The following is a 72,089-nucleotide window of genomic DNA, read 5'->3' as shown; positions in this document are numbered from 1 at the left end:
ATCTTGAACTTTAACTAACATTTAACCAATTCAAAGAGACGTCATCTGCCGAAAACAACATGAAAACAATTATTTGTGTGCTAAATAATGGAATTGTCCACATTTTTGATTGGTCATTCAGAAGGAAAATTTGCAAACAGTATTTATCCAGAGAAGTGTGAGATAATGCACTTGCAGAGCTGTGACAAGACAAGTAAATACACTGTAAATGGAATGATATTGAGAGTTACCTTGATGCCAGATTGTCAGAGCAGATCAATAAGGTGATTAAAAAAAGTTTCTTTTCAAGACAAGGCAACAAATTTATGCTCGAATTTTATGCTTCTCTTGATAGACAACAGCTTGAATGCAGTCTATCATTCTGGTTTATATATTGGAGAAAAAAAGTGTTCACGTTGGATGGAGATAGTGTGGAGAAAGCTTAAGAAAATATTACCAGAAATGGAAAATTTTAGTTTGTATACAAATTGAATAATGTGAGGTTGTTTTCTTTTGGAATAGAGGAAAATGAGGGAAGTTTTAGTTTAGGTGTTTTAAAATTATGAAGGGGTCTAAATAAGACCTACTGCATTTCCTTTCACAAAGAGGTCATCAACCAGATTTAAAGTAGTTGGTGGAAGGAAGTATTAGCAGGGAGATGAGGAAAGATATTTTCATCAGAGAGGTTTTTTTTCCAAATAGGTATTTGGAATTTGTTACCTGAAAGGGAGATGGAGCAAATTAAAAAGTTTCTGGATATTTATTTGGGGTGACAAAATCTGCAAGTCTGAGGACCTAGTGCGGGAAGTTTAGGTTAGAAAACTCTTTGCTTAGATGGCTCAGGTGTGATGGGATGAATGGTCTCCTTCTGCGTTGTAGATTTTCTGTGATTCAATTAATAAATTTACATTAACATTTACCGGAATGATAAACCATAAATCATGTTGCAGCCAAACAGAAGCAGCTTTTATTATTTGGCTCCATTGGCTGGAACATAAATTTCACCTCAGGGAATGTACTGAGTTTCTTTTCTGTTGCTTCAAACATAAGCAAATAGGTAGAGCTAGAAATGTCAGGAGACCATTCTTCATTGACTGCAGTAACAGTAACTTTGCTGCGTCTATGTACTGGAGTGTATTAAGAATCATACCATGTATACCAACCATTACTTAAGCATTTCCTATGCACAGCACATTGAATGACTTCCAGTAATTTAGTTATTCATAGCATGTAGACATTGTCTGGTGTTATTTGATTGTTATTACAGTTATCGGATTTATTGTGCATGCCCACAAGAAAGTGAATCGCAAGCTTGTGCTGTTTATGCTTACATATATGAACTTTGATAATAAATTTGCTTTGAACTTTGAAACACCTAATTGCACCTCAAACAGATTAGCTTCCTAGAGCTGCTAAGAATCCGCCACACTGGGAGATCTGAGCTCACTTTTACATCTCAGAAGGATTGCAATGAACCATTTGGGTTTTTACGGTCATCCTAGTAGTTTCATGGACACCATTACTGAGACTAGCTTTATATTTTAAATTAATTTATTTCATATATAAGCTCTTTCTTTAGATTAATGATACTGGCCTCAGGATATTAGTCCAATAATATGACCGTAATTCTTTTGTGCCTCTGCACAGGCTGGTATACAAATGGGTCCAAAACTTTAAAAATGCATATGTTTAGAGCAGGGGTTCCCAACCTGGGGTCCATGGAGCCCTTGGTTAATGGTAGGAGTCCATGGCATAAAAAAGGTTGTGAGCTCCTGGCTTAGAGGGAGAGGACAGGAGAATCCCTTCCATCTAAAAACTTACTTTAGGGTCAAGAAGATTAACGAATAACTGAGTCTATAAAACTCTTTGCAAAGCAAGCTTGTTATAAAATGGAAAATACCAGTAATACTCAGCAGATCAGAGGGCAGTTGTGGGGAGTCAAACAGATTTATTATTCATGCCAATGATCAGTGGCCACGTTAAAAGGTCATTGATGTAAAACGTAGTCTGTTATTTTCTCCACTGACGCTATCTGACCTGCTGAAAGTTTGCAGTGATTTCTGTTTTTGTTTCATACATCCGGCATCTGCTGTTTTCACTTCAAGCCTGACACATACTTGGATTTGTAACTTCCAAGTTAGGTTGAACAGAAGTACTATGACAAAAGTGTTCATGTAAGCGTCACTTTATTTTGGAATCAGCTTGAATCTCAACTCCAGGTTCAAGCTGCCAACTTTATATTTTCACAAAGCTTAAAATAATTTGCACTTGCAAAACTTTCATAATAGATTCATCTTTAGGACCTTAGGGGCAAGTTCTCTGTATGATTAGTGAAGAAAGCAACAAAATGGCAACAACCCATTGAGGATGTGATAACGCAGGCAATTCAACATGCAGAATTGAAAAAGGCAGGCGCAAGGATGTGAGTGGGACCAAAGTCATCTGTCAGCCAATAAGAAACTTAAGTAGAAAAGTCCAAGATTCTTGCGTTAAGGTAAAGAAAATGTCAGGAACATTCTTTGAGATCTAGTTTCTCTTTATACGACAATGCAAGAAACTTTCTCACTAATGCCCAAGGTTAGTCGTGGCACTCTAAAATATGGTCAAGATTTTCAAATCTACCCTTCAAAATATTAATTTTGATGATGATGCGACTTTCGAGAGACTTTGAGACTTTTTGCCATGCCCGTGGTCTGTTCTTTACCAAATTGCGGTATTGCTTTGCACTGTTGTAACTATATGTTATAATTATGTGGTTTTTGTCAGTTTTTCAGTCAGTTTGTTGTGTGTTTCTGTGATATCATTCTGGAGAAACATTGTATCATTTCTTAATGCATGCATTACTAAATGACAATAAAAGAGGACTGTGTGTCCTCATAATCTAAAAATTTGTTTAAAAATTAATATATTTCTATGAAGCTACTAAAGCACAGTAAAAAACAACAGGAGTGCTTCATCAATACATTTCAAAGTGTTTCATATAATAAAGTATATTGTCACAGCTCAATGATAAACATCTTGGAGAAAATATTGGTAGTAGAAAGTAATAGGACTTAAATGCAAATCTCTTGCATGTAGTGGGAAATATCTACTTTGAAGTTCTTTGTTTCCCTATAACAAATTTTGATCCCACCTCGGTAAATTCTTCCCTCATCTTGACAACCACCTGAGTGGGAAGCAGACTGTCTCTAACACTGCACATCTCCACGTCTATATCTCCTGAGCTCATCTGCTGCTATTGGCTTTGCACATTCAGTAGCAGAATCAGAAATCAGTTTTATTTTCACTGACGTTTGTCATGAAGTTTATGGTCTTGAGGCAGCAGTACGGTGCAGGCATAACAAATAAGTTCCAATAAAAAATATATAGTGCAAAAGAGGAATATTGAGATGATCAGACATGAGGAAATCTGCAGATGCTGGAACTTCAAGCAACACACACAAAAAATACTGGTGAACGCAGCAGGCCAGGCAGCATCTATAGGAAGAGGTACAGTCGACGTTTCGGGCCGGGACCCTTCCTCAGGAATAGTGAGATGGTGTTCATGGATTCAAGGACCGTTCAGAAATCTGATGGAAGCGATGAAGAAGCTGTTCCTAAATCATTATGTGTGGGTCTTCAGGCTCCTGTACCTCTTCTTGATAATAGTAACAAGAAGAGGGCATATCCCAGGTGTTGAGGGTCCTTCATGATGGATGCCACCTTCTTGAAGCACCACCTTTAGAAGTTCTCCTCAATAGTGGGGAGGCTTGTGTCCATAATGAATCAAAGTACATATATGAGGGGTGATTGATAAGTTCGTGGCCTAAGGTAGGAGTCAATTTTAGAAAACCTAGCACAGTTATTTTTCAACATAGTCCCCTCCTACATGTACACACTTAGTCCAGCGGTCGTGGAGTATACGGATCCCTTCTTTGTAGAAGTGGTCCTTAGCAAGGGTGATTGATAAGTTCGTGGCCTAAGGTAGAAGGAAATGAGTTATTAACTTCAAATTTTCTGCATTATCACTCAAAGAGCTGAACTGCACATGCATGTAATGAGAGCATCTTGGACCTCCAGGTGGTCCACAGCAGGGGTGATTGATAAGTTCGTGGCGAGTTACATGCACGTGCAGTTCAACTCTTTGAGTGAAAATGCAGAAAGTTTGAAGTTTCTCCTCAAATCCTTCTACTTTAGGCCACGGACTTACCAATCACCCCTGCTGTGGACCACTTTCTGGAGGTCCAAGATGCCAACTTCTACAAAGAAGGGATCCGTATGCTCCACAACCACTGGACTAAGTGTGTATATATAGGAAAAGTAAATGTGCTAGGTTTTCTAAAATTGACTCCTTCTACTTTAGGCCACGAACTTATCAATCACCCCTCGTATATGTACTTTGATAACAAATGTACTTTGGCTTTGACTTAACTACAGAAATTTCAAATACAACAAATTTAAACATTTGTAGAAGTTCTATTCAAATGGTAATGACATACTTTTCTCAAAGACTAACGTAATGCAAACTAATGAGAAAATGCAACATTATATACATTGTTAGTTTACTGTAGCATTGCATGGACAATGCTACAGCATGGTTTTATTCAATTAACCTCTTTATCGCCACTTGAGCAGAGCAGAGCCGAGGTTCATTGAATTCTAATTGCAGTTTGACAATATATCAGCCAAATTATCAGGACAATTGAAGTGATAATTTTTAATTTTACACCAGTACCGATTTAATTATTCTAAACATGAGAAACTCTGCAGATGCTGGAAATCGAAAGCAACACACACAAAATGCTGGAGGCACTCAGCGAATCTGGCATCATCTAAGGAAATGAATAAACAGTCGACGTTTCGGGCCAAGACCCTTCTTCAGGACTGGAAAGGAAGGAGGAAGACCCCAGAATAAAAAGGTGGGGGGGGAGGGGAAAGAGGGCAGCTAGAAGGTGAAAGGTGAAGCACGGTGGGTAGGAAAGGTAAAAGGCTGGAGAGGAAGGAATCTGATAGGAGAGGAGAGTGGATCATAGGAAAAAGAAAAGGAGGAGGGGATCCAGGGGGAGGTGATAGGCAGGTGTGAAGAGGTAAGAGGCCAGAGTGGGAAATAGAAGGAGAAGAGAGGAGAGGGATTTTTTTTTTAATCGGGAAGAGAAATGGAAGGAGACGGAACATAAGGTGTTGCTCCTCAGGGTGCTTCATGGTTGGCAAGGGCGTGGTGAGCTAAGCAACTAATTTCTGTGCTCCATAGCTCTGACCTAGGCTAGTGGTGACTAAAGGAAACAGAAAATAAAACAAAACTTCTCAGACATGACACTACAAAAATATCAAAAATCCCATATAGTAAACTGAAATGTGACAAAAATCTCCAACAACAACAGACCCAATTAGTCCTTGCATTATTTTTAAGGTACTCATTACAATTGCAAGGTGGCTTCCTCTGTCTATATGAAGGAATTCCACCAACTCCTTTCAGTCTTATGCCAAATGTCTAGTTCTTCACTGTACAAAGTTCAAAGTACATTTGTTATCACAGTATTTATACTTTTTGCAACCTTGAGATTTGGCTCCTTACAGGCAGCCACAGAACAAAGAAACCCAATAGAAACCATTCAAAAATGAAGTCTGTCAAACAACCAATGCACAGAAAAAAAATTGTGCAAATACCGGCCTGAACTTTTCAGTCTGGTCCAGCGCTTAAATCAACAAACCTCACCTTGTTCCTCACTCTCGGACCTAGACCCAGGCCCCATCGCCCCGGCTCTGCATTGCCTCAGTTCTGCTGCATTGAATCACCTCCAAGTCTGCTCCAGCAAGGGCCAGACACTGGGTCATTCCACACTATCGGGCTCAGGACCTGCTGCCTCAATTCAGCCCATACTCGCCATGCCATATCCATCCTGCACTGGATGAGCTTCTTCCCAACTCCCTTACCTTTCACCTCCAAATGACTCATGGATGGAAATTAAATTGACATTCTCATGTACTGTCATGTATAGTTTTAGAACTCAAATATAAATCAACTAAGGTAAGAATGTTCACTTTTTAAAAAGACCTTCCGGCATTATTAAACATTGTTCAAAGCCAGATATTCACGGAGAAAATGGGTTAAAATGTAGCCTCTGCAGAATATGTACGTATTCGGTAGAGACAATAAGCACAAAGCTAGAGGACTGTGTTCTGAGCTGTAACTACCACGTTGCTGGGAAGAACCATTGGAAGTTTATAAAATGGAGGCCATTCAAATTATTGTAGTCCATATCAGTTCAAAATGAACGATTCAAACTAATCCCTCATCCAGTACTTGATCAATAGCCTTTCAGGTCATGAATCTTCAAGTACATATCCAGGAACCTTTTAATGTGATAAAGGTTTCTGCTTCTACCATGCTTTCATGGAATGGGTTCCAGATCCCTTCTGATCTTTCCACAAATTACCTTAAATCGCTATGATTTTTCAAATCCTTTGCTTAAGTAAACAGGTCCTTCTTACTTTATCTAAGGCCTTAAAATTTTATCCTGAATCAAGACTCCCGTTCATCTCAGGAAATTTCTCCAGCCAATCAAATCTTTCCTCAAAGGTAAAATTCTCCACTTCTGGATAAATACTTTGAAATTGTCACTTCTAGTCACTTGTGCAATCATATTTTTCCTCGAATCAGACACAAAACTCAAGCTGTGGATTAGTAAGCATTATCAATCATTTTAGTATAGTTTTCCTGCTATGCCTAAACTAATAAAGGAAGGTATCCCATATATCATTTTTTATTTACCTGTCTTGTCACCATAGGCATACACTTCTGATCCTCTGCACTTCCCAATATTCTGTCACTTATTAAAAAGTCTCTTGGCTTGTTGCACATCCACCATGACACTAGGTTCCATTTTTCTAAATTAAATTCAATTTTCCCCTTTCTACCGAACCAACAAGACGCAGGCCAGGAGACCGTTTCGCTGAACACTTACGCTCTGTCCGTCAGAGAAAGCAAGATCTCCCAGTGGCCACACATTTTAATTCCATGTCCCATTCCCATTCTGATTATGTCTATCCATGGCCTCCTCTACTGCCAAGATGAAACCACACTCAGTTTGGAGGAACAACACCTTATATTTCGTCTGGGTAGCCTCCAACCTGATGGCATGAATATTGACGTCTCTAACTTCTGGTAATACCCCTCCTCTCCTTCACATCCCATCCCTTATTTGTTTATTTAATATTTTTTAAATATATTTTTTATTTTTTCCCCTTTTTTTGTCTCTCTCTCTTTTTTCTCCCTCTGTCCCTCTCACTATAACTCCTTGCCTGCTCTCCACCCTCCGGGCTCCCCTCCCCACTTCTCTTTTTCCCCAGGCTTCCCATCCCAAGATCCTCTCCCTTCTCCAGCCTGGTATCCCTATTGGCAATCAACTTTCCAGCTCTTAGATCCATCCCTCCCCCTCCTGTCTTCTCCTATCATTTGGGATCTCCCCCTCCCCCTCCCATTTTCAAATCTCTTACTATCTCTTCTTTCAGTTAGTCCTGACGAAATGTCCTGGCCCGAAATGTCGACTGTACCTCTTCCTAGAGATGCTGCCTGGCCTGCTGCGTTCACCAGCACTTTTTGTGTGTGTTGCAAGACTATTTATATCCTCCTGAAATTGAAAGCTTTCATCTTCATCTCAGCCATTTAACCATCTCCGTTATTCGCAAACCTCTTCATCATGTTTTGTACATTTCAACTGAATCATTAAAATACATATCAAAAGCAAAAACAAATTACGTACAGCAAGTAGTGTCTTGACAGTGGGAATATTCCGTTAACAGCTATCTAGTCACAAAAGAAAAACATTTTTATGGTCTGCTTCCTGCCCACTTAGCCAGCCTTGGATCGAATATGCCATACTCCCTTGGATCCCATGCGTCTTTATTTAATCAGACTGGGATTTTGGAAGTGTGTCAACAGATTTGTATACAAGGGATGTAAGTATTCATTTGAATCATCACAGTGTACTGATAAGCAAAGAAGTTCCAAAAATAATTCTCTTCTATGATTAATCAGATGTGATACCATTTATAAAGATACAAAGTACCCATACCATGTGAAAAAAAAAGATAGACTGCAGTGGCTATTGTGGTTTTGTTGCTTCCTAGCTTGTTATACTCTTTAACGAAATTTATTTGGTGGGATATTAAAATATCCTGTAATGAATATGTTTATTTTTAAGTCAGCTCCTTCCTGCTGTTTCCTAGAATAATGTATCCTTTTTTTTGTAACTGTACTTATTATGCAAAAACTAAAGTAATAAGAGTCCTCATTGTTCATTTTCTAGATCCGCTGAGTCTGCTGCCATCTGCTGACTTCATTGCAAAATTGCAGTGGGGCAAACTCATATTATACCTCAGCATTTCAGGGATCTCTCTGTCACATTTTAATCATATTCTGTTATAGCTTCATATCCCAGCAGACTGACGTCAGAAATGGGTAACATATTTCACAACCTCAGCAATATAGTATATAATGAAGCATGTTTTATTCATACAAATGTTAATTGTATGTGTAAATGCCCTTTGAAACCAACATATGTTCTGCAACACACATCAAAGTTGCTGGTGAACGCAGCAGGCCAAGCAGCATCTCTAGGAAGAGGTGCAGTCGACGTTTCAGGCCGAGACCCTTCGTCAGGACTAACTAAGGGAAATCCCTTACTCACTCTTCCTTCAGTTAGTCCTGACGAAGGGTCTCGGCCTGAAAAACGTCGACTGCACCTCTTCCTAGAGATGCTGCCTGGCCTGCTGCGTTCACCAGCAACTTTGATGTGTGTTGCTTGAATTTCCAGCATCTGCAGAATTCTTGTTGTTTATGTTCTGCAAATAGCTTTCTGATTTTCCAATAAGTGATGATCTTCTCACACTCAGTTTGAGATTAAGCCAAGAGTTTCTAAGTATCGTGAAAACTGTTGTGTCCTTGTAGGTTTGTAGTGAAGCTCAAAGGGAATAAGTGAGATCGTTATTTAAAGCTGGCAAGTCAGTTTGAATTCTTTCTGGGGTAGGGGGGCAAATCTGGTGGGAAACTTGCTTTGAGTAATTAAAAGACAAAAGAGAACAAAACACTCAACATTAGTCAGTATTGCAGTAAGTTATTTATTACAAGTACTGGACTTGTAGTACATCTGCAGTAGCTCTCCCTCCTTGACACACTGCGCCATCTTCACCTTTATCCAGCAGCCCTGGTTCTCAGGGGTTTTTGTTATTGACACCATTTGCTATTTAGCAGCTTTGGTCATTTTCCCACAAATGAGTGTGATCCTGGGACACACATTGTCAGATAGGCGTACTCTTATTGACTTCTCAATCCCCTCATCCCCCAGAAAAGTAAAGAACTATATGATTTCTAATACAAAAGGAGAAAGTATCTGGGAAGGGGAAGAAGAAGAAAGCCCTTAACTCCAAGTGGAGTCATTGGGATGCTGTCATTGACGGCATTTTTTTTTATGAGGCCGAGTTGCTAGCTCGACACTCAACCCATCATGGATGGAAAGCGTGCAAGGGAGCCGGCTGGATTCAAACTCTGAAGTCTGGCACTGATGCCACTACGCCAACGGCCGGCGTAGGGGAAGAGCTTTACTTAAATGGCTCTTTCATTAAATGAATGGCCTTAATCTGTAGTAAGCCCCAAAACTGTTTGCTTCACGAGTTCCTGCACGCGGCGCTGCTGCTCTAACACTCCGGCAGAATAAAATTTGACTGATGATGTCACTACAATCGTGCAGTGGCTGCGGCGACGTCTGTTGCCATGGTGCCCTTATGATGTCACCCATACAGACTGAACGCGCCATTTAGATTAGATTAGATTAGATTATGAGGACACTCAGTGCTCGCTAATTGTTATTTAGAAATGCATGCGTTGAAAAATGATACATCATTCCTCCAGAATTTTGTCACAAGAAAACACAGGACAGACCAAGACTAAAACTGACAAAACTACATAACTATAACATCTAGTTACAACAGTGCAAAGCAATACCATAATTTGATAAAAAGCAGACCATGGGCACGGTAAAAAAAAGTCTCAAAGTCCCGATAGACTCATCAACTCACGCAGGCGGCTGAAGGGAGGAACTCTCCCTGCCATGAACCTCCAAGCGCCGCCAACTTGCCGATGCAGCACCATTGGAAGCACCCGACCGCAGCGGACTCTGACTCCGTCTGAAAACTTCAAGCCTCTGACACAGCCTTTCCTAGCACCATCCTCTGCTAAGTGCTTCAACCCTGCCCTGGCTGCCAAACAACAAGCAAAGCCGAGGACTCGGGGCCTTCTCCTCCAGAGATTCTGGACCACACAGTAGCAGCAGCAGCGAAGCAGGCATTTCAGAAGTTTCACCAGATGTTCCTCCGTGCTCTCACATCTGTCTCCATCAAATCAGGATTGTGCACGGCACCCTACTTGACAGATAACAGACATCACCACCGGAGTGGCCGCTGCGACCTTCGTCGCGCCACCGTCTTCTCCTCCCGCTACTGAAAGCAACAGTGGGGAGATAGAAGATGAGGCCATCGGTATTCAATAGTTTGCTGACATAATCAAAACACTGGAAGGAGCTAAGGACTGCCTGCATGCAGCCACTGATGTCTAAGATTTCTTTGGGACACTGGACGTGTCTACACTCACAAGCTTTACTGAAACCATGCATTCGAACAGCTTGCAATAGGAATTCGTTTATTAATTTTAAGATTGTACGTGGCTGATCTATCAGCAGCTTCTTCTTGACTATTATGCAAGGGTAGTTCAGGATGAGGGAGTTTATTACAGAAGGAGCTGTTCACCAACAGATAAATAATCATTCATACTATGTTATTTTTCCTTTGATAAAAGATTCCATTTTCTTTTTTACACATAACTTGGCAACAAGAAGGAACTAGATACAGTATTATGACACTTCCTATGAACCAAAGTCACCTGAGCAAAGCCCAGTACATGAGAGGCAGGCTGTGGGAATGCTCACAATTTCAGTGAGACAGTTCTGCCTCCTTTCAGTAGTATCTCAGTGCTCATGTAACAATATCACCAAGGGTTTTCAACCTCCTTTTATGCCATGGACCAATACCATTAGCAAGGGGTCCATGGACACTAGGTTGGGAAGCCCTGCTTTAGTCATGGAATAATGCAGGGTGGAAAGAGGCCATTCAGTCCATGCCAACCACAGCATCCTTCCTCCATGTCCCTATCTCAACGCCTCTGTAATGACATTTAACTTTATTTATGTAGTATATATGGCTAACAATACAGAAAATAGTTACTAGATTTTCTCTGAAAGAGAATAAAAACTGCAGGAATGTCACCAAGACAGACCTGCAGCTGACACGACAGTTCCCACACCCCATTACACATTTTATAACAAAACAAACACAAATTTCAACCCAGAAAAAAATCTCAATGTTCAATTGTTCCATGGATTTTCTTTTGCTAACATACCCCGAACTTCCTTTCACAATAAACCATATCTAAAATGCATTCACTCAATGTAAATAGAATCACTCAGAGGGTTAGCATTAATGCCCTTGACTTGTCTTGAACCGTGTGGCTTGAGGACAGTTATTAGCCAAACACGTATAGATCAAAACCAATAAAGGCAGTACTTCTCCTTCACCGAGTGAACTAGTTGGGTTTTACAATAATCTGGTTTCACATCCACTCTTACAGATCCCAGTGTTTTCGTGTCAGCTGGAAGTGTGAGCAATCGGTCAATGTTAGCAGGTGTTGTGGGAAACACTGAATTTATAATGGGCATACATGAAATGAGTCTCACACTATTTTAGGTTTGGTCATTCTTGTCTGTCATGGATAGGACCAAACTGACCTCTTATTATCATTATATCGATGATGCAAGCTGCCAAGTCATGAAGATAAATAAACACAAAGTGATCAGAAATCTCCAATTGGAGCAACACACACAAACTGCCGGAGGAGCTCAGCAAGTCAGGCAACATCTGTGGAGTGGAATAAACAGCCAATGTTTTGGGCAGAGAACCTTCACCCGGACTGGAAAGGAAGAGAATGAAGCCGGAATAAGAAGGTCGGGGAGGGGAAGGAGGACGAGCTGGGACCAGGTGAGGGGAAGGTGGGTGGGAACGGAGAGAAAAACCATGGGAATTTCCGATTAGCGGAAGCATATTCTTTAGAATTGGGAGGGAAGAAAATTTTGTGGAGGTATATGTGTTACTAAATGCACAACACAGAATTTGAAAATTTTGTTAATCATTGATGTTAATCATCTTTGAAAACAATGTTAATGTTTTCACTTGTGACCATTCACTATATTGAAAGCCAGAAGATAAACACCGATGATCTGTATCTGACAGAATTGTATCTAATATCAGATTTTATTTATTTATTTAGAGAATCAGTGCGGAATAGTCCCTTCTGACTCTTCGTGTTGCACTGCCCAGCAACCCTTGATTTAACGCCAACTTAATCACAGGACAATTTGCAATGATCAATTCACCTACTGTGGACTGTGGGAGGAAACTGGGTCACCTGGAGAGAACCCACACGTTCAGTGGGGACGACGTACAAACTCCTTACAGAGGGCCAATGAGGTTGTAAAGGATGCAAGAAGCCTCAGCTGTCGCTTCTGCTGTACTTAAATAGCCTGCTGCTAATACTCGAGCTCTTTTCAGAATAAGATCACTTTAGTGAGGTCCCACAGGGTTTCCACTATCACAGAAGGGAATTGTTCAGACTTTCACGCATCTATTCAGATTTGAGGAAATTGTCCATTAAGTCTCATATTTGTGTAGTTCCATCCTGTGAAGCATACATGCCCTGTAAAATTTAACTCTCGTACAGGTTTCAGCTTACACGCTCAGACTTAAAACAAAAGTTTTCCTTCAAGTAAAGAAGGGGAAATTACGGCAGAGCCAGGCAGCGTGATGTTGATTTTGTTTGTAGTATTTCGCAATTATTGATGTTTAGCAGTTTCCAACTATTCTTTAAATCATAATGTTTCTATGAGTAAAAGTTTTTATTTATGACTTGGGTAGTGATATTACTGTGTTTTCGTAATGAAATGGTGGAAGCAATAATTCATTTTAATAATAACTGGGATGTTTGATTTATACTGATTTAATGTGGTTGACGCCTACCGACAGCTGGCTCCCTTCAGTCTGTCAGTCATTTGTATTGTGATTTCCATTGGTCGTGCACCAAGTTATTCAATATGTGTTAATAAGCCAAGGGTAGGCAGCTGACAGCAGTGGATGCGCCCAGAATATTAAGAGTGACAATCCCATCTGACTTCACTGCATGGGGTCATCTTCTGCCAGCTGAACTGTATGATGGTATCAAAAGTCACAGAGGGATATGCATTCAATTCATTCACGTGCATGGCTGGAAAAGGCATTCACCAATGGTCTGATTTCTTCAGTCAAAGCCTATAATCAATGCAGTCTTTCTAATCAATCAAGAAACATAATTACTAGGTCCAATGAACAGCTGCTTATTGAAGATCAGCGAGCAAGGCCAGGCCTGATTTAGTGCAGGTCAAATGCTGAAATCAGGGACATAAGGTTGCTGTGTACTGACCCAGCAGACATGCAAAGACCTCAATATGCACCTTGAACTTGCTCCATCCAGTGAGGATCAAACTTTCTATGATGGGCAAATCTTTCAACACACATTGTGAATCAAAGGGTTAATATCTACATTAATTAATTGAAGCAGAGCTTCTCTTCTTGCAGAACTGAAATGTTTTTCACATTTGGGAGTCCTGTAGTTGTTGATTTACTTAGCAGCTCAGTATAAGGAAATAAACTATTCACAGGCTTCTAGCTGGGTGCAGGTATCGATTTTAACTGATGTTTCGATGGCAAACTCTGCCAGCTTCATCAGGGATAATGCCTGAGCATAACTAGCGCGGTGATTTCTTTGCCTCCCGTCGTCCATCCCTCCTGATTGGTTAGTCCTCATCCAATCAGGCTTCCGCTGTTCCACCATGTTTACAATCGAATTCTAGTTCTTTGTTAAAATTCTTCTCCTCTAGTTTCATTTCAATGGCTTCCTACACCAAGCGGTCCCAAAAGTCATTGGCGTGACGCAGTAGTTTTGTGCCGTTGAAGTCAATTCTATGGCCATTGCGAATACTAGAGGAAAAGATTGTTAAGAAAGCATGCAGGACACTTATTTTTATTGGTTAAGACATATAAGAGCCACATTAGAACAACAAAATATTGGTTTGTCCAGAGACAGGATGCTGCACAAGTTTGATCACAATGCTACAGGAAGGATCTGATGGCAGTAGGACGCGGAAAGGTTTTACGATATTGTTGTCGAGGCTGAAGAATTGTAAATAATAAATGATAAAGAGAGACATCCAAGAGGACCACAACCTTGCCGTTGGGTTGGGAGGCTTGCGTGCCTCAATGACCTAGAGCGATGTTGGCTGGAGTCGGGGCTTTATGCTTTGGCTCTTAATAGTGTCACCCATGCCGAACAGTTCAAAGGCTGGAGGCCAAACTAAGAGTGGTCCACCGGTCCTCCAGGTTCGGGGGTTGAGCTCAGGCTAACAGCCATAAGGTATAGGAGCAGAACTAGGCTATTTGGCCCATCCAGACTACTCTGTCATTTCATCGTGGCTGATCCATTTTGCCTCTCAGCCCAAATCTCCTGCCTCCCCGCCTTATCCCTTCATGTCCTGACCAATCAAGAATCTATCAACTTCTGCTTTAAATATACATACAGACTTGGCCTCCACAGCTGCCTGTGGCAAAGAATTTCACAGATCCACCACTCTCTGGCTAAAGAAATTCCTCCTCATCACCATTCTGAAAGGATGTCCCTCTATTTTGAGGCTGTGTTTTCTGGTCTTAGGTACTCCCACCATCCACTCTATCAAGGCCTTTCACTATTTGATAGGTTTCAGTTAGGTCACCCCCTCGTTCTTTTAAATTCCAGTGAATACAGGCCCAGAGCCATCAAATGTTCTTCATGTGACAAGCCGTTTAATCCTGGAATCATTTTTGTGAACCTCCCTTGAATCCTCTCCAGTTTCAGCACATCCTTTCTAAGATAAGGGGCCAAAAAATGCTCACAGTACTCCAAGTAAGGGTTCACCAGTTCTTTATAAAGTCTCAACATTACATCCTTACTTTTATATTCTAGTCCTCTTGAAATGAATGCTAACAACACATTTGCCTTCCTCACTACAGATTCAACCTGCAAATTAACCTTTAGAGAATTTTGCACAAGGGCTCCCAAGCCCCTTTGCAATTCAGATTTTTGTGTTTTCATTCCACTTAGAAAACAGTCAACTCTTTCATTTTTTTCTACCAAAGTGCATGACCATACACTTCCCGACACTTTTTCCATCAGTCATTTCTTTGCCCATTCACCTAATCTGTCTAAGTCCTTCCATAGCCTCCCTATTTCCTCAAAACTACCTTCCACTCCACCTGTCTTGGTATCATCTGAAAACTTTGCAACAAATCCTTCAATACCATCATCCCAACCATTGACATAAAATGTAAAAGGAATCGATCCCAACACAGACCCTGTAGAACGCAACTAGTCAATAGCTGCCAACCAGAACAGACTCCCTTTATTCCCACTATTTTCCTCCTGCCAATCAACCACTGCTTTATCCATGCTAGAATAATTCCTGTAATACCTCAGGCTTACATCTTGTTAAGCAGCCTCTTCTGTGGCACCTTATCAAAAGCCTTCTGAAAATCCAAGTACACAACATCAACCAATTCTCCTTTGTCTATCCTGCTTGTTATTTCTTCAAAGAATTCCAACAGATTTGTGAGGCAAGATATTCCTTTGAGGAAATGATGCAAACAACAGCCTATTTTATCATGTGCCTCCAAGTAACCCGAAACTGCACCCTTAACAATCAACTCCAGCATCTTCCTAACACTGTGGTCAGACTAACTGGCCTATAATTTCCTTTCTTCTGCCTCTCTTCCTTCTTGAAGAGTGGTGCGACATTTGCAATTTTCCAGTCTTCCAAAACCATTCCAGAATCTACAATCACTTCAGCCTCCTCTTTCAGAACCCTGGATGTGCACAATCTTATCCAGTTGACTTATCTATCTTCAGACTTTTCAGTTTCCCAAGAACCTTTTCTTGAGTTATGGTAACTTCACACAGTTCATGACCCCTGACACCTGGAACTTCCACCATACTGCTAGTGTCTTCCACAGTGAAGACTGAAGCCAAATACTTAATCAAGTTCATCCATCATTTCCTTGTCTCCCATTACTACCTCTCTAGCATTGTTTTTCAATGATCCAATATCCACCCTCGTCTCCCTTTTACACTTTATATATCGAAAGAAACTTGCAGTATCTTCTTTATTATTGGCTAGCTTACTTTTGTATTCCATCTTTACCTTCTTAATGACTTTCTTAGTTGCCTTCTATTGGTATTTAAAAGCTTCCCAATCCTCTAACTTCCCACTAATTTCTGCTCTACTATATGCCCTCTCTTTGGCTTTATTTTGGCCATGATTGCCCTTGTAAGCCATGGTTGTGTCATTTTGCCTTCATAGTACTTCTTCCTCTTTAGGATGTGTACATATATCCTGTTCTTTCTGAATTGCTTCCAGAAGTTCCAGCCAGTTATGGAAACAGCAATGAAGAATTCTTCCACATCTCAGTGTGACGGTATTCCTGAGTCTCCATCTGGGACTTGCATGACTGACAATGGTGAAAAAAAGAGAAAGCTACTGACATGATGAAGGAAACCTTGAACACCATTGCTGCCCTAAATGCCAGAAGCATAATGGGCAGTAGGTTAAGTTATCTAGGCTTAGGTTGTTTCGTGATGAACAAGGAGACAGCCAGGAGGTTTAAATCAAGTACGTGGAGTGTAATTCTTGGAGCAGGAAGGACCAATTTCCTTCTATGCCCATGTCATTAACAATAGAGCATGGATACTTAGTAGGAGGATCAGAGAAGATACGAGAAAAAATATCTCATGTTATACATTATGTTAACCGGAATCTACTGCCTGAAAGGTTGTGGAGCCTCAGCAGATTTAGAAAGTATCTGGATGAACTCACATGGCCATGTACCAGGAACTGGGCAGTGGGGGGAACCTAGGGGCAATCATTGGAGCAAACAGCTCAGGTGGCCTCCTTCTGTGCTGCACATTTCTATTATATCTGTGATATCCTTAAGCTCAGGATCAGCCACATATTGTGAAATTTGTTGTTTTGCAGCAATACATAAAAAATTACCACAAATTCAGTCGGCTGTTGATGTTTCTTTATGATGGTTAAGCTTTTCCAGGTTGAATGATTCAGCTTGTTGGTACGTTATCCTATTCCTATTACATTCTTCTTAAGCAGTCTCTCTGGATTGAGCATGCCTTGGTTCCACTCCAGGTTAGTGGGTTAGTGTGAACTGCAGACTATCCTCCCAAGGGGCAGGTGAGTGAACAGTGTGTGAGGTGATCTGCGCTTTCCACTATTTACACAGTGCTTCTGTGTGCTTTCAATACCATCCATTGGACTTGTAGTGATACCACCTCCCTGTTGGTGACACTATTGTACCAGGGACAAAAATATTCTTTGTTACTATATGACTTTGTAAATTTGCATATTATAATAGCCAATTTCTTAAATTTTTATGCAAAATGTCTACAAATCTTGACATTTTTGAAACAGAAAACTCCTTTTCTACTCAGTTCCCATGGTATAATAAGCTGGGTTGATAATAAGTAATCATGCTTCTGCACGGCCAATCCTTCGCTATCAGCACATTTATCTCTCGCGGCTGTAGGCACAATATGGCTGATGAGACTGACATTCAAACATTGGAATTAATCTGTAATAGCACTAGATCTGCAGCCAGATTACTGTCATATTCAGGTTAATGGCAAATATGTTCATATTAATTGCTACATCAACCTGTATGTTAATAATGAAAGGTACCAGTAATTCACACAGTTTCCGATCTTCTGTGGTACAAAGAGCAGGAATGCCAGTATCATGATTAAATTACTGGACAAGTATCCACAGCCCTGGATTATTTATCTGAATTTACCATTTCAAAATCCTAAATGACAGCTAAGGAAATTAAAGTCAACTTGTTAAGTAAATCTGGAATTAAAAGCTGGTGCAAATAATTGTCACCACAGAACTATCAGATTGTTGTAAAATCCTATTTGTTTCACGACCTCCAGGAAAATAATTCTTGCATAGTCTGATTAATGGAATCCCGCCCTCTGAAATGGCCTAATTAAGAACTCAGTTGTGCGATAACTGAGACAATTAGCTATATTCAGTTATACTCACATCCCATGGACATATGGAAAATAAAATCAGAAAATTAGGGGTGCACTTCACTCATGATCTGCAACACTTAAAATCCAGCAACAAGTATATATTTTTTGTTAAATGCCTGCAACAAAGGATTATTTTGTTTCTACAAATAATGTATAGTCATAGTCATAGTCATAGTCATACTTTGTTGATCCTGGGGGAAATTGGTTTTTGTTACAGTTGCACCATAAATAATAAATAGTAATAAAACCATAAATAATTAAATAGTAATATGTAAATTATGCCAGGAAATAAGTCCAGGACCAGCCTATTGGCTCAGGGTGTCTGACCCTCCAAGGGAGGAGTTGTAAAGTTTGATGGCCACAGGCAGGAATGACTTCCTATGGTGCTCTGTGCTGCATCTCAGTGGAATGAGTCTCTGGCTGAATGTACTCCTGTGCCCACCCAGTACATTATGTAGTGGATGGGAGACATTGTCCAAGATGGCATGCAACTTAGACAGCATCCTCTTTTCAGACATCACCATGACAGAGACCAGTTCCAAAACATCACTGGCCTTACGAATGAGTTTGTTGATTCTGTTGGTGTCTGCAACCCTCAGCCTGCTGCCCCAGCACACAACAGCAAACATGATCGCACTGGCCACCACAGACTCGTGGTGGAAATCCTGGCTGCCTTTGATTCATTTTACTTCCTGATTTGGAAGTGCAATTTTCACTAAAAGGAAGAGGTAACAAGTCATTGATAATTGGATTATTATTGTCGCATGTACTGAGATACAGTGAAAAACTTTGTTTTGCATGCCATCCGTACAGATCACTTCAAAAGGTAAGTACACCAGGGTAGCACAAGGGAAAAGCAAAAACAGAATGTAGCAAATGGTGGTACAGTTCCAATTAAAGAGAAAGTGCGATGGAGCTAGAAAATAAGGTGCTAGGCCCATGACAAGTTAGAGTTTGAGCAAAATCTGTCCATAAAATCATGAATGCTCAGGGTATTAAGTAGAGGATTGAGGATACGAAGTTATGGGGTACCTTTTTTGAGGATAATTGTGGCAGAGGTGTTGTGCGTCTATCCTTACTGATTACGGTCTGTTGGTCAGAAAGACAAAGATCTTGTTGAAAAGAGAGGTGCTGAGCCCAAGTTCTAGGAGTTTGAAGGAATGTTCGTTTGGAATGATGGTATTAAAGATGGACTGCAGTCAAAATATAGGAGCCCGACATCTTTGCTATCCAGAACTTCCAGTGATGAGTGTCAGGGAGATGCTATCCACTGTGGATCTGTTGCTGTGTCTCATTTTTTCCTGCCTGCAATTCAAATCATGCTTGTTTTCTCATTTTCCAAGTCCTGATGAAGGGGAATTGATCAGAAATAACCTGGGTTCTCTCTCCACAGATGCTGTCTGACCTGCTGAGTATCTTCAGACTTTTGACTATGCCTCTTCCCACCCTGCCTCCTGTATAAATGCTATTCCCTTTTCTCAGCTCCTTAGTCTCCACCTCATCTGTTCCCAGGGTGAGGCTTTCCTTATCAGGACATCAGAGATGTCCTCCTTCTTCAAAGAATGGGATTTCCCTTCCTCTGCTGTTGATGCTGCCATCACCTGCATCTCTTCCATCTCCCTGATATCCATGCTCACCCCATCTTCCCCTGCCTCAACAGGAATCGAGTTTCTCTTCGCCTCACCGACCACCCCATGAGCCTTTGCATTCAACACATCATACTTCTCAACTTCTGTCTTCTTCAATGGGATCCTATCACCAGACACATCTTTACCCTCCCCTCCCAACTCTCTGCTTTCTGTAGGAATCACTCCCTCCATGATTCCTTTGTCTATTTGTCTCTCCCCACTAATTTTCCTTCTGGCAATTATCACTGCAAGTGGCAAGAAGCCTACCCGTTCCCCCTCCTCCCTCACCTCCATTCAGGGCCCCAAACAGTTCTTCCAGGCGAGGTAACACTTCACCTGCGAATCTGCTGGGGTTGCCTGTTGTTCCTGTTGCTCTTGATGCAGCCTCCTCCTCATTGCTGAGACCTGATGTAAGTTGGGGGACCACTTTGCCAAGTGCCTATGCTCTATTCGGTGGCCAACCAAATGAATTCATACTCCCATTTCCGTTCGGACATGTTGGTCCATGGCCTCCTTTTTTGCCACAATGAGGGTGGAGGAGCAACACCTTGTATTCCATCTAGGTAGCCTCCAGCCTGATGACATGAACATCAAATTGTCATGGTCTGGTCCGTGAAGTCCGTCTTCCAGTTCACGGTCCAGTCCATCGACCCTTGCTCCAGGTTTTCCTGTCTACCCTGTTTCTGTTCTTGTTGAGCTCTAATTGAGGCAGCTATTTGTTGGGGCTGGCTGCATAAATACCTCCAGAGACCAGGGCATGGCTGCCAGATTGTTCTTGTCCTTACTCCTTTTATTCCTTCCTCTGCCTTCTATTTCCTCGCCTGAAGCCTTGCCTTGTCTTGCCGGTAACTCTCGCCTCGTCTGAAGTTCTCGTCTCGCCTTGCATTGCCTGAATCCTTGCCTGGTCTTGCTGGTAACTCTCGCCTTGTCTCGCCTTCAGTCTTGTCCTGGAGCCGCCCCGTACCTAGCTCCATTCCTGTCCCTTGCCTCTGTCGGGTAAGCCAGGCCATCTTGCCATTACCTGCGGTTGGTTCTGTCCCTTCCTGTCCCTTGCCTCCGTCGGGTAAGCCAGGCTGTCTTGCCGTGACCTGGGGTTGGTTCTGTCCCTTCCTGTTCCATGCCTCCATCGGGTGGTGATCCACGCCCTGCCCCGGAGTACCGCGCCCAGCCCTGGTGAACCGCGCCCTGCCCAGGAGGAGCCTGCCTAGCCTCAAGCCTGAAGACTCCAGCCTCCTGCCTAGCCTCAAGCCTGAAGACTCCAGCCTCTTGCCAAGCCTCAAGCCTGAAGACTCCAGCCTCCTGGCTCCTGCCAAGCCTCACCTCTAGCCTCAAGCCTGAAGACTCCAGCCTCATCCTGCCTGCCTGTCAAGCCTCATCCTTGCCTAGTTCTGTGGTCCGAGCCAGAGGCAAGACCCAGGTACTGGCTCCTTGTCCAGTCTCTGGCTCAGAGTTCAAGCCTGGGCTCCTAGCTCTCTTGTCCTGTCCTGTTCCGGGTTCCCGGTTTTCGTGTCCATGTCCTTGTCCTCAGCCTGTATCCTAGTCCTGTCCCTAGTACTTCAGTGTCTGTGTCTTGCACCTGGGTCCGTTCCTAGCCACCTCCTTATGACACAAATACTACTTCCAGTAGTTTTTTTTTTCTTTCCCAACCCCTCCCTTCCCCATCCCTCTTTTATTCCCCACTCTGGGAGGTTCCCTCTTCTCCTCACCTGCCTATCGCCTCCCCCGATGCTCCTCTTTCTTCTCTTTCTCCCATAGTCATAAAACTATAAAACCAGAAGATATAGGAACAGAATTAGGCCATGCAGCCCCACCATTCCATCAAAACCTCCCAACCCCACTTTCCTGCCTTCTCCTCTGACCTATCAACCTCTGTGCTTTAAGTATACTCAGATGTGGCCTCCACAGCCATTCATGACAATGAATTCCACAGATTCACCATCCTCTGGCGAAAGAAATTCCTCCTCATCTCTTTTCTAAGTGGACTTTCCTCAATTCCGTGGCTGTACTCTCTGTTCCTAGACTTACCCACTATAGGAAACATCCTCTCTACGTCCACTCTATATAGGCCTTTCAATATTCAATAGGTTTCAATGAGATCCCCTTTCATTCTTCTAAACTTCAGCAAGTACAAGCTCGGAGGCATCAAATGCTCCTCATACACTGAGCCTGAATTCCCAGAATCTTTCTTGTGAACCTCCTCTGGACCCTCTCATATGCCAGCACATCTCTTCTTAGTTAAGGGGCCCAGACTGGTCATAATACTGCAAGTGTGGTCTGACCTTATAAAGCCTCAGCATTACATCCTTGTTCTTATATTGTAGTTCTCTCAAAATGAATGCTGACTTTGCATTTACCACTGACTCAACCTGCAAGATAGCTTTTAGGGAATCCTGCAGAAGGACTCCCAAGTCCACTCCCCTCTGTTATCAGGTTCCTTCTTCTCCAGCCCTTTACCTTTCCCACCCATCTGGGTTCTCCTATCATTTTCTAGCATCCTCCTTCTCCTCTCCCACCCACTTTTTTATTCTGACATCTTTCTACTTCCATTCCAGTCCTAACGAAGGGTCTTGGCCCAAAACATCAACTGTTCATTCATTTCCATAGATACTGTGTAAGGGGTTTCTTCTTTTTAATGTCACTGCGTAGTCTAATTAAAATGGCTTCTTTGTTATGTTATAACTGAAAGGGCTTCTTTGTTATGTTAACTGCTGAGAAAGTCCTTCCCGCTAGCAGCTTGTTTGAATCACGTTACTGATAAGAAGATGTTATGAACCAATTGCGATAGTTGTTATGTTTTTGCTGTATCTGTAAGATGTTGTATGTGCGGAGTTTTGGGGCAGAAGGTGGGAGAGAGAGACGGAGGATGGACCAGGTGCTGTGAGTCCACTAACGGGGTCGGACCCCGAGCGGGACGTTCAGCGAGGAGAGGAGACAGAGACGGAGACGGACTAGTGTGGAGCGTCTGGCTGATCACCATTGTTGGTCACAGGCGGCTGGCCGAGGTGGTCCAAGGAGTCGCTGGGTGAAGAAGAAGGGTCCTGGGCTCCAACTGTTTGTGCACGAAGAAATTGAACTTTGATAAGTGTGGCGCCTTTTATTTTCCTTTTATATTTTATTCTCTATTAATTATATAGTTCCAGTAATATCTATAAACTGCAAATCATTTAATTGTATCTGGTGTATTGTCTGTTATTTGGGCGGGGTGGGGTACATCACACAGCATCCACACAAACTAATTACCCAGTTTGGTGGGGCCGAGGCTGTTTACCTAGACGACAGCGAGCCGAGCAACCCTAAGGCTGGCCAGGGGGCTACACTGCTTGACCTGCTGAGTTCCTTCAGCATTTCATCTGTGTTCCACAGAATTTTCTGTTTTTATACTGTATTATGACATGGTTATGATACAGTAAAAATATATTATTACAGAAATATCACCTAACCCTCATCTGGCCTTCTTCCCTCCTCTGTCTCTCAGTCTACCAATCACCTCAGGCCCCTGTTTTACCATTACTTCTCTTCTTTATACTGGTGATCCCTCTCCCCTCTTCACCCTCATGTTTTCAAAGCAAAACATCAATAGTTCCTTCTCCACATAACCCCCAACCCCACAGATGCCTCTTGACCCCTTATTCCAATAAATTGCTTGCTGCTACAGAAATATCTCCCTTTGTATTAATGGCTATACAGGAGCTGTCAGTCTGCAGTGCCTGAGTGATTTGACTCTCCTCAGCTGGAGGGCTTTCGGCCAGTGACCACAATCAGAATTTCAGAGATTTCCAAGAATCAGGTATCGTATGTCTGCTGCATCACGAAGTAAATTTTAAATGCTAATGTGAGGTTTTCAAATGCTCTCCTACTCCTGTTCTATGAGATATGAGGAAGCAAAAGCTGAAAATAGGGGAAGCAGAGTGAAATTATTCAAATGTATTTTGCTACCAGCAGAAGCAGCAAAACATATCTCTCCCAGTGAGACTAAACAGGTGAATTGATTATGGGGAGCAAGGACATGGCAGACCAATTGAATAATTACTTTGGTTCTGTCTTCACTAAGGAGGACATAAATAATCTTCCAGAAATAGTAGGGGACAGAGGGTCCAGTGAGATGGAGGAACTGAGCGAAATACATGTTAGTAGGGAAGTGGTGTTAGGTAAATTGAAGGGATTGAAGGCAGATAAATCCCCAGGGCCAGATGGTCTGCATCCCAGAGTGCTTAAGGAAGTAGCCCGAGAAATAGTGGATGCATTAGTGATAATTTTTCAAAACTCGTTAGATTCTCGACTAGTTCCTGAGGATTGGAGGGTGGCTAATGTAACTCCACTTTTTAAAAAAGGAGGGAGAGAGAAACCGGGGAATTATAGACCGGTTAGCCTAACGTCGGTGGTGGGGAAACTGCTGGAGTCAGTTATCAAGGATGTGATAACAGCACATTTGGAAAGCGGTGAAATCATTGGACAAAGTCAGCATGGATTTATGAAAGGAAAATCATGTCTGACGAATCTCATAGAATTTTTTGAGGATGTAACTGGTAGAGTGGATAGGGGAGAACCAGTGGATGTGGTATATTTGGATTTTCAGAAGGCTTTTGACAAGGTCCCACACAGGAGATTAGTGTGCAAACTTAAAGCACACGGTATTGGGGGTAAGGTATTGGTGTGGGTGGAGAGTTGGTTAGCAGACAGGAAGCAAAGAGTGGGAATAAACGGGACCTTTTCAGAATGGCAGGCGGTGACTAGTGGGGTACCGCAAGGCTCAGTGCTGGGACCCCAGTTGTTTACAATATATATTAATGACTTGGATGAGGGAATTAAATGCAGCATCTCCAAGTTTGCGGATGACACGAAGCTGGGTGGCAGTGTTAGCTGTGAGGAGGATGCTAAGAGGATGCAGGGTGACTTGGATAGGTTGAGTGAGTGGGCAAATTCATGGCAGGTGCAATTTAATGTGGATAAATGTGAAGTTATCCACTTTGGTGGCAAAAATAGGAAAACAGATTATTATCTGAATGGTGGCCGATTAGGAAAAGGGGAGGTGCAACGAGACCTGGGTGTCATTATACACCAGTCATTGAAAGTGGGCATGCAGGTACAGCAGGCAGTGAAAAAGGCGAATGGTATGCTGGCATTTATAGCGAGAGGATTCGAGTACAGGAGCAAGGAGGTACTACTGCAGTTGTACAAGGCCTTGGTGAGACCACACCTGGAGTATTGTGTGCAGTTTTGGTCCCCTAATCTGAGGAAAGACATCCTTGCCATAGAGGGAGTACAAAGAAGGTTCACCAGATTGATTCCTGGGATGGCAGGACTTTCATATGAAGAAAGACTGGATGAACTGGGCTTGTACTCGTTGGAATTTAGAAGATTGAGGGGGGATCTGATTGAAACGTATAAGATCCTAAAGGGATTGGACAGGCTAGATGCAGGAAGATTGTTCCCGATGTTGGGGAAGTCCAGAACGAGGGGCCACAGTTTGAGGATAGAGGGGAAGCCTTTTAGGACAGAGATTAGGAAAAACTTCTTCACACAGAGTGTGGTGAATCTGTGGAATTCTCTGCCACAGGAAACAGTTGAGGCCAGTTCATTGGCTATATTTAAGAGGGAGTTAGATATGGCCCTTGTGGCTACGGGGGTCAGGGGGTATGGAGGGAAGGCTGGGGCGGGGTTCTGAGTTGGATGATCAGCCATGATCATAATAAAAGGCAGTGCAGTCTCGAAGGGCCGAATGGCCTACTCCTGCACCTATTTTCTATGTTTCTATGTTTCTATGTTTCTAAATTTCCTTCTCATTTATCCACAGCTATGAAATCCTATTCCAGCTGATTCAACAATGTCATACCGGCAGAGATCTGGCTTTCCACTTGGCTTTGGACCACAGCAACGCCTCCTCAGACTGCTGTTTATTGAGTACAGTTCTGCATTGAACACCATCATCCCCTCAGAACTAATCAACAAGCTTCAAAACCTGGGTCTCTGTACCTCCCTCTGCAACTGGATCCTTGACATTCTCACTGGGAGACCACAATTACGTGTGGATCAGAAATAATACCTCCAACTTGCTGACAATCAACACGGTGCACCTCAGGGATCCGTGCTGTACTCTCTTGACGGTCATGACTGTTCGGATAGACAGAACAAAAATGCCATCTATAAATTTGCTGATGACACAACTGCTGTTGGTAGAATCTCAGATGGTGACAAGGAAGTGTACAGGAGTGAGATAGATCAGCTGCTTGAGTGGTGTTGCAGCAAGAAACTTGCACTAAATGTCATTTAGACCAAGGAATTGATTGTGAACTTCAGGAAGGGAAGTCAAGAGAACAGCAACCAGTTCTCATTGAGGGACCAGCTGAAGAAAGTGTGAGAAGTTTCATGTTCCTGGATATCAACATCTCTGAAGATTTATCTTGGGCCCAACATATTGATGCATTTGCAAAGAAGGCACACCAGTAGCTATTTTTCATTGTGTGTTTGAGGAGATTTGGTACGTCACTAGCGACTCTAGCAAGCTTCTACAGAGGTAGCGTGGAGAGCGTTCTAACTGATTGTATCACTGGGTACAGAGGGGCCACTGCACAAGATCAGAAAAACTGCAGAAGGTTGTAAACATAGCCAACTCTGTCACGGACACTGGCCTCCCCACTATCGAGGTAATCTTCAAAAGATGATGCTTCTAAAACGCAGCATCCATCATGCAGGATTCCACTATTCAGAGCATGCTCTCCCCTCTTCTACCATCAGGGGGGAGTTACAGGACTCTGAAGAAACGAACTCAACACGTTGGGAACAAGAGAAAATCTGCAGATGCGGGAAATCTGAGCAACACACACAAAATACTGGAGGGATTCAGCAGGCCAGGCAGCATCTATGGGAAAAAAAAAGTACAGTCAACGTTTCAGGCCGGGAACAATTTCTTCCCCGTTGCCATCAGATTTCCGAATTGTCAATGAACCCATGAACACCCACAATGCCCTCTGTTGTTCAGGATCAACCATTGATGTTTTGTTCTAGCTGTCTACATCATATGCAAACCAGGGCAGTATGATACAGAGAGAAAACTGTTGTCCATGTAGCAGATCCACCCTCCCATGCAGCTGATGAAAGCAAAGGAATAGCAGAGACCGATGGTTGATGGTTGCAGGAATTGCCACTCAGAATTGAACTAAACATAGGATGCCCCAAGGAACTCCAGATGCGGATTTTTCCTTGGGGTGTACACTCAGAGGCTTCCCCATGAGTTGGGTATAGCCACAAGGCAGAGGTGGTTTGAGATCAGAGTTTTCCTCCTAGCTGAGCTGCCAACCATGAGAGACTAGCCCCATCTGCCGGAAGCAAGTGGTATTAAGGAGCTAGTATCCCATCTTTCCCCTTCTCCCGTCACTGGATATAGTAGCTAAGCCACACGTTAAGGCTCCAGAGATACGGACAACAAAGAGGTGGTAACAGGAGGCAGAGCAGCACCTACAGCATTGCTTTGAGTTGGTGGACTGGGCCATATTCAAAGGCTCATCAGAGGATCTGAATGAACACATCATGGTTGTCACCATCTTCATAAGAACTCTCCTAGACAAGTGTGACCCCACCAAATCATTCAGGGTCTTCCCCAACCAGAAGCCCTGATGAACCATGAGATCCGCCATCTGCTGAAGGCCAGGTCAGTGGCATTCTGATCTCCTGATCAAGTGAGATGCAAGAGGTCCTGATACAATCTCCGGAAAGCCATCTCATGGGTGAAATGGCAATTCTGAACCAAACGTGAATCACTGAGGGATGGCAACAGCTGTAGCAGAGCTTAAATATTATTACCTCTTACAAAGTGAAACCAAGAGACATAGGTGAGACCAAGGCTTTGCTACCAGATAAGTTCAATGCCTTCTGTGCTCACTTTGACCATAAAAATATGGAGGAAGGTTCACAAACTCCCACAGACCCGGTGACCAGGTGATTTCAGTCTCTGAGGCCAACACGTGAGCATCCTACAGGAGATTGAACCCACGGAAAACAGTTGTCCCTGATGAGGTACCTGGTCTAGTACTAAAGACCGCTGCTGATCAAATCGCTGGAGCATTCACTGATATCTTTAACCTCTCACTTTGGCAGTCTGAGGTATCCACCTGCTTCAAACAGGCTTCAATTATACCTGTGCCAAACATGAACGTGGTAATCTGCATTAATGACTATTGTCCACTGGCACTTTCATCCAATATGATAAAGTGCTTGAGAAGTTGGTAATGAAACATACCAACTCCTGCCTGAGAAGGAGTTCACGGCGGCAGCAGCCAGGATGGTGGCACTGTGGCCAGCTCTGAGGTTCAACAGTGAAGAGGCAAGTCAGAAAGTGTGGTAGTTATAGGAGACACGAAAGTTAGGGGGATAAAAAGGAGACTCTGTGGCCACAAAAGAGATGCCAGGATGGTGTGCTGCTTCCTGGGTGCTAAGGTCCATGATGTATTGGAGAAGCTGTAGGATATTGGAGAACTTGGAGTACAGTGCTCAGTTCTGGTCGTCTCACTACAGGAAGGATGTGGAGGCCATAGAAAGGGTGCAGAGGAGATTTACAAGGATGTTGCCTGGATTGGGGAGCATGCCTTGTGAGAATAGGTTGAGTGAACTCGGCCTTTTCTCCTTTGAGTGACGGAGGATGAGAGGTGACCTGATAGAGGTGTATAAGATGATGAGAGGCATTGATCGTGTGGATAGTCAGAGGCTTTTTCCCAGGGCTGAAATGGCTAGCACTAGAGGGCACAGTTTTAAGGTGCTTGGAAGTAGGTACAGAGTAGATATCAGGGGTAAGTTTTTTATGCAGAGAGTGGTGAGTGCGTGGAATGGGCTGCCTGCAATGGTGATGGAGGTGGATATGATAGGGTCTTTTAAGAGACTTTTGGATAGGTACATGGAGCTTAGAAAAATAGAGGGCTATAGGTAAGCCTAGTAATTTCTAAGGCAGGGACATATTCGGCACAACTCTGTGGGCCGAAGGGCCTGTATTGTGCTGTAGGGTTTCTGTGTTCTGTGTTCTATATTCTCAAGGGGGAGGGAGAACAGCCAGAGGTCGTGGTATATATATTGGCACCAATGGCAGAAAAGGAGAAGAGGTCCTAGGCAGTGAATGCATAGAGCTAGGAAAGAGGCTGAAGAGAAGTAACTCCAAGGTAGTAACCTCTGGACTCTTCCTGTGCCACGGGCTAGTGCAGGTCAGAATGGGCAAGAGCACAGATGAATGAATGGCTGCAGAGATGGTACAAGGGACAAGATTTCAAGTTCTTGGATCATTAGATCCTTTTCTGGGGAAGGTGTGACCTGTACAAGAGGGACGGGTTGCATCTGAGCTGGAGGGGAACCCATTTCCTGGCTGGGAGGTTTGCTGATGCTGCTTGGGAAAGTTTAAACTAGTTATGCAAGGGACTGGGAACAGGACCCCAGGTCAGTAAGGAAGGGATCGGAACAGGAGGTTGATGTCAGAGGAAGTATTGAAAGGCAATATCAAAGTAACAGGTGTAACCCTCAGGCTCGGCCAGCACGTGTTCATCTAGGGGAAAACAACTTCTGGCCCCACCAAACTGAGCAATCTAGTTTGTGTGGATGCTGCGTAGTGTGTCGCCCAGTTACAAATCTGCACCGCAAGATATAAGACAGTACACCAAATGCAATTAAAGGATTGAACTTTATAAATCTTAATCTGAATAAAGGGTTAGAAAAGAAAAGAAAATGAAAAAGGGCCAATTTTAAGGAAAAAAGTCTATTGCACATTGTTGGAGCTCACTGATACGGCTATTCATCAACCATCAACCTCCTCCGAGTGTCGCCGACCTCCAAGCGTAGCTGACCCTCGGACCCTCGCTCCTCAGTCCATTCCGTCCAGTGGTCTTCCGACTCCCTCCATTCGCGTCCTCTCTCTCCATCACTCCCCGACGAAAGCGACCACGAAAAACCTGGCTCCCAGACACACCAGAAAGGACATTTCCTCATTGGCTAACCCCTGCATTCCAAAGCCCCATTATCTTTAGCCATAACCCAAACATTGCTGCTACAGAGAAACCATTACATTAGCAGTGAAACATTACACAGGGGTCATTACATTAGCAGTGAAACTTTACAGCGTGTTACACAGGTATGAAGGTCAGTTATTTTGAAGTGTGTATATTTTAATGCTAGGAGTATTATGGGTAAGGGCGATGAACATGGATCAGTGCATACAACTACATGTTGTAGCCATGACTGAAACTTAGTTGAGAGAGGGACAGGAATGTGTGATTAATATTCCAGGTTTTGAAAGTTTCAGAAAAGATAGAGGGAGAGGTAAAAGAGTGGGGGGAATAGCACTACTAATCAGGGCAAATGTCACAGCTGCACTCAGGAGAGACATAATGGAGGGATCAGACACTGCCCATTTAGGTGAAACGTGGATTAGTAAGTGTGTTATCACACTGATGGGATTGTACTACAGACCCCCTAATAACCATCGGAATAGTGAAGATCAGAAATGTAATCAGATTAAGGAAATGTGTAAAAATATTAGGGTTGCAGTCATGGGGCAAAGTTACTAGCAAGTTTAGCCTCCAAGTTCAGGGTGAGGTCATCCCTTCCGTCGAAGATATCCCAATAAAATGCTTGGGGAAGTGGTTTAATGCGTCACTGACAGATGGGGCCAATGTCACCAATGCTGACAGACGAATGGCTGAAGAAGATCAACAAATCCGGACTTCCCAGTAGATTCAAGACCTGGCTGTACCAATACGGCATTCTGCCCAGGCTTCTCTGGCTCTTCACGAGTTCATGAGTTCCCCATGACTGCCGTAGAGGGCATCGAGAGGAAAACCAACAACCACCTGTGGAGATAGTTGGGAGTTCCCCCAAGCTTCTCTTCAGTGGGCTTCTGTATTCGATCTGGGCAACTGTAGCTTCTCCTGTCATCTGTTGTGGAGGAATTCAAGGTGGCAAAATGCAGAGACTTACTAAGCTTGAGAGACTCCAATGATGTCTTGATAAAGCAGGCAGGCGTTACAACCAGATCTGGGTGCAAGTGGGCAGCCAACACAGCTGTGGAGCAGGCAGTGTGTTCTCTGAAGCTGTGAGACATCATCGGCAACCCCTGCGTCGGGCGTCAAGACCTCGGCTCAGTTCACTTCCAGCAGTGGGGAAACGCAAGCATAAGGAACAGGCGAGACATCATACAGGCAGAAGTACGGATCTGTGAGGAAGAGAAGTGGATGTCATAGGCAGTGGAACAAGGGTCCCAGGGTGCCTGGACAAAATGAGATCTGCCCAAGTGCAAGATCTCATTGGCAGAGTTATGGAGACTGGAGCCCTTCTGTATTTCCTTCCTCTTGTGATCCGTGTATGACACCCTTCCTTCACCATTACATCTGTACACATGGGGGACGAGAGAGGACCCAAACTGTAAGCTCTGTGGTCAAAAGGGGTCACTGGCACATATACTGTCCGGGTGTATAACAGCTCTAACTCAAGGACGGTATAGGTGGCGCCATGATAAGGTGCTTCTGGCTCTTGCTGACATACTAGAGCGGGAGAGATGCAAGGAGAGGACGGCTGGCACAGAGTTGAGGAAGGCCATCACCTTCATCAACAATGGAGCCAGGCCTTTCGTAACCAAACAACCAAAGCCTAATCTGCTTCTAATGGCCAGGTCCTGGGAGATGAGGGTCGATGTGGGAAGGAGGTTGCAGTTCCCAGATGTGGTGCACACAACCCTATGCCTGGACATTGTACTGGGTCAACCGAAGATAGGAAAATAATTCTGGTTGAGTTGACTGTGCCATGGGAAGAGGGATGGGAAGAGGCCCACGAGAGAAAGGCCTTAAAGTACCAGCCCTTAGTGCAGAAGTGTAAAGACAAGGGTTGGCAGGCATGGTTGTTCCCTGTGGCGATCGGCTGCAGAGGTTTCCCAGCCAAATCAACACGGCGATTGTTGTCAGATCTGGGCCTGGACGAAAGGAGCAAAAAACAAGCAGCTCGTAGGATGGGGGAAGAGGCAGAATGTGCCTCTTGTTGGATTTGGAGTAGGCAAGAGGAGGGAAGCTGGAAGCCAGGAGCAGATGGGCAGTGATTTGGCCACCACTGCCAGCCCACCACCTGGAGAGTGTTGAAGGGTTGAACCACTCTGTGAAGGTTGGGAACCACTTGATGACATTTGCTCCTGGCTGAAGGCTATGGTTACCTTATAAGGTATCTGGAGAACGCACCCTAACAGGTGTATGTAACAAGATGAAGGTAGAGCAATGAATGTTGTCTACATGGATTTCAGTAAGGTGTTTGACAAAGTCCCCCATGGGAGGCTACTCCAGAAGATGCATGGGGTCTGTGGTGAATTAGCTGTTTGGATTCAGAACTGGATTTTCCATAGAAGACAAAGGGTAGTGGTTGAAGGAATTTATTTGAGCTGAAGGTCTGTAATTAGTGAAGTTCAGCAAGTATCTGTGCTGGGACCTCTGCTGTTTGTAATGTACAGCATAAAAATCACCTGAATGAAATTGTGGATGGGTGGATTAGTAAATATGCAGATCATACCAAGATTGGTGGAGTTGTGGATAGTGCAGAAGACCGGCAAAGAATACAGCATGATATAGATCAGTTGCAGATACGGGCAGAGAAATGGCAGACACAGTTTAACCCAGATAAAGTGAGGTGTTGCACCTAGGTATGGCAAGTACACGGAGACAGTACACTGTTAAGAATAAGATCCTAAACAGTGATACTGAGCAGATGGATCTTGGGATCCAAGTTCATAGCTCCTTGACTACACAGATTAATAAGGTGGTTAAGATGGCTTGTAGAATGCTTGCTATTATTAGTCGAGGCATCAAAAATCAGGAAGTTATGTTGCAACTTTATAAAACTCTGATTAGGTCACTTCTGGAATATTGCATACAGTTTTGGTCACCCCACTACAGGAAGGATGTTGAGGCTTTGGAGAGGGTTTACCAGGATGCTGCCTTGTTTAGAGGGCATGTGCTATCACAAGAGGCTGGATAAACTTGGGTTGTTTTCTCTGGAGCACCAGAGGCTGAGGGGAGATCTGATAGAGGTTTACATGAGTATGAGAGGCGCAGACAGAGAATATCTATTTCCCAGGGTTGAAATGTTGAATACCACAGGGCATGCATTGAAGGTGAGGGGGCATAGTGTCAAGGGGGATGTGAGGGGTAAGATTTTTACTCTGAGCGTGGTGGATGCCTGGAACGTGCTGCCTGGAATGGTGGCAGAGGCAAATACTTTAAAGGGTTTTAAGAGACATTTGCACAGGCACAGTGATGTAAGGAAGATGGAGGGATAGGAACATGGTATAGGTAGGAGGGGTTAGCGTTTCTGAGTGCTTTTGATTTGCTTTTTAGCTGGTTCGGCACAACATGTGGGCCGAATGGCCTGTGTGGCACTTTTCTATATTTTAGAACTGACTTAATTCCGCTCCAATTTGCCTACTATCACAACAAGTCCACAGCAGATGCTATTTCATCGGCTTTTCGCTCAGCCCTGGAAATCAGGACATCAAAGATGCACACACCAGGATGCTCTTTATCAATTACAGCTCAGCATTCAATACTATCATCCCCTCAGGACTAATCAATAATCTTCAAGACCTTGGCCTCAATACATTCTTATGCATTTGGATCCTCAATTTCCTGACTTGCAGACCCCAGTCAGTTCAGATTGGCAAAAACATCTCCTCCACAATCTCCATCAGCAGAAACACCACAAGTCTATGTGCTTAGCCCCCTGCTCTATACTTATGACTATGAAGCTCAGCACAGCTCCAATGCCATATTTAAGTTTGCTGACAATAACAATCTCATTGGCCGCATCAAAGATGACGATGAATCAACGTACATTAAGGTGGTTGAAAATCTGGCTGAGTGATGCCACAACAACAAACTCTCACTCAACTTCAGCAAAACCAAGAAGCTGTTTATTGACTTCATGAGAAGGAGGCTGGAGGTTCATGAGTCAATCCTCATCTGGAGATCAGAGGTGGAGAGGGTCGGCAAGTTTAAGTTCCTCGATGTTATTATTTCAGAGGACCTGTCCTGGACCCAGCATATAAATGCAATTATGAAGAAAGCGCAAAAACACCTCTACTTTCTTAGATCTTGGCAAAGATTCAGCATGGTGTCTAAAACTTTGACAAACTTCTATAGATGTGTGGTGGAGTGTATATTGACTGGTTGTATCATGGACTGGTATGGAAACACCCATGCCCTTGAACAGAAAATCCAATGAAAAGTAATGGATACAGCCCAGTCCATCATAGGTAAAGCTCTCCTCACCATTGAGCACATTTACACACAGCGCTGTCACAGGAAAGCAGCATCCATCATCAAGGAACCCCACCACCCAGATCATGCTCCCCTCTCGCTGCTGCTATCAGGAGGATGATACAGAAGCTTCAGGACTCACAGCACCAGGTTCAGAACAGTTATTACCCCTCAACCATCAGGCTCTTGAACCAGTGGTGATAACCTCTCTTAACTTCATTCACCCCATCACTGCACTGTCCCCACAAACTTTAGACTCAGTTTCAAGGACTCTTCATCTCATGTTCTCATGCTGATTTATTTCTTTATATTATTTCATTTTTTTTCTTTTGTATTTGCACAGTTTGTAGTCTTTTGCACACTGGGTGTTTGTCCATCCTATTGGAGCAGTCTTTCAATTCTATTGTGTTTCTTGGATTTACAGAGTATCCCCACAAGAAAACAAATCTCAGGTTGTATATGGTGACATAAATTTACTTTGAACTTTGAACACGTGAAGGCCAGGCCCTGGACTTGGCTGTTAGGGGCTATTTGAGATGCACACTTTCAGAATCATTTAACAGGTAGTGGGAATTTAGCACCACTATGACAACCTTAAGGAACCTCATGAATAATGAACACTGCCTTATTATTTTTAGTACGCTGGATGAACTCAGCAGGTCGGGCAGCATCAGTTAGAAATGATGAGTCGACGTTTCGAGCTGGAACCCTTCGTCAGGACTGAAGAATGAAAGATGGGGAAGGATTTGAAGAATGCTTGTAGCTTCAGTTGAAAGACCAGTAATTTGAAAGACAAAGGGGTGGGGGAGGGGAAGCATTGACATCATAGCCCTGAAAACAATGGGTGGTAGAAGAAGGAGGCGGAACCATGAGGGAGCTGCGGGAGGGGGTAGAGTGAAATAGGGATAGAGGAAGGGAGGGGAGGGAATTACCGGAAGATGGAGAATTCTATGTTCATACCAAGGGGCTGGAGACTACCTAGACGGTATATGAGATGTTGCTCCTCCAACCTGAGTTTAGCCTCATCATGACAGTAGAGGAGGTCATGTATGGACATATCTGAATGGGAATGGGAAGCAGAGCTGAAGTGGGTGGCTACCGGGAGATCCTGTCTGTTGTGGCGGACGGAGTGGAGGTGCTTGACGAAGCAGTCCCCCAATCTGCGTCAGGTTTCACCGAGGTAGAGGAGGCCGCACCGGATGCAATAGATGACCCCAAAAGACTCACAAGTGAAGTGTTGTCTCACCTGTTTGGGGCCCTGAATGGTTGCAAGTGATGAGGTGTAGGGACAGGTGTAGCACTTACGCTTACAGGAATAAGTGCTGGGTGGGAGATCAGTGGGGATGGAAGTGGGGATGGACGTGCGGATAAGGGAGTCGCGGAGAGACCGATCTCTGCGGAAAGCAGAGAGGGGTGGAGAGGGAAAGACGTGCTTAGTGGTGGGGTCCTGTTGAAGGTGGCGGAAGTTGTGGAGGATAATGTGCTGGATCCGGAGGCTGGTGGGGTGGTAGGTAAGGACAAGGGGAACTCTGTCCCTGTTGTGGTTGCGGGAGGATGGGGTGAGGGCCGAAGTGCGGGAAATGGAGGAGATGCAGGTGAGGGCATCATTGATGATGGTAGAAGGGAAACCACGGTCCTTAAAGAAAGAGGACATTTGAGATGTCCTGGAACAGAAATCCTCATCCTCGGAGCAGATGCGGCGGAGGTGGAGGAACTGGGAATAGGGAATGGCATTTTTGCATGTGGCGGGGCCCTTTTCTTTTCCTTTGTTCATTTCTTTACTAACCCTTTAGTCAAATTAAGGATCATAAAGATAATCTTTTAATCGTATGTGCTGTACCGTCTGTTATTTTGTGGCACTAATTTGTAACAGGGTAGCAAATGACACAGCATCCACACAAACAGGGATTTGGGGTGGGAGGTTGTCTTCCCTCGACTTCAATCTCACCAATTTGGTGGGGTCGGAGGTTGTCTTCCCTCGACTTACGAAGCCAAGGAAACCAGGGAGTTTCACTTAATAATCCGTTTCAAAGGATACAATGAGATCATAATGTAATGTGATCCATCCTTTGGGTAACTAGTTCTTCCACCCTGTGCGCATTTCCCTTTGCAAGAAAGCTTGAATAAATGGAAAACCTCTCCTGTAAGATTCAAAGAGACCAGTCCTTCTATCATTTCTGCAGAAGAGTGTCTATGATTTGAACTTGGTAAATCCCAATGTTCTGCCATCTATGAGCTGGGGCACTGGCAGTCTATGAGTAGACATATTACCCAGTAATACCATGGGCAATGTAGCAGACCCAAATGACAGACAATGGTTTTCATCAGAGATGAGTTCAAATTCACCACAACAAAAAACAACACTAATCTTAGATGTGTGGAAACTGGTGAGTTAAAACACTTTTTCATTTCATACTTAATGTCTTCTTGTTCCAGATTATGAAGTAATATTTATGTAAATGGGATTGTCAGTTTGGATATGTCTCTGAGGTGCCTTGGGATGTTTTTCAAAAACACTACATGAATGCAAATTATTTTTGTTTGTTAAAGATGACAAGGATGATTTGAAATTGCCATTTTAGTTTGAGTCTGTAGGGATTGTCTTTCCATAATTGTATGGGAAGATATTATCTTTTAGGAACACTTCTATATTTTATAACAGTTCACATCATATTCTTTCCTGTAAAATGTCGAAGTAAAAGATCTATAATCTCCCATAATACTTGGCATTCACTTCTCTCGAGTTATACATTTAATCGGCGGTAAAAAAAAACAACCAAATCATTTCACGTAACAATGTTTTTTTTTCCAGTATATTTGTTTATAATTGATTAAGGCAGCCATAGTCCAGAGAGAGCCAGACACAAAAGCAAGAGCGGACTTTTTAACAGTTTGAATGTACTCCACTCTGAACTTGACCCATTCTCTGTCACAATACCAATTTTCCCTCAGAATCAGTATTAGAATCATGTTTTATTATCACTGTCTTTATGACATGATATTTGGCGCTTTGTGACAGCAGTACAGTGCAAAGACATAAAATTATCATAAATTACAAAATAAATCAATACTGTCAAAAACATAGAATAACGAGCTAGTGTTCATGGTTTCATGAAATCCGATGGCAGAGGGGATGAAGCTAATTCTGAACCATTGAGTGTGGATCTAGGGCTCTTCCCTGATGGTAGTAATGAAAAAAGAGCATGTTCCAAATGGAGAGGGTCCTCAATGATAGCTGCCGCCTTCCTGAGGCACCATCTCTTGAGGATGTCCTCGAGGGTGGGGAGGGTTGTGCATTCAGTGGAGCAGGGTAAATCTACAATATTTGACGGCAATCCTGTGCACTGAAAGCTCCATTTCAGGCTGTGATGTTTCCTCACCCCTCTTCACACTTCTCATGTCCAGCAATCTATCTATCTCCTTTTTCTCAATATGTACGGAGACTTTTTCTCAACAGACTTCTGAGGTAGGAAATTTCATACCTTTACAACTCTCCGAGCTAAGAATTTTTACCTCCTGTCAAACTGAGTTCCTCACCCAAATCCTGAGACTGACTAATGGTTCTAGAGTACCCAGATAGAGAAATCATCTTCCCTTCATTTTGCCTGTCACGTCCTGACAGAATTTTATCCATCTGCCCATCAACCTTCACCCCTCTCAGACCATTAGTAACTACTGGCTGGCTGCTGTCTCACCCTGATATTGGATAGCTCTTTCCTCCCACAAATGCTGCTTGTCCCATTGAGGTCGTCCAGCAGATTGTTTGTTACCCCAGATTTCAGCATGTACTGTTACAATGCAGCAACTGAGGAGAACCCAAGTTCAGGACACAGGCACGGACAGCGGGTTAGGATTCTTACGCAGACTTGAATGTTGACTTGGCCACTGAGCCTGGACTTGAGCGTTGTCTTGGACCCTGAGCCTGGACTTGAACATTGACTTGGACACAGAGCTTGGACTTGGACTAGGCCAGCGAGCGACAAAACCAAACAACGACAGACAATTCATCTCGCGGCTCAGAGCAGCGGAAAACGACCAGCGATACTCAGCCGGACACAAGACGACAAAAACAAACAACGACAGTCCATTTGTATCTCGACTCTGGGTAGCACGTGAAGCAGCAAACGGCTGGCAAAACTCAGCTGGATGGCAGGCTCTTGACTCGACCCAGGAACTGTGGATTGCAGGCTCTTGACTCGACCCAGGAACTGTGGATAACAGGCTCTCGACTCGACCCAGGAACTGCGGACAACAGGCTCTCGACTCGACCCAGGAACTGCGGACAACAGGCTCTCGACTCGACCCAGGAACTGCGAACGACAGGCTCTCGACTCGACCCAGGAACTGCGGACGACAGGCTCTCGACTCGACCCAGGAACTGAGGACAACAGGCTCTCGACTCGACCCAGGAACTGCAGACAACAGGCTCTCGACTCAACTCATTCTTGGCGGCCCGAAACGAGCACAGCCACACTGCTGAGGTGATGAACCAGCAGCGAGTAGATGAAAGCCAGAGTTTTTATGCTGCCGGATCAAATGAGAATCAGGTGCCCTAACCAAAGAGCCCAGTGGAACAGGGGGAAAAGGAAATTAACTGAAATGAGGAGTCAACGGACCAGACCGTGACATGTGCAGGCTGCAGTGTTGCAGAGTTGAATATATTTCAAGGAGACGTCATCTAATTTGAGAGAATATCAGGCTAAGTCGACACATTCTCTCCTCTTACCACATTCCAAGCATCCTGTAAGTCAATCTGACAAGTCTTTTGTGAATATTATAACAAGTCTTAAGTAAGGAGAGAAAAACAGCATAGGATACTTCAGGTGTAATGTCACTGTATAATGCAGTGAGACATCATTGCTTTCTCTACTCCCTGTTTCTTGCAATGTAGGTCAACATGTCATGTGCCTTTTTTCCCCTGCTTGCTACACCTGTTTGCTTTCAGTGGCTCAGACTCAGGTTTAATATCACGTGTCGTGAAATATATTTTTGCAGCAGCAGTGCATTGCAATGCATAATAAAAATGCACAATAAGAAATATAAGGAAAAAAATAGTGAGATAGTGTTCACGGGTTCATTGTCAATTCAGAAATCTGATGGCAGAGGGAAGGAGCTGTTCCTGAATCATTGAGTGTATGTCTTCAGGCTCCTGTACATCCTCCTTGATGGTAGCAAAGAGAAGAGGACACGTCCAGGGTGATCGGTCCCTAACCCATAAGTTATGGGAGCAGCATTAGGTCATTTAACCTATTGAGTCACCTCCACCATTTCATAATGACTGATCCATTTTTCCTCTCAGCCCCAATCTCCTGCCTTCTCCCCTTATCCCTTCATGTCCTGACCAATCAAGAATCTATCAACCTCTGTCTTAAATATTCATAAAGACTTGGCCTCCACAGCTGCCTGTGGCAATGAAAGAAATTCCACCTCTTCACCGTTCAAAAAGGATACCCCTCTATTTTGAGACTGTGTCCTCCCATCCTAGACTCTCCCACCATAGGAATCATTTTCTCCAATCCACTCTATTGAGACGTTTCACCATTCGATAGGTTTCAGTTAGCTCACGCCTCGTTCTTCTGAATTCTAGTGAATACAGACCCAAAAGCATCAAATGCTCCTCATATGACAAGCCATTCAATCCTGGAAACAACAGGAATTCTGCAGATGCTGGAAATTCAAGCAACACACATAAAAGTTGCTGGTGAATGCAGCAGGCCAGGCAGCATCTCTAGGAAGAGGTGCAGTCGACGTTCCAGGCCGAGACCTTTCGTCAGGACTAACTGAAGAAAGAGTGAGTAAGGGATTTGAAAGTTGGAGGGGGAGAGGGAGATCCAAAATGATAGGAAAAGACAGGAGGGGTAGCGATGGAGCCAAGAGCTGGACAGGTGATAGGCAAAAGGGATACGAGAGGATCATGGGACAGGAGGTCCAGGAAGAAAGACAAGGAGGGGGTGGGGGGACCCAGAGGATGGGCAAGGGGTATATTCAGAGGGACAGAGGGAGAAAAAGGAGAGTGAGAGAAAGAATGTGTGCATAAAAATAAGTAACAGATGGGGTACGAGGGGGAGGTGGGGCATTAGCGGAAGTTAGAGAAGTCGATGTTCATGCCATCAGGTTGGAGGCTACCCAGACGGAATATAAGGTGTTGTTCCTCCAACCTGAATGTGGCTTCATCTTTACAGTAGAGGAGGCCGTGGATAGACATGTCAGAATGGGAATGGGATGCAGAATTAAAATGTGTGGCCACTGGGAGATCCTGCTTTCTCTGGCGAACAGAGCGTAGATGTTCAGTAAAGCGGTCTCCCAGTCTGCGTCGGGTCTCACCAATATATAAAAGGCCACATCGGGAGCACCGGACGCAGTACATCACCCCAGCCGACTCACAGGTGAAGTGTTGCCTCACCTGGAAGGACTGTTTGGGGCCCTGAATGGTGGTAAGGGAGGAAGTGTAAGGGCATGTGTAGCACTTGTTCCGCTTACACGGATAAGTGCCAGGAGGGAGATCAGTGGGGAGGGATGGGGGGGACGAATGGACAAGGGAGTTGCATAGGGAGCGATCCCTGCGGAATGCAGAGAGAAGGGGGGAGGGAAAGATGTGCTTAGTGGTAGGATCCCGTTGGAGGTGGCGGAAGTTACGGAGAATAATATGTTGGACCCGGAGTCTGGTGGGGTGGTAGGTGAGGACCAGGGGAACCCTATTCCTAGTGGGGTGGCGGGAGGATGGAGTGAGAGCAGATGTACGTGAAATGGGGGAGATGCGTTTAAGAGCAGCGTTGATAGTGGAGGAAGGGAAGCCCCTTTCTTTAAAAAAGGAAGACATCTCCCTCATCCTAGAATGAAAAGCCTCATCCTGAGAGCAGATGCAGCGGAGACGAGGAATTGCGAGAAGGGGATGGCGTTTTTGCAAGAGACAGGGTGAGAAGAGGAATAGTCCAGATAGCTGTGAGAGTCAGTAGACTTATAGTAGACATCAGTGAGTAAGCTGTCTCCAGAGACAGAGACAGAAAGATTTAGAAAGGGGAGGGAGGTGTCGGAAATGGACCAGGTAAACTTGAGGGCAGGGTGAAAGTTGGAGGCAAAGTTAATAAAGTCAACGAGTTCTGCATGCGTGCAGGAAGCAGCGCCAATGCAGTCATCGATGTGTCAACGAGTTCTGCATGCGTGCAGAAAGACAACAAGTTCTGCATGCGTGCAGGACAGCTTATCCACTGATGTCTACTATAAGCCTACTGACTCTCACAGCTATCTGGACTATTCCTCTTCTCACCCTGTCTCTTGCAAAAACGCCATCCTCTTCTCGCAATTCCTCCGTCTCCGCTGCATCTGCTCTCAGGATGAGGCTTTTCATTCTAGGACAAGGGAGACGTCTTCCTTTTTTAAAGAAAGGGGCTTCCCTTCCTCCACTATCAACTTTGCTCTTAAACGCATCTCCCCCATTTCACGTACATCTGCTCTCACTCCATCCTCCCGCCACCTCACTAGGAATAGGGTTCCCCTGGTCCTCACCTACCACCCCACCAGCCTCCGGGTCCAACATATTATTCTCCGTAACTTCCGCCCCTCCAACGGGATCCCACCACTAAGCACATCTTTCCCTCCCCCCCCTCTGCATTCCGCAGGGATCGCTCCCTACGCAACTCCCTTGTCCATTCATCCCCCCCATCCCTCCCCACTGATCTCCCTCCTGGCACTTATCTGTGTAAGCAGAACAAGTGCTACACATGCCCTTACACTTCCTCCCTTACCACCATTCACGGCCCCAAACAGTCCTTCCAGGTGAGGCAACACTTCACCTGTGAGTCGGCTGGGGTGATATACTGCGTCCGGTGCTCCCGATGTGGCCTTTTATATATTGGCAAGACCCGACGCAGACTGGGAGACCGCTTTACTGAACATCTACGCTCTGTTCGCCAGAGAAAGCAGGATCTCCCAGTGGCCACACATTTTAATTCCACATCCCATTCCCATTCTGACATGTCTATCCACGGCCTCCTCTACTGTAAAGATGAAGCCACACTCAGGTTGGAGGAACAACACCTTATATTCCGTCTGGGTAGCCTCCAACCTGATGGCATGAACATCGACTTCTCTAACTTCCGCTAATGCCCCACCTCCCCCTCGTACCCCATCTGTTACTTATTTTTATACACACATTCTTTCTCTCACTCTCCTTTTTCTCCCTCTGTCCCTCTGAATATACCCCTTGCCCATCCTCTGGGTCCCCCTGCCCCCTCCTTGTCTTTCTTCCCGGACCTCCTGTCCCATGATCCTCTCGTATCCCTTTTGCCTATCACCTGTCCAGCTCTTGGCTCCATCGCTCCCCCTCCTGTCTTCTCCTATCATTTTGGATCTCCCCCTCCCCCTCGAACTTTCAAATCCCTTACTCACTCTTCCTTCAGTTAGTCCTGACGAAGGGTCTCGGCCTGAAACGTCAACTGCACCTCTTCATAGAGATGCTGCCTGGCCTGCTGCGTTCAGCAGCAACTTTAATGTGTGTTGATTCAATCCTGGAATCGTTTTTGTGAATCTCCTTTGAACCCTCTCTAGTGTCAGCACATTGTTTCTCAGATAAGGAGACTAAAACTGCACACAATACTCCAAGCGAGGCCTCATCAGTGCTTTATAAAACTTCAGCATTGCTTTTATATTCTAGTCCTCTTGAAATGAATGCTAACATTGCATTTGCCTTTCTCTTCACAGACTTAAACTGCAAATGAACCTTTATGGAGCCCTGAACAAGGTCTTCCAAGTCCTTTGGTGCCTCAGATTTTTGAATTATCTCTCCATGTAGAGAATAGTCTACCCTTTTATTGCTTCTAGCGAAGTGCATAACCATGCACTTCCTGACACCTATCTTTGTATTGTCATGTGTGACGCCAAGCAGAGTTACCGGACGGATGATGCTAATGAGAGAGATAATGGAAGACAATGGAGAAACATTCAAAATGATAATGAGAGAGAACGGAGAGATTAACGAGAAAGAAACACAATTCAGATATTGACAGACTGGTTGCTTTGAACCTGAACTGTTTGAAGTTTGATGGACAGGTGATACCCCAGTGGGGGGATAAAAAGAGCAGGTTTGCTAAGGCATGAGACACGCCACGAGACCCTGGAAAGAGCAGTGTGCCCCCACAAGTGGTGGGAGTTTGGAGGACTAGTTCACGGGAACCAATCAGAGGCTCACAGGGTGTAAAGGTACAATCGGTGGGAACCTGGGGTGTGTGTCCGCCCTTGCCTGGGTGCCGGGTTCACTGTGGAAGAACAATCGTATCCGGAACGGAGGGGTCACAGTCAGTGACCACAGCAGGATTAGAAGACATCAAAAGGTCTGCCTGAAAGCAATTGCATCTCCCACTCTCCCTCTCTCTCTCCAACAGTATGACAACAGCAGCTACTTCGAACTGCACTAAACTGAACTGAACTCTGCTTCACCTAAGGCTGATCATTTTACCCCTAGACTGCGATAGAGCTTGGTTGATTCCTATTACCCTAGTTCTGTGTATATGTGTGTATTATCATTGCTAACCTGTTATATTTATATCCTTATGATTAGAGTACTGTATTACTTATTTCTTTAATAAAACTTTATTAGTTCCTAGTAATCGCAGACTCTAACGAGCGTTCCATTTCTGCTGGTCTGGCAACCCAGTTACGGGGTACATAACATAAGTGGGGATCTCGTCCAGGATCTTGAATGCCAAAATTTGGGACTGGGTAAATTGATTGGGTTAAAATTCCCGAAAGAAAAAAAGAAGGCATACAGCAGAAATGGAGATTGAGGAATTTCTAAAGGTGCCAACCTTGGAGGCATTAGAGGATTCCAGGAAATCAGCATTGGCGACTGTTGCAAAACGGTTGAATCTTTTTAAGGGGAAGCCGACAATGAGGAGAGCAGAGATGCACAAAGCTATCATTGAGAATTATGTATCTAAAGGTGTGTTTCCCCACGGGGAGCTGGAGGTGGTGTCTATAAGCAAACCTGGTGGAGAAGCAGTGCAGCTGCAGATGGAAAAATTAAGATTCGGGCACGAGTTCCGAGTCAAGCAGCTAGAATGAGAAGAAAGAGAGAAGCAATTATAATGAGAAGAGAAGCAGTTAGAATGGGAAGAGAGAGTAAGGTAGTTAGAACGAGAAGAAAGAGAGAAGGAAAGGGAGTTTGAGCTGGAGAAGTTAAGGATGGTGCTAGAGAGGGGCCAAATGCCGAACCAAGGTGGAGGGTTCAGGGTGACCCAGGAGGTTAGGTTAGTTCCCCCATTTGAGGAGGCCGATGTTGATCGGTACTTTCTACATTTTGAAAAAGTCTCTGCAAGTCAGGACTGGCCGAGGGATAAGTGGGCTGTTTTGCTTCAGAGCGTGCTGAAAGGGAAGGCTCAACAAACTTACTCGGCATTGTCAGCAGAAGATGCCCAGAGGTATGATGTAGTGAAAGAGGCTATACTCAGGATTTATGAGTTGGTCCCGGAGGCATACCGGCAAAGGTTCCGGAATATGAGGAAGCAGTGGGGCCACACGTATTTAGAGTTTGCCCGTGAGATGCAGACGTATTATGAGCGTTGGTGTGCCTCGAAAGGGGTCACTGGAAATTATGACAGACTGCTACAGCTAATACTGATTGAGCAATTTAAAGGTTGTGTCCCTGAAGGTATGAGGCCCTATCTAGATGAGAAAGAGGCAGAAACCTAAGCTGCAACTGCTAGGTTAGCGGATGAGTACACCTTAACCCACAAAGCAAAGTTTACCCTGAGTAAGAGCTACCAGAAGGGTAGTCGAGAGGGCGGAGAAAGTCTTCCGGAAAAGCCAGAAAGTAAACCTGGGTCTAGTGAGAAGGATAAGGAAGACAGAAAGCAGTTTGGTAGGAAGTCTCCTGGGGTCATATGCTATAATTGTGGGAAAGCCGGTCATATTGCATCCAGGTGTTTTGCCCCAAAGAAGGAGACAGGGAAAGGAAACACAACGACTCCGACTGGTTGTATTGAGCCAGCAAACAAACCGCTAGGGGAGAAGAGGTCTGATAGAGTTCAGGAAGGGTGCGAGAAGTTTATTTCGGCCGGATTGGTGTCAGTGAAGGAGGGGTTAAACCCAGTTCCAGTACGGATCTGGAGAGACACTGGGGCTTGTCAGTCATTGATCTTAAAGAGGGTGTTAGACTTTAGTTCAGAGACCAAGACTGGGGAGGTCAGTGTGATAAAAGGCATTGGGAAAGGGACTGAAGCAGTACCTTTGCACCAGATACACCTAAGAAGTGACTTGATCTCCGGACCGGTCACTATAGGGATGAGGCCCGAATTACCGATGGAAGGCGTGGAGGTCTTACTCAGTAACGACCTTGCAGGTGGAGATGTGTACCCAGCAGTAAAGCTGACAAGCAAGCCTGCCAGGACTGAGGACCCGTCCATGGACTCACAGGTTTATCCCGTTTGCGCAGTAACTCGGCGCATGTCCAGAAAGGCTGCCGAAGCGAATGTAGATTTAGCTGAGACGTTTTTACCAGCCTTGTACCAGGAGGGGTTAGAAAGTGAGAAGAAGGAGCATAGTGGAGCGGAAGAAAATGAGGTAGATTTATCATTAGCGAGGAAGGAATTTATACAGGCACAGGAACGAGACGAGGAGCTGATGGTTTTGACGGAGACAGCTCTCTCTGAAGCAGCAATAAAGAGGGAACCAGTGGGCTATTATGTGAAGGAGGGAGTACTGATGAGGAAGTGGAGACCAAGTACTGTGCCCGCAGATGAGGAGTGGGGGGGTGGTACACCAAGTGGTAGTGCTGAAAATTTATAGGGACAAGATTTTTAACCTGCCCACAAGATACCCCTCGGTGGACATTTTGGGGTGAGGAAAACAGTTGATAGAATTATGGAAGAGTTCTACTGGCCAAACATGAGGAAGGATATTATTGAGTAGTGTAGACATGAGCTGACACAGTTAGAGCCTATTAATATGTTAAAAGCTTACCACGATCAGAAAGCAGATCTAGTCAGTGTTATCACGAAAATTAATGAGGGTGGGGTGCCAAATGATAAGGGGAAAACCCATCTTGAAAAGATAAATATGGTGCCAACCAGATTGGAGAACTCTGTTATTTTGGCCAACTTTGCTGATAAGGTCTTTCACTTAACCCTTGAGCAGAGCAAGCCGCTGATAAAGCTAATTAACCAGCATGCAGATGTATGTCCGGATGTCCCGAGGCGATGCAAGGGGACGGTATATGATGTTATTGTTACGTCAGATCAGCCTATTAAGCAGCACCCCTATAGGATGATTAATTCAGTGATAAAAAGGTTAAAGAACGCAGAAGCGTATATTGACGATTTAGTGGTCTGGAGTGACACGTGGGAGGAGCACATTGTGGCAGTGGAGGAACTGTTTAAACGGCTGTCTGAAGCCAACCTGACAGTGAACCTCCCAAAAAGTGAGTTCAGCCACGCTGTCACTTATCTGGGGTACATGGTAGGACAGGGGCAGCTGGCACCGATACAGGCTAAGGTGCAGGCTATCTCTGAAGTTCCCATCCTGACGAACAAGAGAGCCCTGAGAAGGTTCTTGGGGATGGTGGGGTACTATCGGAAGTTCTGCAAAAACTTTGCGGATATTACCTTCCCTCTTACTAAGCTCTTGCCGAAGAATGCGAAGTTTGTGTGGAACGATCTTTGTCAACAAGCCTTTGAGAGTCTGAAGGCGATTCTGTGTCACCACCCTGTATTGAATACCCCTGACTTTTCAAAACCCTTCTCCCTAGCAACAGATGCTGGCGACGAAGCAGCCGGGGCAGTGCTGTTGCAGACAGACAAAGAGGAGATTGAACACCCAGTGGCTTATTTTTCTAAGTTTAATGTCCATCAGAGAAATTATTCCACTGTGAAGAAGGAATTGCTGGCAATCATACCAGCATTACAACATTTTGAGGTTTATATTTGTCCAGCACAGAAACCACTGATAATTTATACTGATCACAATCCATTAGTGTTTTTGGCCACAATGAAGGATAAAAACAAACACTTATTAAGTTGGAGCCTGGTCTTACAGGAATTTGATATTAAGATAAAACATATAAAAGGAATGGACAATGTGATTGCTGATTGTCTGTCAAGGTGTTAAAACTTAAAGTTCTCTGTATTAACCGAATAGCTGATGACTACCTGTATATTAGTGTGTATTTTATAATGTGCATTCATGACCATAATTTTTACCCCAGTAAAAATCCCTTTAAGGGTGGGGGTGTCATGTGTGACACCAAGCAGAGTTACCGGACGGATGATGCTAATGAGAGAGATAATGGAAGACAATGGAAAAACATTCAAAATGATAATGAGAGAGAAGGGAGAGATTAACGAGAAAGAAACACAATTCAGATATTGACAGACCGGTTGCATTGAACCTGAACTGCTTGAAGTTTGATGGACAGGTGATATCCCAGCGGGGGGATAAAAGGAGCAGGTTTGCTAAGGCACGAGACATGCCACGAGACCCTGGAAAGAGCAGTGTGCCCCCACAAGTGGTAGGAGTTTGGAGGACTGGTTCGTGGGAACCGATCAGAGGCTCACAGGGTGTAAAGGTACGATTGGTGGGAACCTGGGGTATATGTCCGCCCTTACCTGGGTGCCGGGTTCACCACGGAAGAATGATCGTATCTGGAACGGAGGGGTCACAGTCAGTGACCACAGCGGGATTAGAAGACATCAAAAGGTCTGCCCAAAACCAACTGTGAAGACATCAAAAGGTCTGCCTGAAACCAATTGCATCTCCCACTCTCTCTCTCTCTCTCTCTCCAACGGTACGACAACAGCGACTACTTTGAACTGCACTAAACGGAACTGAACTCTGCTTCACCTAAGACTGATCATTTTACCCCCAGACTGCAATAGAGCTTGGTTGATTCCTATTACCCTAGTTCTGTGTATATGTGTGTATTATCATTGCTAACCTGTTACACTTATATCCTTACGATCAGAGTACTGTATTACTTATTTCTTTAATAAAACTTTATTAGTTCCTAGTAATCGCAGACTCCAACGAGCGTTCCATTTCTGCTGGTTTGGCAACCCAGTTACGGGGTACGTAACAGTATCAACCGTAAAACTTTGCAAGAAAACTATCAATTCCATTGTCTAAGTCATTGATATATAATGTGAAAAGAAGTGGTTCCAACACAGACCTCTGTGGAACAATACAACACAAGTCACCAGCAACCAACCATAAAAAGCTCATTTTATTCCCACACTTTGCCTCCTGCCAATCAGCCACTGCTTTATCCATGCTAGCTCTTTCTTGTAATACCATGGATTTGTAGCTTGTTAAACAGCCTCAAGTATGGCACATTGTCAAAGGCCTTCTAAAAATCCAAGTACACAAGATCAACTGATTCTCCTTTGTCTGTCCTGGCTTGTTATTACTTCAAAGAATTCCAACAGATTTGTCAGGCAAAATTTTCCCTTGAAGGAACCATACTGACTAAGGCCTATTTTATCATGTGTCTCCAAATACCCTGACACCACATCCTTTACAATCGATTCCAACTACTTCCCAACCACTGAGGTCAGAACAACTGCCCTATTATTTCCTTTCTTCTGCCTCTCTCCCTTCTTGAAGAGTGGAGTGACATTTGCAATTTTTCTATCTTCCAGAACCATTCCAGAATCTAGTGACTCTTGAAAGATCATTACTAATGCTTCCAACAATCTCTTCAGCCACCTCCTTCAGAACCCTGGGGTGTAGACCATCTGATCCAAGTGATTCATCTACTTTCAGACCTTTCAGTTTCCCAAGAACTTTTTCCCTAGTAATGGCAACTTCACACACTTCTGACCCCTAACTCTCTGGAACTTACATCATACTGCTACTGTCTTCCACAGCGAAGATTGATGCAAAATACTAATTCAGATCATCCGCCATTTCCTTGTCCCCCATTATTACCTCTCCAGCATTGTTTTCCAGTAGCCCATTATCCACTCTCACCTCTCTTTCACATTTTATGTATCTGAAGAAACTTTTAGTGTCCTCTTTAATATTATTGATTGGCTTATTTTCATATTCCATCTTTTTCCTTCTGACTTTTTTGGTTGCCTTCTGTTGGTTTTTAAAAGCATCTAAATCCTCCAAATTTCCACTAGTTTTTGCTCTATTATATGTCCTCTCATTGGCTTTTATGTTGACTTGCACTTCTCTTGTTAGCCACTGTTGTGTCATCTTGCCTTTAGAATACTTCTACCTTTTTGAGATGTATATATCCTGTGCCGTCTGAATTGCTTCCAGAAATTTCAGGCATTGCTGCTCCGCTGTCATCCCTGTTAGTGTTTTTTTCCAAACAATTCTGGCCAACTCCTCTCTAGTGCCTCTGTAATTCCCTTTACTCAACTGTAATACTGATACATCTGACTTGAGCTTCTCCTTATCAAATTGCAGGGTGAATTTGATCATATTATGATCACTCTCTCCCAAGAGTTCATTTGTCTTAAGCTCTCTCATCAATTCCATTTCATTGCACAACACCCAATCCAAAATAGCTGGTTCCCGAGTGGGCTCAGCCATGAGCTGCTCCAAAAAGCCATCTGGCAGACATTCTAGAAATTCTCCCTCTTGGGATCCAGCACCAATCTGATTTTCCCAATCTACCTGCATATTGAAATCCACCATTACTATTGTAACATTTCCCTTTTGATATGCATTTTCTATCTCCTGTTTTAATTTGTAGACCACATCCTTACTACTGTTTGGGGTTCTACGTTATACTGTGCCATGTATTTGTCCACTCAACTCACCTAAACCAACTTAAAGGTTCCTTGCGTATTTTCAAAGCTCACAGTTCCACCCAGTTGAGCCACTGGCAAACTTAGAAATATTACATATGTCTCTCTCATCCAAATCATTGTGTGCATAATATATATACACAATAACATTGTAAATACCTGGGTTAGAAATACTGATTCTTGCAGTACCCTATATCACAGCCTGTCACTCCAAAGAAAGACAGTTTATTTTTACTCTCTTTCTGTTTGTTAACCTATGTTAGTGTACTTCTTCTCATCCCATCTACTTTAATTCTACATACTAACGTCTCTTGCAGACCTTAACATGGGCATTCTGAAATTGCAGACACACCACATCCTTGTGTATTCCACCCACTAGCTCCTTAGAACCCCAGTAGGTTTAAAACACAATTTACCTTTCATAAATCCATGTTGAATTTGTCTAATTCTACTGATATTTTCTGGGTATTTTATTATCTTATCTTGCAACTTTTTTCCTTTGACTGACATTAGGCCAATCAATAATATGTAGTTTCCTGTTTTTTTTCTCTCTCCTTTCTTTTTAAAACAGGGTGATTATAATTCATAACAACCCACCCCCTCCCCCAGCTACAGCAACATTTCATTATCTGCATAAGTTTGGACACTAATAAGTGATATATCAATTATTTGCATGACTAATTGAATTCTGGTAAGATGGTGGCATGCTCGGACTGAGTGACCTCTCTGGGTCTATTCAAAGGAGTGATTGTTCATCCTTTACATCTTTCTCATGATTGCAAGACACTGATGGTTATCAAGTACTGCAAGTCTAACCCACTAGCGAGTTGCTGGATAGCAACGGAGCTGGACTTGTTGTGCACAGCGTTGCAGCTGCTTCAGCCACCCAGGGAAGGGGCCACCACCAGTAGTGGTGTGTGAAAAGTGGTCCAACAGATGGGGGTGATTGTCCTGGATGTTTTTGTTGTGATTGCAAGACCCTGTGGTATATTGGTACTGTAATATTGAATAGAGTCTGATTCACCGGTTCATTGGTGGGACCGACGGCGGGGGAGCTGTTTGGCCTCAGTTATGGAACACACCAGGCCTCATTCATGCCTCGGAGTTACCTGCTGTGGCCACCAAGGAAGGAGGCACTGGAGCTCGATGTGTGCCACTGGATTCTGCTCCGGCTCAGAGGCTGGTCCCTTCCATCAGTGCTCCCCTCCAGTGTTTGCTCGGTATGAGGCAAGCAGGATTGCATTCAACTGCGGCAGCACTGCGTGATATGAGGAACTGCTACAGGCTGTTCTTGCAGAAACATGGCTTCAAGACAACATGTATAAACCATCAATCCACAGGCCATGATCACTCAGGGACCTGGGATGTGTGATATTGGAAATGCACGTTTTTCTGCTGTCATATTTACAATATATGTGGTATACATGCTGTGTGCTGTGTGTGATTGTGGTTCTGTGGTTTTCACCTTGGCCCCAGAAAAATGCTGTTTCATTTAACACACATCAAAGTTGCTGGTGAACGCAGCAGGCCAGGCAGCATCTCTAGGAAGAGGTACAGTTGACGTTTCGGGCCGAGACCCTTCGTCCCCTCCCACTTTCAAATCTCTTACTAGCTCTTCCGTCAGTTAGTCCTGATGAAGGGTCTCGGCCCGAAACGTCGACTGTACCTCTTCCTAGAGATGCTGCCTGGCCTGCTGCATTCACCAGCAACTTTGATGTGTGTTGCTTGAATTTCCAGCATCTGCAGAATTCCTCGTGTTTGCTGTTTCATTTGATTGTATTCATGTGTATGATTGAATGACAATTAAACTTGAACATGAACCACCTCTTTTGGTAGTATGGTTTGCAGAGTATCATATCCTAGGGACTAATTAGCTTTAATCTCCTTTCATTTCACCAATACTATATATTTTTGCTCATACTAATCTCTTTTCATTTCGTAAACACAAAATAATCTGCAGATGCTGGGGTCAAAGCAACACTCACAACACGCTGGAGGAACTCAGCAGGTCGGGCAGCATCTGTGGAAAAGATCGGTCGACGTTTCGAGCCGGAATCTGACGAAGGATTCCAGCCCGAAACGTCGACCGATCTTTTCCACAGATGCTGCCCGACCTGCTGAGTTCCTCCAGCGTGTTGTGAGTGTTTCTTTTCATTTCTGCTTTTCAGGAACTCCTTGACCTCATCATTTCTGTAAAATTATTTGTATCCTCTTCTATGAAGGCAGAAATTTAAAAAACTCATTTAATTTTTTTTCATTTTCAATTCTGATTTTGACTGTAAGGGATTTCTTCTTTTGTAATTTATTTAACACTTTTTCTTTCACGGTCCACCTTTATGTTTTTTGAGAGCTTATTCTTGTAATCCTTTTTCATTTTCTTGATCAATCACTAGGACCATGTTTGCAGAATTCTAAACCACTCATCACTACCACTGTTCACTATCACTGCTACACTACCATCTGAACCACCAACTGATCCCACAATCTATGGACTCACTTTCAAGGGCTCTACTGTACAGCTCAGGGTTTCAGCATTACTTATTTATTCATTTGTTTGTTTGTTTATTATTATTTGTCTTTTTTTGTACTTGCCCGATATGTCTTCTTTTGCACGTTTGTCTTTGTGTGTAGTTTTTCATTGATTCTATTGTCTTTCTTTGTTCTACTATGAATGCCTGCAAGAAAATGAATCTCGAGGCTTTATATGGTGATACACGCTTACGTACTTTAATAGTAAATTTACTTTTCTACTTTGTACTTGCAATCCTCAAACCCGCTAACTTCTCTGGGTTAGGCATACAGTTTCTCTATGAATCTAACTCTATAATTTTTTGTTCAGCATGCTAGTGTTGTTTTTTCATTATCATTTACATCAGAAAAGAATGTATGTTTTATAATTCCTCAAAAAGATGGCATCAATCATTAAGGACCCCCATCACCCAGGAGATGCCCTATTCTCATTGCTACCATCAGGGAGAAGGTACAAGAGCCTGAAGAAACACACTCAATGATTCAGGAACAGCTTCTTCCTCTCCACCATCAGATTTCTGAATGGACAATGAACCCATGAATACTACCTCTCTTTTATTTCTTTTTCTCTCTCTTCTTTTGCACTATTTATTAATTTTATATATATATATATCTTATTGTAATTATAGTTTTTATTATATTATATTGGTGGATAACTGTTTGTCAGATTGGAGGCCGGTGACTAGTGGTGTGCCTCAGGGATCTGTACTGGGTCCAATGTTATTTGTCATATACATTAATGATCTGGATGATGGGGTGGTAAGTTGGATGAGTAAGTATGCAGATGATACTAAGACAGGTGGAGTAGTGGATAATGAAGTAGGATTTCAAAGCTTGCAGAGAGATTTAGGCCAGTTAGAAGAGCTGAAAGATGGCAGATGGAGTTTAATGCTGATAAATGTGAGGTGCTGCATTTTGGTAGGACTAATCAAAATAGGACATACATGGTAAATGGTAGGGTACTGAAGAATGCAGTAGAACAGAGGGATCTAGGAATAATGGTGCATAGTTCACTGAAGGTGGAATCTCATGTGGATAGGGTGGTGAAGAAAGCTTTTGGTATGCTGGCCTTCATAAATCAGAGCATTGAGTATAGGAGTTGGGATGTAATGTTGAAATTATACAAGGCATTGGTGAGGCCAAATTTGGAGTATTGTGTACAGTTTTGGTCACCGAATTATAGGAAAGATGTCAACAAATTAGAGAGAGTACAGAGAAGATTTACTAGAATGTTACCTGGGTTTCATCACCTAAGTTACACAGAAAGGTTGAAAGCCTTTATTCTCTGGAGCGTAGAAGTTTGAGGGGGGACTTGATAGAGGTATTTAAAATTATGAGGGGGATAGATAGAGTTGACGTGGATAGGCTTTTTCCATTGAGAGTTGGGGAGATTCAAACAAGAGGACATGAGTTGAGAGTTAAAGGGCAAAAGTTTAGGGGTAACATGAGGGGGAACTTCTTTACTCAGAGAGTGGTAGTTGTGTGGAACGAGCATCCAGCAGAAGTGGTTGAGGCAGGTTCGATGTTGTCGTTTAAAGTTAAACTGGACAGCTATATGGACAGGAAATGAATGGAGGGTTATGGGCTGAGTGCAGGTTTGTGGGACTAGGTGAGAGTAAGAGTTCAGCATGGACTAGAAGGCCCAAGATGGCCTGTTTCCATGCTGTAATTGTTATATGGTTATATGGTTATATTATGTATTGCAATGTACTGCTGCTGCAAACACCAAATTTCATATCATATATTAAACTTAATTCAGTGATATTAAACCTAATTCTGATTCTGATTTGTTGTGAATATCTTAGCCATTTATTAGGCTTTCATGTTGAAAATATTGTAGCTTCTAGGTATCCATCGAAATAATCTCATTCATTACCTGCAAAATATGTTAGAAATATTGGCAAAACACTTTAAATCATCTGTCCATAACATAGTCAGGTGTGATTGGAGACTACCTTCCTTTCACTTTTGGTTCCTGGAGAAAATGCTGTGCTAATGACCTGAGATGCTTGATTTATGGCTTGTCCAATTCAAATGTCAACAGTCTGCGATTCACTGCGCTGACAGCATAATAAGGCAAGCGAACACTAACAGAAGGCAGAAATAAACCCGTTTCCATGCATCATAAACAGACCAATTTTACAAGTTCAAATAGTCACTATATTGCTTATTGGGCAGTAGTAAAAGATTGGGAAACAAAAGTGACTGCAGATGCTAACGTCAGGATATCTACAGTGATGAAATGCTTTGAGAGATTGGTCATGACTACTCTGAACTCTGACCTCAGCAAGGATCTGAACCCTCTGCAATTTTCCTATCACCACAATAGGTTAACGGCTCTTCACACAGCCTTAGACCACCAGGTCAATACAAACACCTGTGTCAGGATGCTGTTTATCGACTCTAGCTCAGCATTCATCACCATCATTCCCACAATCCTGATTGATAAGCTACAGAACCTGGGCCTCTGTACCGCTGTCTGTAATTGGATCCTCGACTTCCTAACTGGAAGAGCACAGTCTATGCGGATTGGTAATATCTTCTCCTCGCTGACGATCAACACTGGTGTATCCTACAGGTGTGTGCTTAGCCCACTGCTCTACTCTCTACATACACATGACTGTGTAGCTAGGCATAGCTCAAATACCATCTGTAAATTTGCTGATGATACAACCATTGTTGGTAGAATCTCCAGTGGTGACGAGAGTGTACAGGAGCGAGATATGTCAACTAGTGGAGTGGTGTCACTAAACAACACTAAACAATCGGTAAGACCAAAGAGCTGATTGTGGACTTCAGGAAGGATAAGACGAAGAAACACAAACCCATCCTCGTAGAGGGATCAGAAGTGGAGAGAGTGAGCAGTTTCAAGTTGCTGGGTGTCAAGCTCTCTGAAGACCTAACCTGGTCCCAACATATCGATGTAGCAAAAAAAAAATGCAAGACAGCGACTATACTTCATTAGGAGTGTGAAGAGATTTGGTATGTCAACAAAAACACACAAACACTGCAGTAGATGTACCGTGGAGAGCATTCTGACAGGCTGCATCACTCTCTGGTATGGGGGGGGGGGGCTACTGCACAGGGCTGATAGAAGCTGCAAAGGGTTGTAAATTTAGTCGGCTCCATCTTGGGTACTAGCCTACAAAGTACCCATGACATCTTCAGGGAGCTGTGTCTCAGAAAGGCAGTGTCCATTATTAAGGACCGCCAGCACCCCAGGGCGTACCCTTTTCTCACTGTTACCATCAGGCAGGAGGTACAGAAGCCTGAAGGCACACACTCAGCGATTCAGGAACAGCTTCTTCCCCTCTATCCAATTCCTAAATGGACATTGAACCCATGAACACTACCTCACTTTTTTAATATACATTGTTTCTGTTTTTGCACAATTTTTAATCTATTCAATATACATGCACTGTAATTGGTTTACTTATTTATTTGTTTATTTATTTTTCTTCTATATTATGTATTGCATTGAACTGCTGCTGCTAAGTTAACAAATTTTATGATGCATGTCGGTGATAATAAACCTGATTCTGAGAACAAAGAAAAGCTGGAAGAATTCATTTGTTGGAGCAGCATCTATGGAGGCAAAGAGATGGTCAATGTTTCTGGGTGTCAAGACCCTACATCAGGACTGAGAATGTAGAGGGGGGAGACAGCAGTATATGGAAGAGAAATGGAGAAGTGAAATGTTTGCTTTTTTTCCCCTTTTTGTACATGTCCACCTATCAGCTACCAGCCCTTGCCTTAACAGAAAAGATCAAACAAACATCAGGAGATGATCTTGCAGAGCAACTGCACTCTGTCAGCAATGGCCATCCTGATCTTCCAGTTCCATGTTATTTTAACTCCTATTCCAATCTGCCTGTCCTTGCTCTTCTTCATTGCCATGCTGAGGACAAATACGAACAACACCTCTTATTTCACTTGGGTATCTTCTTCTTTGGTCATCTTCCCTACAAGTTTACATCGGCCCATTATCTTCCTTCATCTGGTGCCACGTATCATAAGCTTCAGTCTTCCCCTTCCCCTTCACCCCACTCTCCCCCCCCACCCCCCACTTGGATCCATCTACCCATTTTAAAATTATGTTTTCACCTATCAATTGACAGTCTCTGTCTCAACACACCCCCTGCCCCATCTGCTTTCAGCCACTTCCCCCACCCCCCCATCTGGTTCTCTCTCCCAGCCTCAGTATCACCCCTCTCTCTCACCTTAAAATGCTGGTGATCTCACTTCTCTGCTCTCAGCCCTAATGCAGGGTCTCAACTCAAACTGTTGACCATCCTTTTGCCTCCATAGATGCTACTGCATCCACTGAGTTCTTCCAGCAGTTTATATTTGCTTTCAGTAATATACCAGGCCTCAACATTGGTCATTGTTAATAGTGCTGCACGTTATTACTTAATGCATTTCCTTTAATTTACAATGGCTTAACAAAGGGCTGTTCAGTTCAGCTATCAAGAAAATGAAACCAAGGTTATGTTTAAAAGAATTTATAAGATTATTCTGTTAGAGGCATTTAAGAAACTCTTAGATAGGCACACGGGTGATAGAGAAATGAAGGTCTATGTAGAAGGAACACACATCAAAGTTGCTGGTGAATGCAGCAGACCAGGCAGCATCTCTAGGAAGAGGTACAGTCGATGTTTCGGGCCGAGACCCTTCGTCAGGACTAACTGAAGGAACAGCTAGTAAGAGATTTGAAAGTGGGAGGGGGAGGGGGAGATCTGAACTGGTAGGAGAAGACAGGAGGGGGAGGGATGGAGCCAAGAGCTGGACAGTTGATTGGCAAAAGGGATATGAGAGGATCATGGGACAGGAGGCCCAGGGAGAAAGGGGGGGGGGGAACCAGAGGATGGGCAAGGGGTATAGTGAAGGGGACAGAGGGAGGTGATCCTCCCGCCACCCCACAAGGAATAGGGTTCCCCTTGTCCTCAACTACCACGCCACCAGCCTCCGGGTCCAACATATAATTCTCCATAATTCGCCACCTCCAACAGGATCCCACCACTAAGCACATCTTTCCCTCCCCCCCGCCGCTGCTTTCCGCAGGGATCGCTCCCTACGCGACTCCCTTGTCCATTTGTCCCCCCCATCCCTCCCCACTGATCTCCCTCCTGGCACTTATCCTTGTAAGTGGAACAAGTGCTACACATGCCCTTACACTTCCTCCCTCATGAGTCAAAACTTTAAAAGCATTTCCAAATAAATGTCATTAAAATGCATTGACAAAATGATGAAGCTGTAATATTATCAATAGCTTAAGCTTCAGGCCCAAATATTTTTTGAAATGCTGCACCAAATGAAATCAGGAGAAAGTATATGCCCAAGGGGCGTACTTTGATTTTGTTAATAGTGTGGAATAGCCATTGAAAGCAATTGTGTTGCTCCTTTGACATTCCACAGCCTCATTATCTACGAGTCTACACAATCACGAAGGAAACCACATCAGCAGTCAGTGTTATCGCTCAGTGTTATTTTTATGCTTAGCTTTGCAGTATTCTTTCTCCTTCTGCTGATTAGTACATTCAATTTTGTTTAGAATCTATTCCTTGATGATGCTTTAATGATGGGCTTTGGACAGGGAAGAGTTCTACCGACTACAGAACCACACAATCCTGCCAAGCATCATTAACAATGCGGTAATTGTAGAATCTGTGTCATTTTCAATGAGGCCAGAACCTGCAACATGGAACTCAGACGCAGTGGGACATTATATACTCCCTCGAGCCTCCGGGTCAGCTGACACTAAATTCCGATGTGTTGGTATTTCAGTGGAATAAAGGAAATTACAATGGTATGAGAGGGGAACTGGCCAAAGTTGACTGGGAAGGGACACTAGCAGGAAGGACAGCAGAGCAGCAATGGCTGCAGTTTCTGTGAAAAATGAGGGAAGTGCAAGGCAGATATATTCCAAATAAGAAGAAATTTTCGAATGGAAGAAGGACACTACCGTGGCTGACAAATGAAGTCAGAGCCAAAGTAAAAGCAAAAGAGAGGGCATACAAGGAAGCCAAAGCTAGTGGGAAGATTGAGGATTGGGATGCTTTTAAAAACTTTCAGAAGAAAAATAAGAAGGTCATTAGGAAGGAAAAGATGAATAATGAAAGGAAGCAGGCTATCAAAGAAGATACTAAAAGCTTTTTTAAGTATATAAAGGGTAAAAGAGAGTTGAGGGTAGATATAGGACCAATAGAGAATGACACTGAAAATATTGTAATGAGAGATGCAGAGATGCCAAAGGAACTGAATGCGTATTTTGCATCAGTCCTCACAGTGGAAGACATATGCAGTATATCTGACATTCAAGAGTGTCAGGGAAGTGAAGTATATGCAGAGAAAATTACAACTGAGAAGGTGTCCAGGAAACTTAATGGTCTGAGGGTAGATTAATCTCCTGGACCTGATGGAATGCACCCTTGGGTTCTGAAGGAGATAGTTGGAGAGATTGTGGAGGCACTTTCAAGAATCGATAGATTTTGGCATTGTACTGGATGACTGGAAAATTGCAAACGTTACTCTGATATTTAAGAAGGGTGGGAGGCAGCAGAAGGGAAACTATAGACCTGTTAGCCTGACATCAGTGGTTGGGAAATTGCTGGAATCGATTGTTAAGGATGAGTTTACGGAATACCTAGAGGCACATGACAAGATAGGCCAAAACCAGCATGGTTTCTTGAAAGGAAAATACTGTCTGCCTAACCTACTGCAATTTTTTGAGGACATTACAAGCAGGCTAGACACAGGAGATGCAGTAGACGTGGTGTACTTGGATTTTCAGAAGGCCTTTGACAAGGTGCCGCACACAAGATTGCTTAGCAAGATAAGAGCCCATAGAATTACAGGGGGTTAATAGCATGGGTGAAGCATCAGCTGATCAGCGGAAAACAGAGAGTGTGAATAAAGGGATCCTATTCTAGCTGGCTGCCGATTACCAGTGGAGTTCCACAGGGGTCTATGTTGGGACTGCTGCTTTTTACGATGTATGTCAATGATTTGGACTATGGGATTAATGGATTTGTGGCTAAATTTGCTGATGATACAAAGATAGGTGGAGGAGCGGGTAGTGATGAGGAAACAGAAAGCCTGCAGAGAGACTTGGATAGTTTAGGGGAATGGGCAAAGAAATGGCAAACATAATTCAATGTTGTGAAGTGTTTGGTCATGCACTTTGGTGGAAGAAATAAATGGGCAGAATATTATTTAGACGAGGAGAGAATTCAAAATGCAGAGATGCAAAGGGACTTGGGAGTCCTTGTGCAAGATACCCTAAAGGTTAACCTACAGGTTGAGTCAGTGGTGAAGAAGGTGAATGCAATGCTGGCATTCATTTCTAGAGGTATAGAATATAAGAGCAGGGATGTAATGTTGAGGCTCTATAGGGCATTCATGAGACCACATTTGGAGTATCGTGTGCAGTTTTGGGCTCCTTATTTTAGAAAGGATATGCTGACATTGGAGAGGGTTCCGAGAAGATTCACAAAAATGATTCCAAGAATGAAAGGGTGACCGGATGAGGAACGTCTGATAGCTCTTGGGCTGTACTCCCTAGAGTTCAGGAGAATGAGGGGGGATCTCATAGAAACATTCTGAATGTTAAAAGGCCTGAACAGATTAGATATGGCAAAGTTATTTCATATGGTAGGGTAGTCTAGGGCAAGAGACGTCAGGGTTGAAGGATGTCCATTTAGAACAGAGATGCGAAGAAATTACTTTATTTGGAGGGTGCTAAATCTGTGGAATTTGTTACTATGAGTTACTGTGGAGGCCAAGTCACTGGGTGCATTAAATGCAAAGGCAGAGATAGATAGGTTCTTGATTAGCCAGGGCATCAAACGGTATGGGGAGAAGGCAGGAGAGTGGGGATGACTGGAAGAATTAGATCAGCCCATGATTGAATGGCAGAGCAGACACGATAGGCTGAATGGCCAACTTCTGCTCCTATATCTTATGGTCTTATGGGCATTTGATGAGTCAAGGCTGGGTGTTCCAGAGTTTGAAGCTAATAACCATGAAGAGTCAACTGTGATTTGGGACAGCGACAACTGCAGATGAGGCAATAAAGGATTCCTTAATTTAGCTATTAAGAACTACTATAAATACCACGCCCAGATACCCAGCCTCTTCACCCTGCTCCAACAACGCCATCTCCGCTGGCTGGGCCACGTACACCGCATTTCAGACAGGAGGATCCCGAAAGACCTGCTGTCCAGGGAACTGGCCTCCGGCAAAAGAGCACAAGGGCGGCCCCATCTTTGTTTCAAAGATGTCTGCAAGACAGACATGAAGTCACTGAACGTGAACGTTGAGAGGTGGGAGGACATTGCAAGCGATCACTCTCGCTGGAGGCTGGAGCTACGCAGAGGTCTGAAAAGAGGAGAAAAGATGCTGAGGCTTGCTGCTGAAGAAAAGTGCACTCATCGGAAAAACAGCCCCAAGACAACACTGGAGGACAGTGCCTTCAAGTGCAGTTGCTGCAGCCGAGACTGTCACTCCCGTGTGGGCCTCTACAGCCACAACAGACGCTGCTCTAACACAGACTTTTCAAGCGCAGGTCCATTGTCTCGCGAGACTAACGGATGCCACCAAATACCACAGAAGACATCAGACCTTACGTTGCAGAATTGTTATGGGACTGATGTATTCAACATGAATAAATTCTCAGGATGGTGTTCAAAACTTCATTGCCACTCAGGCAATAATTACAAGTAGAAATGCATCTGATTGCTATATTTGTCAGAACAGGATTTAAATGAAGGAAAATACACATTCACATGCAGACAATGATGTAGAAGCTCGGGCAAATGTGAAGTGCAGACACTTGGAACAACAATTAAAAGACAACACCTACTGCTTGGGGGATAAGTTCATTTAATATGTGTCTGATTTGTGTAGCCCCCCCGGCCAACCTCAGGGTCGCTCGGCTCGCTGACGTCTAGGGAAACAGTCCTAGGCCACGCCAAACTGAGTAATTAGTTTGTGTGGATGCTGTGTGATGTACCCCACCCCGCCCAAATAACAGACAATACACCAGATACGATTAAATGATTTACAGTTTATAGATATTATTATATATAATTAATATAATTAATTATATATAATTAATAGAGAATAAAATATAAAAGGAAAATAAAAGGCGCCACACTTATCAAAGTTCAATCTCTTCGTGCACAAACAGTTGGAGCTCAGGACCCTTCTTCTTCACCCTGCGACCCCCGGACCACCTCGGCCAGCCGCCTGGACCAACAATGGTGGTCGACCAGACGCTCCACACGAGTCCGTCTCCGTCTCCTCTCCTCACCATGGACCTCGGACTCCTACTCGGGGTCCGACCCCGTTACCGGACTCACAGCACCTGGTCCATCCTCTGTCTTTCTCTCCCGCCTTCTCCCCAAAACCCCGCACATACAATATCTTACAGACACACCAAAAGCATAACAACTATCCCGATTGGTTCGTAACATCCTCTTATCAGTAACGTGATCCAAACTGTTACGTACCCCGTAACTGGGTTGCCTAACCAGCAGAAATGGACCACTTAGTTGGAGTCTGGATTGCTGGAACTAAGAAAGTTTTATTAAAGAAATAAGTAACACAGTACTCTAATAGTAAGGATATAAATGCAACAGGTTAGCAATGAATAAACACACATGTACACAGAACTAGGATAATAGGATCAATCAAGCTCTATCGCAGTCTGGGGGTAAAATGATCAGTCACAAGTGACAGAGTTCAGTTTACTTCAGTTTGCAGTAATCGCTGTCGTGCCGTTGGGGAGAGAGAGAGAGAGAACAAATGAATATGCAAATCGGATTCCAAACAGACCTTCGATATTCCTTGCAGTTAGCTTTCGGGCGAGCCCTTTGTAATGCCTTCTGAGGTCACCGACTGTGACCCCTCCGTTCCAGATACGATCGTTCTTCTGCGGTGAACCCAGCACCCAGGCAAGGGCAGACACACACACCAGGTTCCCACCGACCCGTACCTTTCTACCCTGTGCGTCTATGGCTGGTCCCGCGATCACCTCCAAAACTCCCACCAACTTGTAAGGGCACACCGCTTCCAGGGTTTCGTTACCTCATGGAGTCGTGTGTCTCTTGCCTTAGCGAACCTGTCCCTTTTTATTCCCCTGCTGGGGTATCGCCTGTTCATCAAACTTCAAACAGTTCAAAGCAACCGGTCTCTGACAATACTCGGAACCATGTCTCCTTTTGGTAATCTCTCTCGTCTCTCTCTTATTAGCATTTTGAATGTTCCCCCATTGTCCTTTTATCGGCATCAATCTTCTGATAACTGGTTCTTTTGTCACACCCCTATCCTTCAAAGGATTTTTACCGGGGTAAAAATTATAGGCATGAATACATTACTAGATACACACAAATATACATGTTCATCAGCTGTTTGGCTAATACAGAGAATTTTAAGTTGTCAACACCTGGACATACAGTCAGCAATCACATTTTCCGTTCCTTTTATATGTGTAATTTTTATATCAAATTCCTATAGCACCAGACTCCAAATTAGCAATCTTTTGTTTTTATCTTTCATAGTGGCCAGAAACACTAATGGGTTGTAGTCAGTGTAAATTACCAGTGGTTTCCGTGCCGGGCAAATATAAACCTCAAAATGTTGTAATGCTAGTATGATGGCAGTAGCTCTTTCTCCACAGTGGAATAATTTCTCTGATGGATATTAAATTTCTTAGAAAAGTAAGCGACTGGGTGTTCAACCCCCTCTTTGTCGGTCTGCAACAGCACCGCTCCGGCAGCTTCGTCACTAGCATCTGTTGCTAGGGAGAAGGGTTTTGAAAAATCAGGCACATTTAGCACAGGATGGTGACACAGAATCGCCTGCAGACTCTCGAAGGCTTGTTGACAAAGGTCGTTCCACACAAACTTCGTATTCTTTGGCAAAAGCTTAGTGAGAGGGAGGGCAATATCCGCAAAGTTTTTGCAAAACTTCCTATAGTACCCCACCATCCCCAAGAACCTTCTCAGGGCTCTCTTGTCTGTCGGGGTGGGGACCCCCGAGATAGCCCACACCTTAGCTTGCATTGGAGCCAGCTGCCCCCATCCTACCACAAATCCCAGATAGGTGACCTTCGCGTGGCCGAACTCACTTTTTGCAAGGTTCACTGTCAGGGTGGCTTCGGACAGCCGTTTAAACAGCTCCTCTACCGCCATAATGTGCTCCTCCCACGTGTCACTCCAGACCACCAAATCATCAATATATGCTTCTGTGTTCCTTAGTCCCTTTATTACTGAATTAATCATCTTCTGGAAGGTCCCTGGGGCATTTTTCATGCCAAAAGGTGAACATTATACTCGTATAAACCGGAGGGAGTGACAAATGCTGAGATTTCTCTAGCCCGGCCGGTTAAAGGCACACACCAGTACCCTTTCAGCAAATCGATCTTTGTGATGTACTTAGCTCTCCCCACTTTATCAATGCAATCGTCTACCCTGGGGATGGGGTAAGCATCAGTTTTCGTGATGGCGTTCACCTTTCTGTAATCTGTACAGAATCGGATGGTCCCATCGGCTTTCGGGACAACCACACAGGGGGACGCCCATTCCGACTTGGATGGCCTAATAATATCTGTGGCTAACATGTGTTCAATTTCTTTCTCCACCAGCTTGCCTTTCTCCAAGTTCATCCTATAGGGGTGTTGTTTAATAGGCTGGTCTGAGGTGCCCACAACATCATGCACCGTCCCTCTGCATCGCCTCGGGACATCAGGACATACATCTGCGTGCCGGTTAATTAGCTTTATCAATGGCCCCCTTTGTTCGGGGGTTAGGTGAGAGACCTTATCAGCAAAATTAGCCAGAACAATAGAGTTCTCCAATCGGGTCAGCACCATATTCACCTTTTCAAGATGGGTTTTCCCCGTATCATTCGACACCCCAGTCTCGTTAATTTCCGTGATAACACCGACCAGATTTTCTTTCTGATCATGGTAGGCTTTTAATATGTTAATGTGTACCAACTGTGTGGGTTTACGCCTGTCCGGCATTTTGATAACATAATTCAAAGGGTCTATCTTTTTAATTACCTTGTACGGACCATGGAATCTTGCCTGGAGGGGGTTGGCTACAACTGGGAACAGAACTAAGACCCGATCGCCCACTTGGAACACTTTTTCGCCAGCATGCCTATCATACCATTGTTTCATTTTAGTTTGGGAGTGTCGCAGATTTTCTTTGGCAAGGTGACAGATCCTTTCAAGCCTCTCACGCAATTTTAAAACATAATCAATCACATTAACTTGGACTGCTGGACTGGACCATTGCTCTTTTAGTAAGGTCAGGGGTCCTCTGGGCCGATGACCGAAGACGAGCTCGAATGGGCTGAACCCCAATGACTCTTGAACCGTGTCCCTCACGGCAAATAACAGGAGGGGCAAAGCATCATCCCAGCTCCTAGCGTTCTCTTGACAGTAAATTTTAATCATGGTCTTTAATGTGGTGTGGAATTGTTCCAACGCGCCTTGTGACTCTGAGTGGTACGCAGAGGCCAAAATCTGCTTTGCTCCCATCTCATCCAACATCCGTCGGAACGTGTGAGATGTGAAGACACTCCCCTGATCTGACGGGATTTCCCTGGACAGCCCCACCGTAGTGAAAAATTTCACAAGCGCCTTTACCACTGCGGGAGCCTTGACGCTTGTCAGGGGCACCGCCTCCGGAAACCTGGTGGCGGCGCACATCATAGTCATCACATACTCCCGCCCACTCGCAGTTCTGGGCAGGGGACTGACAAAATCCACAATTATTCCGGAAAAAGGTTCCCCGAAAGCGGGTATCAGTCGAAGGGGTGCTTTCGGCAGGACCTGATTTGGCTTTCCTACCACCTGACATAAATGACATCGCCTACAATATTCAACAATATCTTTCCTCATGTTCAGCCAGTAAAACTCCTTCATAATTCTGTCAACTGTCTTCCTCACCCCAAAATGTCCACTGAGGGGTACCTTGTGGGCCAGGTTAAAAATCTCGCCCCTATAAATTTTCGGCACTACCACCTGGTGTACCACTCCCCACTCCTCATCTGCGGGCACGGTACTTGGTCTCCATTTCCTCATTAGTACTCCCTCCTTCACATAATAGCCCACTGGCTCCCTTTTTAATTCTGCTTCAGAGAGAGCTGTCTCCGCCAAAACCATCAGATCCTCGTCTCGCTCCTGTGCCTGTATAAAGTCCTTCCTGGCTAATGCTAAGTCTGCCTCAGCTCCCTCACTTTCTCCTGTTCCACTCCGCTCCTTCTTTTCACTTTCTACCTCCCCCTGGTACAAGGCTGGTAGAAACGTCTCAGCTAACTCTATATCAGCCTCTGCAGCCTTTCTGGACATACGCCGAGTCACTGCGCAAACGGGATAAACCTGTGAGTCCATGGGCGGGGCCTCAATGCTGGCAGGCTGACTTGTCAATCTCACTGCTGGGTACACCTCCCCGCCGGCAAGGCCATTACCGAGTAAGATCTCCACGTCTTTCATCGGTAGTTCGGGTCTCACCCCTATCGTGACTGGTCCGGAGACCAAGTCGCTTTGTAGGTGTATCTGGTGCAAAGGCACTGCTTCAGTCCCTTTTCCAATGCCTTTGATCACACTGACCTCCCCGGTCTCGGTCTCTGAACTAAAGTCTAAAACACTCCTTAAGATCAGTGACTGACAAGCTCCCGTGTCTCTCCAGATCCGCACTGGAACTGGGTTTAACCCCTCCTTCACCGACACCAATCAACCCGAGATAAACCTCTCGCGCCCTTCCTGAACTTTATCAGACCTCCTCTCCCCTGGCAGTTTGTTTGCCGGCTCAATACAGCCAGTCGGAACCGCCGTTTTTCCTTTCCCCGTCTCCTTCTTTGGGGCAAAGCACCTAGACGCAAAGTGTCCGACTTTCCCACAATTATAACTGACGACCCCAGGAGACTTCCTACCAAACTGCTCCCCGTCTACCTTATCCTTCTCACTAGTCCCTAGCTTACTTCCTGACTTTTCTGGCGGACTCTCCCGGCCGTCCCAACTACCCTTCTGGTAGCCTTTACTCGGGGCAAACTTCGTTTTATGTGTCAACGCGTTCTCATCCGCTAACTTAGCAGTTGCGGCTAAAGTGTCTGCCTCTTTCTCATCTAGGTAAGGTCTCATACCGTCAGGGACACAATCTTTAAACTGCTCAATCAGGATCAGCTGTAGCAGTCTGTCATAATCCCCATTTGCCCCCTTCGAGGCGCACCAACGCTCACAATATGTCTGCATCTCACTGGCAAACTCTAAATACGTGCGGTCCCACTGCTTCCTCACATTCCAGAACCTCTGCCGGTATGCCTCCGGGACCAACTCATAAATCCTGAGGACGGCCTCTTTCACCACCTCATACCTCTGCGCATCTTCCGCGGACAAAGCCGAGTAAGCTTGTTGGGCTTTTCCTTTAAGTACACTCTGAAGCAAAACAGCCCACTTATCCCTCGGCCAGTCCTGACTTGCAGCAACTTTTTCGAAATGGAGAAAGTACCGATCCGCATCGGTATCATCAAATGGGGGAACCAGCCTAACCTCCTGGGTCGCCCTGAACCCTCCACCTTGGTTCGACATGGGCCCCTGCTCTGCCCTTATCTTTAAACCCTCCAGCTCGAATTCCCTTTCCCTCTGTTTCTCTTCTCGCTCCAACTGCCTCTCTCTCTTGCCGTTGTCATTCTAACTGTTTCTCTTGTGTTCTAGCTGCCATACCCGGAACTCGTGCTCGAGTCTCAATTTTTCAAGCTGCACCTGTACTGCGTCTCCACCAGGTTTTCCAATAGATATTACCTCCAGCTCCCCTTGGGGAAACACACCTTTAGACACATAATGCTCTACGATAGCTCTGTGTATCTCCTCTCTCCTTATTGTCGACTTCCCCTTAACAAGATTCAATCGTTTGGCCACAGCTGCCAATTCCGCTTTCCTGGCATCCTCTAATGCCTCCGAGGTCGGCGCCTTTAGGAATTCCTCAATCTCCATTTCTGCTGTTTGCCTTTTCTTTCTTTCGGGAATTTCAACCCAATCAATTTACCCCGTCCCAAATTTAGTATTCAAAATCCCGGACGAGAACCCCACTTATGCTACGTACCCTGTAACTGGGTTGCCAAACCAGCAGAAATGGACCACTTAGTTGGAGTCTGGATTTCTGGAACTAAGAAAGTTTTATTAAAGAAATAAGTAACACAGTACTCTAATAATAAGGATATAAATGCAACAGGTTAGCAATGAATAAACACACATACACAGAACTAGGATAATAGGATCAATCAAGCTCTATCGCAGTCTAGGGGTAAAATGATCAGTCACAAGTGACAGAGTTCAGTTTAGTTCAGTTCGCAGTAATCGCTGTCGTGCCGTTGGGGAGAGAGAGAGAGAGAACGAATGAATATGCAAATTGGATTCCAAACAGACCTTCGATATTCCTTGCAGTTAGCTTTCGGGTGAGCTCTTTGTAATGTCTTCTGAGGTCACCGACTGTGACCCCTCCATTCCAGATACGATCGTTCTTCTGCGGTGAACCCGGCACCCAGGCAAGGGTGGACACACACACCAGGTTCCCGCCAACCCGTACCTTTCTACCCTGTGCGTCTATGGCTGGTCCTGTGACCAGACCTCCAAAACTCCCACCAACTTGTGGGGGCACACCGCTTCCAGGGTCTCGTTACCTCGTGGAGTCGTGTGTCTCCCGCCTTAGCGAACCTGTCCCTTTTTATTCCCCTGCTGGGGTATCGCCTGTCCATCAAACTTCAAACAGTTCAGGTTCAAAGCAACCGGTCTCTGACAATACTCGGAACTATGTCTCCTTTCAGTAATCTCTCTCGTCTCTCTCTTATTAGCATTTTGAATGTTCCCCCATTTTCCTCTTATCAGCATCAATCTTCTGATAACTGGTTCTTTTGTCACAAAACAAACTGCTAGTGGGAGGACTTTCTCAGCAGTTAACATAACAAAGAAGCCCTTTCAATTATAACATAACAAAGAAGCCATTTTAATTAGACTACGCAGTGACATAAAAAAAGAAACCCCTTACATTTTGAAATTGTGTCAGATATGCAAATATAACATACATCAGAAAGAGCACAGTTGAATACCCAGAGTGACGCAAAATAACTTTTCCCACTCTGTCTCCTGTAAATCCTCCATTCCCTTTCCTTAGTTGCTTTGTCTCAGCCACATTTGTTCCCAGGATGTAGCTTTCCTTTCCAGAACATCAGGGATGTCCTCCTTCACAATGAATAGTGTTTCCCTTCTTCCACCATTGATGCTGCCCTCGTTTCTTGGACATCCACCCTCACCCCATCTTCTCACCTCTTAACACGAATAGACTCACTCTTGTTCTCACCTACCACCCCATGGGCCTCCACATCCAGCACATCATTTTCTGTAACTTCCACTATCTTCAATGGGACCTTACTACCAAGCTCATCTTTACCTCCCCACTCTCTGCTTTCCACAGGGATCATTTCCTCCATGGTTCCCTGGTCGATTCCTACCTCCCCACTAATCACCCTTCTGGCTCTTATCCCTGCAATTGGAAGAAGCGCTATACTTGCCTATTCACCTCCTTCCTTACCTCCATTCATAGCCCAAAAAAGTCCTTTCAGGTGAGACAACACTTCACCTGCAAAGGTGTTAGGGTCATCTACTGTATCTGGTGCACCCAATGTGGAATCCACTACTTAGCAAGATTCAACATGGAGTGAGAGTCTGCTTTGTCAAGTACCTTCACACCATCCACAAAAAGCATGATTTCCTAGTGGCCATCTATTTTAATTCCAGCCCCCATTCCCATTCCGTCAGAGAGAAGGAAGGGGGGAGAGAAATTACCAGAAATTAGAGAAATCAATGTTCATGCCATCTGTTGGAGGCTACCCAGATGGACCATGAGGTGTTGCTCCTACAACCTGAGAGTGGCCTCATCATGGAAGTAGAGAAGCCATGGACCAACATGTTGGAATGGGAATGTGAGATATTCATGTGCCAGTTTGGTTAAAATCTTCATTTAACTGAGTAATGACGAAAGAAACAAAACCACATGATTGAAGGTCCAGGGATTCAACTCCTGTGTCAGTTGGCATGAACGACTGATACCCTTTCACACATACAGCATACTTCTGTGCTGCCTTGTCATCTGCATAGTGAAGGAGAAGAGTCACTTCTGTTCAATGAATATGGCCCGGTTATATTAGGCACATCCACAACAATGTTCAGACAAAGCACTGGACATTACAAGGAAGCCTACAATCACACTAATGTTCATCCTTCCTCTGTCAGTTTGTCTCTGGCAAGAAGAAATGAGCTTCTGTGCAGAATCAACCTTAATGATTCCCCAAATGCAGCAATATGAGTCACACCATTAAGTTTCGTGATGTGTATCTTTAACAGCAGCTTGGAATGATCCTCATGCATAACATAACAGTCAGGAAGATCACAACATCGGGTAACAGCTTATGCTGCCCTTGTGTTGAGGTTACAGTTGTGGCTACGGCACTTAGCATATCTCCGAGTTTGGCTCTCCAATGAAGTGATAACCCCTCCAACACTGGCCCTCACTTAGAGTTCCTGTCACAACCACGGATTCGGCAGTGCAGTAGATACGGCAAATACGCTTGTGAATTTGCACGCATCAGTTAATTAATCATGATAGTATTTAACTCCATACTTGTCATCGTGGTGCTTGTCGAGACGTGGACAGAGCATAACAATGCTTTGCTGTTGTTTTGTATTTGGCCTTCCCTGAGATATTGGACTTTCAAGTCAACTGACTCTGAAGACTAGCAGTATTTGTTTAATGTTTAGATGTTCTTTTCAGCCGCAATGTAGGCTTCGTTTTCCTTTTGAGAATTTTAGTTAACAGCCTTGTTTGGCCTAGCGTTTATTGTTTTCCTTTCCCTTTAACACTGTTCGTATTAAAGTTTGTGAACTATCAACCTGCTTCAGTGTCTCTCACTCCGCACTTGGGCCATATCCAAACCTGGTAACAGCAAGTCTCGAACAACAAAGATGGACCCAGCAGAGAGAGAGCAGCTGAACTTGGCCTTGAGATTCATTGGTCAGGTAGGAAACAAGCTACAGACAATGGAATCTGTTCTCAGTGAAGTCATGGAGGCAGTGAGGCAGATAACCTCGTGCTGACAAGCCCAGTCTCACATGGAGGAACAGGTATCATCCCTAGCTGCAACTGTTCCACAGCTCACCATAGACAATCGGACTTACAGCCGCCGTCCACGAACTCACTGTGAACAGCCAGCATCAGTTGACAGCCATTAACATTCTTGCCAACGCAATTGAGCAGCCTCAGGCCGCCTCAGTCCCACTCCCAGCATCTCTCAGGTCCTCCCTTTCTGCTGCCCCAACAATCTCTGCTACTAATGTTCCTGCTCCCGTGTCCTGACCAGATCCGACTCCCACGACCGTACAGGAACCGAGTATTCCACCACCAGACAGATATTCTGGTGATCCCGATGGTTGCAGGAATTTTATTATGCAATGCGAGCTGACATTCCAAGCCCAGCCTGGTCGTTTTGGTGATGATGCGCGAAAATTGGCGTACATGGTCAATCTTCTTGACAGACCTCCACTCAGCCTGTTTAGTGCTTTATGGGAGCAAGGATACCCCACAGACCAGTCGTTCCAACTTTTTGTGGCGGAGTTAAGGAGGGTTTTTGATCTTCCAGTACGGGGTCAGAGGGCTGCCCACTGACTCTTGGACTTGCGCCAAGGCAGAGGAACGGTGAGAGCCTATGCAGTCAAATTCCGTACCCTTGAAATAGAGACGGGATGGAATGAGAGATTTCTCATCACTGCCTTCCAGGGTGGACTGAATGCAGGGGTCCAGCATGAGATCGCTGTCTGGGATGAACAGGATAGTCTGGATGACCTGATTAATCCGGCTATTCGAGTTGACGACTGGCTGACTGCGGCGCAGGGAAAGAATGCTTCAAACTTTCTACGCGCTGCCGGATCACCGTCTTTCCTCACCCTCTCCACCTCCCTCACCTGATCACCATCTTTCCTCGCCCTCTCCCCCTCCCTCAGCACCCAGCACCCAGCCCACGGAGGAGCCTGTGCAAGTGGGCACATGCGCCTGTCTCAGGAGGAACGAGAATAGTGCCGGAGGATGGGTTCCTGCCTCTATTGCGGTGATCCAGGACACTTCCGGGCGGCATGTTCCAACCGTCCAGTAAAAAAGAATACCTATCAGCAGGGAGAGGCATCCTGACGGGTGGGTTCTTTCTTCAGTCAGCTTCCCCTACTTCTGTAATGCTCGCAGCTTCCCTGACGTGGAGGTCTCAGACCCATGAACTTAAGACGTTTATTGACTCCGGTGTAGCTGGGAATCTTATGGACATCTCTCTTGCTCAAAGATGGGGAGTTCCAACTCGGGAATTAAGATCAACGTCAAGGTGCTGGACGGTCGACCCCTGGGAACCGGCCATATTCACCTTTCCACCCAACCCCTCCAACTGGTGCTCGAAGGCAACTATCATGAAGAAATATCTTTCTATCTGGTTAATTCACCTGAACTGCCACTGGTACTTGGTCTCCCCTGGTTATCCCGACATAACCCACGGATCGATTGGTTTCTGAAGGTACTCCAAGAGTGGGGACCAGCATGCCTGACTACCTGTCTGGGTCCAGCTCAAGCTCCATTCCATGAATCCACTCCTATGT

Source organism: Mobula birostris, chromosome 10, assembly GCF_030028105.1.
Source record: "Mobula birostris isolate sMobBir1 chromosome 10, sMobBir1.hap1, whole genome shotgun sequence".
In the NCBI taxonomy this organism is placed as follows: Eukaryota; Metazoa; Chordata; class Chondrichthyes; order Myliobatiformes; family Myliobatidae; genus Mobula; species Mobula birostris.
The sequence above is the reverse complement of the archived record's forward strand: the minus strand, read 5'-3'. Positions refer to the sequence as shown.